The sequence below is a fragment of the Zeugodacus cucurbitae genome, chromosome 4, assembly GCF_028554725.1.
Source record: "Zeugodacus cucurbitae isolate PBARC_wt_2022May chromosome 4, idZeuCucr1.2, whole genome shotgun sequence".
In the NCBI taxonomy this organism is placed as follows: domain Eukaryota; kingdom Metazoa; phylum Arthropoda; class Insecta; order Diptera; family Tephritidae; genus Zeugodacus; species Zeugodacus cucurbitae.
The window spans coordinates 24,228,156-24,300,244 of NC_071669.1; the positions used below are offsets into that span (position 1 = coordinate 24,228,156).

General features: G+C 36.9%; 3 protein-coding genes across 7 annotated transcripts; 1 reads left to right on the plus strand and 2 right to left on the minus strand.

Moving 5' to 3' along the window:
- The first annotated feature begins 9,864 nt into the window (after positions 1-9,864).
- Positions 9,865-25,339, plus strand: Adf1_20 (uncharacterized). 5 transcript variants are annotated; one of them, XM_011188425.3, is made up of 3 exons: positions 9,865-10,098; positions 12,510-12,810; positions 22,724-25,339. In XM_011188425.3, the coding sequence occupies exons 1-3, from the start codon at positions 10,029-10,031 to the stop codon at positions 23,661-23,663; spliced, it is 1,311 nt and encodes a 436-aa protein (XP_011186727.1). In that variant the 5' UTR covers positions 9,865-10,028; the 3' UTR covers positions 23,664-25,339. The 5 variants fall into 5 exon arrangements, with proteins under 5 accessions (XP_011186727.1, XP_054084897.1, XP_011186724.2 ...); XM_054228922.1 differs by lacking the exon at positions 9,865-10,098 and adding an exon at positions 10,125-10,649; XM_011188424.3 differs by lacking the exon at positions 9,865-10,098 and adding an exon at positions 10,749-11,978.
- Positions 25,340-35,284: 9,945 nt separating this feature from the next.
- Rundc1_1 (uncharacterized) lies at positions 35,285-36,658 on the minus strand. Its single transcript, XM_011188429.3, has one exon. It carries the CDS (start codon positions 36,433-36,435, stop codon positions 35,548-35,550), a length of 888 nt encoding a protein of 295 aa, XP_011186731.2. The 5' UTR covers positions 36,436-36,658; the 3' UTR covers positions 35,285-35,547.
- A 978-nt stretch (positions 36,659-37,636) lies between these two features.
- Rundc1_2 (uncharacterized) lies at positions 37,637-38,888 on the minus strand. Its single transcript, XM_011188430.3, has one exon. It carries the CDS (start codon positions 38,656-38,658, stop codon positions 37,927-37,929), a length of 732 nt encoding a protein of 243 aa, XP_011186732.1. The 5' UTR covers positions 38,659-38,888; the 3' UTR covers positions 37,637-37,926.
- Positions 38,889-72,089: the final 33,201 nt, after the last annotated feature.

The following is a 72,089-nucleotide window of genomic DNA, read 5'->3' on the forward strand; positions in this document are numbered from 1 at the left end:
AAATGAAAGAAATCGGATAATAACCACGCCCATCTCCCATACAAAGGTTAGGTTGAAAATTACTAAAAGTGCGTTAACTCACTAAAGAAAAACGTCAGAAACACCAAATTTTACATAAGAAATGGCAGAAGGAAGCTACACTGAGATTTTTTTACAAAATGGAAAATGGGCGTGGCGTCGCCCACTTATTGGTCAAAAACCATATCGCAGGAACTACTAGACAGATTTCAATGAAATTCGGTTCATAATATTTTCTTGACGAAATAAAACTTTACACAAACCCTGTATATGATCTGTTGCTTCACTTGTGAAAAAATTGTCAAAATCGAACCATGACTTTTTAAGACCCCTGATATCGAACATGAAGAACTCAGTGCCTTGGGGTAATTTTTCCCCGAAATATACTTAGGTAAATCCCTCAGATATTTTAATGTAATTCATTCCCTCTGAATTTTTTTCTTATAACAGTTTCTCTCTGTACCTGAAATGGTAAAAATCGGGTCATAACTTCCCCCAGATCCCATATACCTAATTATAAGTAATATTAAATTAAGTGAGCGTATAGTCTTCGATACATTGTATCTTGGTGGTGAAAACGAGTGAAATAGGTTTAGGAATTACCTCAGTCCTCATATACCATTTATGATGATTTTCGTTATTCTATTGAACTTTATACCCAATATATGGGTCGAATTGTGTTATCTTTATAAAATTACATCAATAAATTGCGAGAGTATAAAATGTTCGGTTACACCCGAATTTAGCCCTTCCTTATTTGTTTAAAGATTATCTCCTTCAAATGTTGGACGCGGCTGCGTCTCAGATGGTCTATCCGTTGAGTCCAAACCTCGATTACTCGTTCGAGCATTTCGACTGGTAACTGGCCAATGACACACTTGATGTTTTCCTCCAAGGACTGAATCAAAGCGGGATTGTCCGCATAGACTTTAGACTTTACATATCCCCACAGGTAAATGTCTAACGTTATCATAAGATCTTCGTGGCCAATCGACCAGCTCATAACGTGAAATTATCTGTTCCCCGAAGTGTGTGATGTGTGGGAAGTGGTATATTCGGTCGAACATTATCGATAATAAATGCTTGGCCTCGAGGTGGTTGATGGTGTTGCGAATAGGGCGCTCAGTAGGCCGATTATATTGACCATAAGGACAAGGCATATAATTTTTGAGAAAGCTGTATAGATTTATACACAGTTTTATTTATTTAATTTGCATAAAGCTTTTCGCTTATGTACATAAGTTAAAACATGTATTCTGTAATATTTGGCTGAACATATGTTTTTTGCTTCATTGTTAGAAGAAGTTGGTTCTGAAAGATATGGTTCTACAATATCATCATCTGTTATAAATCGGGCGGAGCAAATCTCATTGTCCATCTCAAAATAATATGGAATAGTAACATTTGAAGGAATATTTGTATTATTACTTCTCATCCATAATTCAAAATTAGTTTCCAGAGTCAACTTGAAACTTGAAAGCAAAAGCTACCCCTAAGTCTACATGCTTACATTTGTAACGGGTGATTTTTTTGAGGTTAGGATTTTCATGCATTAGTATTTGACAGATCACGTGGGATTTCAGACATGGTGTCAAAGAGAAAGATGCTCAGTATGCTTTGACATTTCATCATGAATAGACTTACTAACGAGCAACGCTTGCAAATCATTGAATTTTATTACCAAAGTCAGTGTTCGGTTCGAAATGTGTTTATCGACAAATTTTGTTCAGCGATGAGGCTCATTTCTGGTTGAATGGCTACGTAAATAAGCAAAATTGCCGCATTTGGGGTGAAGAGCAACCAGAAGCCGTTCAAGAACTGCCCATGCATCCCGAAAAATGCACTGTTTGGTGTGGTTTGTACGCTGGTGGAATCATTGGACCGTATTTTTTCAAAGATGCTGTTGGACGCAACGTTACGGTGAATGGCGATCGCTATCGTTCGATGCTAACAAACTTTTTGTTGCCAAAAATGGAAGAACTGAACTTGGTTGACATGTGGTTTCAACAAGATGGCGCTACATGCCACACAGCTCGCGATTCTATGGCCATTTTGAGGGAAAACTTCGGAGAACAATTCATCTCAAGAAATGGACCCGTAAGTTGGCCACCAAGATCATGCGATTTAACACCTTTAGACTATTTTTTGTGGGGCTACGTCAAGTCTAAAGTCTACAGAAATAAGCCAGCAACTATTCCAGCTTTGGAAGACAACATTTCCGAAGAAATTCGGGCTATTCCGGCCGAAATGCTCGAAAAAGTTGCCCAAAATTGGACTTTCCGAATGGACCACCTAAGACGCAGCCGCGGTCAACATTTAAATGAAATTATCTTCAAAAAGTAAATGTCATGAACCAATCTAACGTTTCAAATAAAGAACCGATGAGATTTTGCAAATTTTATGCGTTTTTTTTTTTAAAAAAGTTATCAAGCTCTTAAAAAATCACCCTTTATTTAAGTTGAGCCAATTGATAACTCTCCACCGTTGATGCCAGTTAGATCGGAGCTCTTCGAACCAAAATTGCAACGCAATAGTTTCGTGATGCCGTGGCTGCCAGCTACTTAGCTGGCGTGACGTTCCATTTGTGTCAATTTTAATAAAAGAATGAGTACATAGATACCTACATTATAAGTGTAAAGGCGAACATTTGTTGTATTGAGTGTGTGCTATCAAACGGGCAGGCAAATGAGGCAATAATGGAGAATTCCATAAAACCATGTTAGTTGTTAATGATTTCGTTGCTGTTGTACTTTGTACTATTGTTGTTGTTGCTGCTGCTAATGTTATTCCACACAATTGTTGCTTTAGCTAACTAAGCAGCTGGTTGCTTGCGTGAGTGTTTCCCCACATTTGTGCCACTCCGAGTAATTCACCACACCAAAATTATGGCAAATGCCATCGATGTTGTTGCTGTTGGCATTGCTGCGAATTCTTGCTGTTTTTTAATGAACGAAATAATACACAAGATCCCCCTGTTCAACTCTCTTCGCAAACTTACATTACACGGATATCTACACCTACACATATGTACACACATAAACAGAAATTTATAATGATAATGCCAAATGTACTAAAATATAAGAATGCTGGCACTACTAAATAAGAATAACAACAACAACAGTAACAATCTCAAATAACAATTGCTGTACGCGCTGGCACTTAAGAAGCCACTTCCGTTAGCAATTTACAAACGACTACATCCATACAAACACACACACAGCCACAGACTCATATCGTGCGGACGCGTATGTAGAACAAAAGCGGCTGCGAGACTGCCGCTGTGGCAACGTCAACTACAAAAGCGTACAGCGAACGAATCATCTGTCCATCAGCCCGGTCGCATTAGATGCATGGATGTGGCTTATGGGCACGAAATTTTAGCGCTCGTTGCGAAGATGCACGTCGACGATGGTGGTGGTGGTGGCGGCGTTGGCGGTAGTGACGCGACCGTTTCTGCCACATTAAGAGCTCTTCAATTGGCTTGATTAAGCGTCGGAGGGCTGACGACGATTCATTCAAAAATAATTGTTAAAACCATTTGTGAACTCATTTCGTTGTTGGGGATTTCATTTAAATTGATGGATTCGCTGGCATTTTATTAGCCTCAAAATAATATTGCACTACTAAGAATAGTGACATATACATATGTATGTATGTACATATGAATACTGGATGGTGAAATTTAATTTTCTGCTTAGTTATAACAAGAAAAGTGGTTTCGACTTTCATCAGTTCATGGCCATATACATATGATAAAATAGTATATATTATGAGATTCGAGGTTAGATACCATATAATACAGTAAGCAATTTTATTTATTATATTTTGATAGAAATCAAGACATTTATTTTCTTCTTCAAAACAACATTAACATCTTCATTTGGCTCTACAGCTCTTTGTGAGCTTTGGCCTGTTGAACCACACGCCTCCAAGCAGGATTCTTCAGTTCTTCGCATAACTCGCCCCGCCCTTCCACCTTGATCTTGGTCTTCCTCTTGCTTTTGGGCTCTTGAATCACCATTTCGTTGCGTTTTAATAAATTGCATCTTGTTTTCAACTTGAATCAGTGGTCAAGTTCGCTATTCCATTCGTCCATTCATCAGGTCCAATTCATTCTACACCAAAAATTCGGGAAATTTTTATTTCGAAGGTCATTAATTTTGTTTAGTCCTTTCCGCTTATTGTCTACAGTTCTATACAGGGCTAGTTTGTATGTTCTATTGATTAGTTTGGATTTAAAGAGTTTTGTAAGAGATGCGAACGCCATCGATGCTGCCAAAACAAGAGCTAATTCGAATATCTATGACGTCAAGGTTATACTCTGTATTTCGAGAGATAAGAAGGGTGTTGAAATGTACACATATGGAGATGCTGCAATTAGGACACGGTTTCAAAAATTGGCTAGATTCATTCTTGGCAACCAAGCTAGCGCAGTTCTTTCGAAATGGGTAATAAATAATAAAATTGTACATGTTATTCTTCAATACACGTTCAAACCTTGAGAATACCGCTTTTATAGACCCAATATCTTCAGTAAAGTAAGGTATCTCTCTTATACGGATTTCAAACGGATATCTATATATAAACCCAAACGATTACCCACCTCCCGCCCAACCGACGGTGGTGGGGCGCAATCTGCAAATGAGCGGAATTTGCCGAGTCATGAAAAGCAAGAGTTTTTAAGCGTCGAGATCTCATACTGCTCAGCTACAGAAAGACAAATTTCAACAGCTAAGATTTAAAATTTACAAAAACAAAAGGTTAACAATTTTTAATGTTACTTATTAAGCGAAGACAAAATAGTTTTTTTAATGCTAAAGATCGAATCAGACAGGTCAAATGTGCTGGAATGAGAATTAAAATCATAACATGTTTGGTGGAATGGTTCGTTTAACTCAAAATTTGTTCTTGACGATTTTAAAAGTAATGGTCTAAACTGCCTAGATGAACGAAATGGGACATTAAACTTGATATCAGACAAAAGGAAAGAGCTACAAACAGAACCATTCAGAAGTTTTACTAGAAATATTATATCTAGCATTTCTCTACGACTAGTGAGTGTAGGTAGATTTATAAGTTTTAAACGACTAGTATACGGAGGAAGATTCAATCTTGAATTTCAATGTAAGTGACCTAAAGCAAAAAGTAAAATAGGATTCCATACCACAGAACCATACTCCAATATAGGCCTTACCAATGTTGTAAAAAGAGTTTTAGTAATATACGGATCACTAAATTCTTTAGACCAACGTTTAACAAAGCTAAGATCACCTTTAGCTTTTGAGACAATTGAATTTATATGATAATTAAAATTAAGTTTAGGGTCCATAGTAACTCCTAAATCAACAAAGCTAGATACTTGCTCTAAACTGAAGTTATTTATTACATAGGGAGAAGGATCAACAGATCTACGGGAAAAGCACATCGTTTTCCATTTTTTAAGATTCAGTGGCATATCATTTTTGTGACACCAAGTAACTAAATTATTTAAGTTAGTGTGGATCCTTCCTAAACTCTCTTATGTATATCATACATATTATATTTCTTTGTTGTTCTAACACGTTTCTGAAAAAGTGCAGAGTTTGAATATAGCGAATTGATAGCGGTTTCTGTTGGTTATTAAATCGTTACTATATTTCTGTATCGTCTTTGTATATCCAATATTTATTTGAAAGCTTAAAGAGATGGTTAAATTTTGTTTGAAGTTATAAAGATGTACAATATTTAATAAGGTCTTATTATAAGGCTTTGAAAACCGAAGAAGAAATTTCATGGCTTATGGAATTTATTTATTACAAAAACATTTTATATTTTCCATTTTCTTAGTTTCGTATTTCTTTGCTGCTGAAAATAACAATTTCGCACTACTGAATTATAATTGCTTCTGACTCTCTTTCGCATTATTTCGCTGCAGTCAAACAATCAGCATCAACCCCTTGCCTTAATTCTCTCTTCATTAATCGTCGTCAGCTAAACCCCTCGTTTCACAGTTTGAAATTTGGCCGGTCGGTTGAAAATGCTCTACCATAAATGAAATGGGAGCCGGAGTGCCGACAAACAGCAAAAACACATAACAGTATATGGCAATGGAAAATGATTTTAAATATTTAATGAATGTGGTACATTGGACCCGCTTGCGCAAAAGGCTCATAGCCAGTTCGTACACACTGCAACCAGCCAGCCATATGTAGACGATGAAAGGCAACAGTGCATATGTGTTTATGTAAATTGTATGTACTTTAGTTCGTACAATGTGCTCAATATGGTTAGCTGACAGAGACGCTGCGCAGCCTAGCCAGCTAGCGTGTTGGCTAAGCACACATGCGCAGCAAATGTTCCGAAACGCATGAGGGTTGAGAGGCCTGCAATTGCAGTAAGCCGTTGGTAATTTGGCACGTAGACAAATGTGAATATGCTGGCTTTAAAACATTTGGTTTTCGTCTTCTTTTATTTGATCTCTGGAGTACTTCAGGGAGCCGAGTAATTCGGCGTCAATGCCTATTAATACATATACAAATGCAAATACTAATACATATAAAAATATGTCTGTAGAAACCCTGCCAGCCAAAGGTGGTGAAAAAGCTGGTTAAACCGAAGTTTTTTAAACCCACAAAAGTGGTAAAAAAAAGTGGTGAGTTTGCCATAGGCCAGCATAGCTGCTTGTGAGTTTTTTAACCACTATTCCCCTCACACGTACGAATACAAAAACAAAACAACCCAAACGTGTGCGTTGGTGTTAGTAATTGAAGAAACATGAGGGTAAAGTGGTTAGGCCTGGTTGGCAGGGAAAAAGTTGTTTTTATCTCTACATCAATTGTTGGAATGTGGAATAATTGAGTTCAAAGCGAATTTCAACCGCAAGCTATAACAGTCAAATCACCAACAAGAGACATTAAGGAGTAAGTTTAATTTAAAATAAAATAGTAAGAATTTATAAAATAGGATTAAAAATCCATTAAGGAATATTTGGTTTACATCCCAATAATAGTCAAGGTTTTATAGGTTTACATCTGATATCTCGAGCTCAGAAAATAAAATCTGACTCGTCAATAATTATCAATAGAAGCCGTTATCAGCTAAGGAGTTTGAGAGTCCGGACAATTCTTCGAACTTTTATACTAATGGACAGTCGAAAACAGCCGAGTTTTCTGAGACTTGTGGTATTTATTTATTTCACATACAAATAATTCTCCTAAGTTATACATTTTAGTAGCGAAATCATTCTTTGGATCTTACAGTTTTAACTAAAATTTGTACTTGGAAACGTTTGTATGTATGTATATAATATTTGTATTTATTTTTATTATTAAATGCTTTCCAGAAGTATTGGAAGAAGAAACTTTAGTGTATTTCCATAAGTAATAAATCTTTATATTTGATTTCCAGACATACATATGTATTTACTGTTGAACTTCCATATCTCGTACTTCTATAACTTGAGGTTATCCATAACTCGAACTATTGAATTGGTGTAATTTCAAACAAATTTCCTTTCGTAACTCGGAAGTCTCTCTAACTTGACGCATTTTTATGGATTATGATGATTCGAGTTAGGGAAGTTCAACTTTAATTGTTTTTTCAATAAAGACCTACTACAAGCTTAGGGATTAGAATATGAAGCTCGAGAGTTGATCATCTCTTAAATTTACTACTGTTATTACTTGTTATTATATGGTGTTTTTTCTACTGGCTTATCTGCTTGACAAATATATTTTACTGATCTATATAACTTCAACAATGATTTATAGTCATCTAAATAACTATGTATATGCGATATGTACAGAAGTTATCAGTTAAATCATTTACATACATATGTATGGTATGTATAACCTTTACATAAGTTACCACATAGTCATGCAGCTACATAAAGTTCAAAATACAGTTAGCTGTCCTAAAACCTGGTACGTTTAGCAAGCGTTCAATTTATTTGTCATCAACACAGATATTTTCTTAATTTAGTGTGCCACTTTATTGAGCCAGCATGAAGTAATTCTAAATATTTTCAACCACATTGATATGATAGGCGTAAGCCTTCCCTCTTTTTCAAGAATTCATTTAAATCACTATCATGTGTTTACAAATGCTCTCAGATCGGTAATATGCTCAGCACAATTTCGCTTTTGCTCGCGCTTAATTGAATAGAGCAGAATATACAGAGTGTGTACTTCTAAATAATTGCACTCAGATGAATAACCCAATCAACAAATAATGAAGGTCATACGATTGTTGAATTAGATTAGGATTAAATTTATTATTTGAGAAGATGAGGTTAAGGAATTGGCAAAAATATTTTAGAAAGAGAAAATTCATACTTTAAACTATTTTTAACAGTTTGGAGTCGATTAAAATTAAAAATAGTACTAAAAATTAAAAAAATAATTATTAATTAATTAAAAATAATTTTGTTCCTTAAAATCCTTGCAAGACAGGATTTTGGAGTTAGGAAATTAAGTGATAAGAAAAAAATATATATAGTGGAACTTCCATAACTCGAACTTCTATAACTCGAAGATCTCCATAACTCGAACAATTGACAATAGCGTTTAGAAGCCAAATTTCATACAAATTTCCTTCCCTAACTCGAATTTCTATAACTCGAAGTTCTCTATAACTCGAACTCTTGAAGAGGCAATAGAAGGCAACTTTCATACAAATTTCCTTCCATAAATCGAACTTTTTGGTTAGGACATAATACAACATTTTAAATTTTACTATCGAGGCAGAATTTTAAAAGAGTCCCTCTATATTGTACGGAGGCAAACAAAAAATATGTTATTACACATATGGATTGCATAAATCATCTAACAAAGACATGGGATATAAACGTCAAGAGCCACTAATAGCAAATTGCAACAAACAAAATTACAGAATACGTATTTTAACGTATGTATGTACACAAAACTTTATGCGAAGTTAATAAATGGAAAAGTGTATAAATCTATATTTTACAGCTTTTTCAAAATTTATATGTTTTAATGTCTAGTCTCTCTAGCTCGAAGTTTTTTTGTGGATTATGGTGATTCGAGTTAGAGAAGTTCCACTGTATTATTTTTAAAGAAATCATATGCCTATAAATTGTAAAGAATAATTTGAATTAATTTTAGTAGTAAAGTCGATATTCACATATTTAAGAGCTTTCATTATTGCTAATATTGGATAGTAAGTAACTTTCTCTTTGAACAGAATATAATGATTATAGAGGAATGCACTGCGACCAGTGGTCTATTGTGTCCTCCAAATGTTTACATCGACTCCATTAGTCCTAGCATTCAAATAAATTCCTGAATGGTGCTAGGAGTAAGTGATTCTATGGGACCCAGATTGTTTATATTTGATAAAATGAGAATATAATAGTTTTTAAAATGTCGTTTTCTCTAGGATCTAAAATAATTACTACGACTGAGGTTTTGTTCCGAAGGATGTCGTCATTGTCTAGTAAATTAATTATGTTTATTCCATTTCTGAAACCGTACTACTATTTCTACGATTTTTTACCCAAATTCCTTTATAAATTTCGACAAATTAGTATTATTTATTGCTTTGAATTAATTTATATATACGTTCATGCCACATCGAAACTTATATAATAAACTTTGCCGAGGAATAAACGTATTTAGACAAAGTTCAGAAATTCCAGGACCAAAATATTTCAAACACAGATATACTATAGCCCTATAGCCTAGCTCCTACTGCGCTTCCCTTTAAATAAATCTTTGATTAAAGAGTCGTTTGTTAACCGTAAATACATATTTTCGCTCACTGGGTGTGTGGGCTCAACTGAGGGTTGCAGTAGGCGCACTCTCGCATACACAATCGCGTTTATTCGTTTTCGCAGCGATGCGACCAGTGACGAGTCAGCCAGCCAGCCATCCAAGCTAGCAAGGCAGCTAAGAAATCAGTCAGCCAGCGGAACTAGTGAGCCGAGTCGACGCCGTTATTGTGTGCAAAAAACCAGATCAGACAATAAAGTGCCCAAATCGTGTACGAACGGCAATTAAATAACGAGCAAGATGGAACATCGTAAGAGGCGAGCCGCTGTAAGACGACGACAGCAGCAACAACAGCGAACGCAAAGAAAATGTAAACAGGCAACACAAAAGCGATTTAGAGCCGTGTTCTTTTGACTGTGTTGGTAAACAATTTTCGCGCAGCTATCTTTGGACGCTCTTTGTTTGTGTATTTTGTTTTTTATTTGTGTGTAACGTTTTTGCTACGCTTGTGGTTGTGTGCGTGAGTGGCGACGTACGTGCGCTATCGGCTGTTGTCACGACGCTGCGCCGCTCAGCAAAGCTGTACCCTGCCGTAGATTTGTGTGCTGCTCAATTACTGCTGGCTTTGGAGACTTGACCATGATTCATGCTAGTCTCCACTATTTGCTCCTTGGCAAATAAAGTCAAACCGTTGTTTCTATTCGTGATTATTGTGCGCCGCATTACGCGCAGCCCGAAAGAAGCGAAATCGAAAATTAACAGCTAACAAAGTTGCCAAGAAGCCTGCTCAATTCTACAGTCGCAGCTATACAGCGTTCGTTACTTGTGTTGGGGGGTTTTCCGACGTCGCCAGCTCGCTGTGAACGAAATTCTTTTGCCTTATGCACTCAAGTATATATGCGTTTGTATATATGTATGAAGGTATGTACATTTGTTCGCAGCGTGTACTTCTCTACAAATATACAATTGTGTGTGAGCGATCGTTTATGGCTGACTAGCTGGCTGGCTGGCTGGCTGGTTGGTTGGTTGGTTGGCTGGCTGGCCGTCTGCTCATCCACATGCCCTCTCTTTCTGCTCCTTGTTTTTCGTTATTGTGCTCTTATGGGTTTTTCGCTGTGCGACTTGGGATCGACTGCTGCTTCGGCTTGAAGCGTGATTTGTTGTTATTACAATGACGATTGTCGCGCTCAGCTCTAGTCAGCCGTGTGCTATTGTTGTTGTATTTCTCATATATCGCCAACATTTGGTTAGCATTGTTCGCCGTATATTTGTTGTAGACGTCGCGCTGATTTTGGCTTTGGCGCTGCCGTTGACGTTGCTGTCTTGGGTTGTTTGTGCGCCGCTCAACTCGGCTTGGGCTCGGGTGGTTGGTTGATTAGTGTTTTGCCTGGATTTTATTAGTTGGTTTTTAAACTTGGTCGTGAGAGGGTAGTGAAAAGTGAAAATCGGACAATATAAACCCAAGTAGTCTGAGCGTGCAAAGAAAGCAGAAAGCCAGCAAATAAGAAAGCATTGAACTGCGCAGCTGGAAAAGTGAGTGATTGAGGAATAATTTGTAAGACGAACTTTGAAGTGGCGTGTGGGGTGACGAGTAAAAGTGCAAATACTTCGCAAAATAGTGCAGTAGACAGTGTGTTACATGTGATTTTGGACTTCTAGTGGTTAACCCAGAAAAGTTAACTAAGCTTATAAGAAATAGTTCGCACTCACGAAATCGGTGTGCTGCACTTGTGCACAAACTTGTATAAAAATTACAGTGTGGTTTTTCTAGAAAAGTTTTGTGAATGGATGCGCTGAGAGCTAGCATTGCTTTTGCCAGTCCAGTTGACGCATACTCAGCTAACAGCAGAACAACTACAAGAACACCGAAGAAGTCGAGTACTGCAGCATCCTCTTTGCGATCATCGCCAGCTTCCTCACCGAATTCTTCGCCGAAAGCAGTTAACACAGCCGCAGCAACAATTGCGCCGCCTTCGCCCACACACTCTTCCGGCGCTTCATCGTGCTCTTCTTCGCGGTCCAGATTGCGCGTAGCAACCCCCGACTCGGATACGCCTGACGCTGGTGCTGGTGGTGGTGAGGTTGAGGATATGAGTGTGAGTGGTGGAAGCCAATTGGGCGCAGCGTTGGACATGAAGACGAAGGGCTCAGCAGCCGCCTCCGTGGCTGCCGCTGCCGCCGCCGCTGCCGTTGAACTATTGCAAGGGGGTGCGCCAACTTCTCAGATGCAGTCGCAGAAAATCAAAAAATGTGCGTTTAATAAACAAAATCAATCTTTTACTGAAATTGTAGATGTAAATATAAAATTTTCGAAAATTACCCGACGCACAGCGAGAGCTATTGCATGTGACGCTGCCGAAAACAATAACAACAACCCTGATAAGCAGAATAGCAATTTGATGGCAATCGTTAATAGTGACTATGCGCAGCAAACGGCTTTGCCAACAACAAAACCAACAATGCCTGCCCCGAAGTTGCTCCGTAGTTGTCGCAGTAAAAGTAGTCCTCGACTACAACAATTATATCAGCAACAACAACAGCTGCAACGACAACAAAAGCCAGTGTCATTTCAGCGGTGCCATCAAAAGCAACGCCAACAACAACTACAAAAACATACCAAATGTTACGTACAAAAACCGAAAGCTCAAAAATATCTCAATAAGAAATTTAGACTTGAACAAGAACGCAAATTTGCTGAAGCTGAACAGCTGCAACAACAGCAACAACAACTATATTCGTCGACAAAAGAAAATTTTTTACTTACGCTCGATTTACTTGCAGTGGTCCGCCGTAATGCCTCCGACAAGTTGCGCCTCATCCAAATGGTACACGACAATCCGATACTTTGGGACTCACGTCTGCCCAATTTTAAGGGCGCCGAAGAGGAGAAGAATCGCGCTTGGGAAATGATTGGCAAGGAGTTCAATGCGCCGGGGCGGCGTGTGGCGCGCGCCTTCAAATCGCTGCGCGAGTCGTATCGACGCGAGCTGGCGCATGTCAAATTGATGGGCAATGGCTTCAAGCCGAAGTGGAGTTTGTATGAAGCAATGGATTTCTTGCGCGATGTCATCCGAGAAAGAAAGTGAGTAGAACCAAACTTCTAAATAATATTAAAAATATGTGTATAGTATTCATATAAATGTATATAAGTAAATTTGAGGAGTATATATGTACTCTATGTATTAGAAATCGTGATTCAAGTCAGTGTTGGCATTGAAGTTGCTACGTGTGTCTTTTATGTAAACAACTTCACACTATAATCTGTTGACTCATTTTTTATCGAACAAGGTTGTTAGCGGATATCCTAGAATGCACCTGAATCATTTGAACCCGTTTTCGTGATATCATGTCATATTTCAAATGTACTGAGCCCATATATTTTAACTGTAGACCTTCTTAGTATATAAAATAGGTGACTCACAACCAATTGGATAATTCCGTATAATATCTACATATATAGTGTTATTTTCTTTCTAACTTGATACAGTTCTCTCTAAAATCGGTTCTATGTAACCGACTCGAAACTAAACCAAAATTGTTTGCTTGATGGCACCAATATTAGAAAACCGAAGAAGACTTCTTAGTCTCGCTTAGGACTAAATAGGCTCACTTATGTTTTTTTATCCAAAACTCTAGATTATTTAAGAATATTTTAAGCAAATAATAATATAACACTTACCACATGTGCAAGGCAACCGTGGCTGGTTGTATACATATGTCATCTGCACTAACTAGGAATCTACTCCTCGGAGCAGTGCCGATTCTGTGATCTACACCTTGACTGGCCGGCGATCGCTAGGAAAAGGAGTCGGGTAATGTGGGCTCTGTATCCGCAAAGAGACAGTATAGCGCCCATCAGCTTTGGAACATTATTATGGATTCTTAACGCGACGGGGTACGGGACGATAATAGGAGAGGGCACAATAGATCTTAGGTCGCCGAGCGTTCCTCAAATCGTAATATAATAGTTATTATAGAAACTAGTTATCCGTTTCCGAATGTGAATTAACAGACATTTCACTTATCAAAATATGGGTTCCGGAGTTTCGGAATGAATGTAGATGCCACAGGTCGAATAAACCATATCTTAACTAGGTTGTATGGTTCTAGGTCGGTTTAATATGACTTCCAAGTAGAGATTTCTGGCACTGTAGCTTATCCCATGGGGGTTCCATGGATAAACTAAAGCCTCAAAGACACAGTAAACTACAGCTTCCATGTTTGTTCGGATACTTGCTTTATCCAACTTACATACAGATGCAATTTATATACATACAGCCGATTAACAAGGTCTGCAAATCAGAATATCAGAATATAGAATATGATATTAGAACATTACTTTAGATTATTATTCCCAAGAACTTAGAAGTTGACAATCGGACAACCCGCTAACTTGACGCTGCGGGAATGCGTAGATTACAAATTATTTATGTTTGCATGGAGGAATCTTAAGAAAATTGCTTTATTATATGCAAACCATTTACATATGTATGGTTGTATATATAAGCAAACAGTTTAATTTCAACATCATAAAATTCTTAGCCTGAAACTTTTAGTAATTGCGGGCCGTAAAAATATACTACTCGTGAATACACACACACACACAAATATAAAAGCACAAAATATTTCCTCCACAATCAGCATCATGAGGCCATTACGACAATGAAACTGCCACTGCAAAAGAACGATCTACCCCCGCATATAACTGTATATACATACATTCATACTCATATGTATGTGCATCTCTCAATTGAGGCATAAACAATATGAAATCAAAACTGAAAGGCACGCCACAAGTAGCAATCATAAAGTAGAGCAAACTTGGCTCACACATAGCACAGCAGAGACGAGCTTATGATGTATACTTACATACATACATACATACTTAATTTTATGTATTTGTAAGCACACATACTTGAGTTTATAAATTTATTTTGCTCGCACATATATACATATGTACATATGAGTGTGTACTTGTATGTGTGGGCTTACAAAATTCTTATGCTGGTTGAGTGATTACGTTAGCAGCGACGAGCCACAACATGCGACATCTTAAAAACAGCAACAACAACAATAATAATAAAATTAAAATATCAAGCAATTTTTTAATAAAAAGCAAATTTTATGTACATCTTTTGTGCTTTTGTTGTGCGAGACGGCCGAAGGAGGAAGTATCATTGTCAATGGAATGTGACACACAATTATGACGCTGAGCGTTCCAATGTTGCTTAAACCTAAATATGTTGTTACACATACATACATATCTACTTATAAGTTCTTCGTTACACATATTATAAGTTCTTCGTTACAACAAATATACGCTTTGATCGCGTTCGCTAGTTGTTTGATCGATTGACGATCCCCAAATAGCTATGCAACAATTCCGCGACTCGTTTAGTGCTAACGCGTTCGGGAATCACTCAAGTAGCCAAAGCGTGAAAAATGTTGGTTATATGGTCTATACGCGTACCAATACTTGCAACATCTTCACCCTTTGTATTTGAAGCTTTCTTGCTTTGGTTTCTTCGCGCTTGATCACCGATCGAACACATTCATCTCATATGTGTATATTTAACGGTTGTGTATCTTCTTGACTATTGTGCGACATAATTTTCAGCTCATTTGTTTATGAAATCATTTTTGGCTCATACCCCACACCCAAGAAAGATGTGCACATCGGTTAACACAACACACAGCAGTGTTCATAATAATAAGAACTAAATCGAAATCGAAAAAATCGAAATATTTGAATTCGAAGTTGGAAAAAAGGATTAAAAAAAGATTATTAATTACAGGATACAGAAATACAAAATACAGATATAATTTAAAATTTCTTCTTAATTCAAACTAAATGATATGATTTTGATGGCTAAGTTCGAAAATCGGAGAATGAACTTGCTTTTACTTATGACTCAATCTCCCGGAAAACAATAGTTTGGTTCAATACCCAATACCCATATGGATAAAGTGTTAATTTAAAGATGAATTGAATTTTCCGTCCTCTCTCCTGATATATAGTATTCCATAAAAAAATTCACCTCAATCGATTTTGATTTAAATTTGTCTCCATAATGAAGTTTCTGAAAAATAAATACCCTGATAGTCAATTGTAGAGGTTTTATATCGATTTTTCATCATGCAAAGGAACATTCTTGCTCATAATTCTACTGGGTCATTTTTTTATAAACTCAAGTCCATTCCATGCCATTTTAAAATGATCTCGGATACTTAAAGTTTAATATATAGAACCGATGTATTTGAAACCTATCATATATTAAAAAAAAAATCATATGGTCTTCTGAAATACAATTATTCATCTTTTAGTAGATCTTAGTCGTATTGACACATTTTGGAAACGTTCATTTTGTATGGTTAAGGTAATTTTTTCGATTAAAGTATATTAGGAATCGGGATTCGAATATCAGTTTCGTTAACATCTATGTATGAGTTTCGTGACGTATAGCCACACATAGAAGATTGTAGAAGAGGTAAATGAATACATGAGAGAGTAGAAATCTAAAATTTTGAGATGATTAATGTCACAGAGCGTTTTCATATGATAATTATTCACATAAAAGATCTAATATATCGGCGTACTAGTCTGTAAATAGATCTCAACATAGAGATTATATTCTTGAAATAATATATGGATGAACACGATCATCTGAACTATTTAAGTCCAAGTGATCCTTTTCAACAAAATCAGACAATTTTCATGTCATTCAAAACCTTTTAAACGTCTAAAGAAATGCATTTTCTCCACTGAACCGAATACTTATGAAGTATACTGTATTTACGTACTTTTGCATTAAAGTGTTTATGCATACACATACAACAACAATGCGTGTATGTATATAAGAATATTTATATGTATGTACATATGTACATATAAATGTAAATAAGTTGAGTTAATTTATACGTTTGATTCGCTGATTTGTCGTTCTGCCGTTGCCGCTGCTGCTGTTGTTGTTACCCTCTTGCGATCGCGTCAATGAGGTGTCTGTGTTGGCTCGATGCTTTGCACAACTCGTCAGCGCGATTGCTCGAGCCATTTTTAACCCTGGCTCTTTTACTTAACATTTCACAACGCGTATATATAATACATAAATATACACTCATAAATACATATGTATGAGTGTATATATATCCATACATAAGTGTATTTTGTATGTATTTCCATTTCACTTTGCATTTCAGTCCACATTTCTGTGTGAGTGCCTTTATTCTATATTATTATCGTGGAACGCTTGGCAATTGCTGTGTGAGCTTGTGTATGTATGTGTGTATTCGCTGCTGCCACCGCATTCATTTAAACTTGGTCCATTTTGATTGAATTTAAAAACGCGTTGTGCTGCCTCGCTGATGGCCCCAACAATGCTCTACTTCAAGTACATCCGTTAGCGGCCCCTCCAACCGCTGATCGTGACAGTCTTGAGTTCGCCTTGCGTGTTTTCGCCCGCATATTTGCTCTGTGCCCATGTGTGTGTGTGTGAGTGCGCTATGGGATTTTCAGAGTTGATTGGTGATTTTATTGGCATCAGCGTAGAGGCGGGGTGACAATAACAAACAACTGACAATATCGGCTGAAAAACATTTTACTTGAATGCCCAACACAATCAACCAGACTTCTGAGGGCACTCTACTCATCATATCAAGTACAACAACAACATGAACAAAAAGTACAATCTGGCATACAATTGCCTACGAGTTGTGTCAAGAGCCGTTACGCCATTTCAGAACCAGACTCAAACGTTCGATCCACAGTCTCATAGCCTGATCGCGACCAACCGCTCAGCACGGCCACCAGATGTGCGCCGGGCTCTTTGGAGGCATCGTTATCAGCTTAAATACATAAATGGCCGTAAATGCGTTGAATTACTACGACAAACGTAAACTCACACACAAACGCAGGCAAGTAAAGCGCTTGCTTTTGGGGCGGTGACGCTGTTGTTGGGGTACTTTCATGCCAAGCCAACTGTATTATACGAGTACACGGCATCAGTTTGTTCAAATGCCTTTGCATATATCACGGTGAGTATGTGTTTGTGTGTGTGTGTGTGAGTACCCGCTATTCGCAATAAGCACAATACCGTCGGTTGTGGTACAGTCAATTAAGTTAGCTGTATGACTGTATGGCTGGAATGTTTTGCTATTTATTGTTGTTTTTAATCTCGTCTTCCTGTAGTACTTTTCCCATTTAAACATTTAAAGCGTATTTAAATCGATTCAATTTGTGCTTCGTGTGCTATATGTACGTCAATTATTCGAGCTCAAATTCATTGCAGGCAGGTCTCGTGGAATTTTTCACCGTTAAGTAGCGGTTTAATTAGCGTGGTCTTGTGCTGGGTAGTATAAATTTTTGTACTCGAGTTGTACTAGACTGCATTTCAACGATAAATTTAGCCTCAGTCTAACAATTGCTGATTCGAGTTCTCTCTTACTTTAGATACAAAGGAGAGGTTTCGCTTGGTCTGACTATTTATCTTTAAAATATATTTAATAATATTTTCAAAAAGCTTAGTATGTATGAATATCTGGAAATTGGGAATCCCTATTTAATGGGTATTTTTTCGCTAGGTGAATTATTGGATTTGTTTTTAAATAATTAGTTAACATTTTTAATGATATAGTAGGATTTATTTAAATTGTTTTAACAAACAAAAAATCTATAATTCAAATTTTATAAAATGTTTAGTACCTTCACTCAACTAGATGTGTTTTCGAGATAATGGTTTGAGAGGGTTAGGTCTTCATATAGATATCTGTTCGAACAGTTAGAGTATTAACTTTAAAAGTCAGTTATGGTTATTTTACCTTGGTCATAATACAAAAGAATTGAAGGTTTAAATAGACTTTTAGAGTATCAGATTGAATCTACTCTTTGATTTCTCGAGGATACGACTCTAAATCTCTAAAGCGGCTCAACAACTGGAATCTGTTTATGAGCTATGATTGGAAATCGCATGTCGATCGCATGGTTGTACTCAAGGCGATGGAATATTTAAGTGGATGAGGTCTTTAACAATAAAGGAGAAATAAGAATTCTTGTCGGTAGTCGTTTTGAAAGAGAGTGTATAAAATATTATTATTTACATTCTCATAATGTATTAGATAAAACCCCAAAAATAAAAATACTCTAGGAGATTGACATTGTCTGGGGAAGTCGAAACCAATTAGGAAATAATTATTTAAATATTAAATTAAAGTCTATAGTATAGTATATTCACCTATACCCCACATTCTCCAACACTGTTATCACAACATTTGACCTTTCTTCCTGTGTGGCTTAAAATATGCATAAAATGCAGAGCGATTGGCCTTAGTACATAATATTTTTTCCTCGTTGGACAAAACTCATTTCCGGTTGCATTCATTAACTATTTTCGAAACCTACATAAATTAAGTAAACCGAATTGCGTCGTCGGACTTTGTGACATAACTACGGCAGTTATATGTACTCAAAACAAAACAATTGAAATCGATTTACAAACGTGCATTAGAATAGTTTCTGCAGATTTGCTACACCATTCGTAATGTGTTCTTTAACGAACAAAAATCAGAATAAATAAAAAATGCTGGCAGTTGGCAGCGAGCAAAAAGTGGCCACCGGAAATATGTTGAGTTGATAACATGGCAGAAACGGCAGTAAGAGTAGAGTGTCAAATAACAAAGGCAACAGCGAGATTCTTAAAAATACACATACACATACACAAATTTAAATACAGAGAAACATCGGAAAGCGACCGTTCAAAGCATGGCACTTACTCGTGCTTCAGAAATATGTTTGTATGTATATTTCAGTTTAGGGTCGATTTATGACTCTTAAATCATGCGATAAAGCATATCTGTGGTGCTTTGGTCTATGGAGCATAAGAATTTGTTTTACAACTCAATAAGAGTTTCGATTTGGGCCGCTGTTGTTCAACAGTTTATCTTGAGACAAATGTAGTACAAATCTAATCTGAAATCTGTTGTTAAAGTACAAGTTCGGAAAGTATAAATACCAACCGTCGTAAGCATACATTTGGCTCTGGTGTTTTTAGAAACCATTTTCAATTGAAATGGCGAATTCAATCTGTTGAACGTAAGGCAGTCGTACAGATCTCGAAATGTTTTGTGTAATTTAACCTAGTCGACAGCTTTGACCGGATATCAATGTGGGCCCATTCCTGTTACATTGTCTTGGCACATCAATCACTTCCTGGCCTCTCACTCTTACAAAAAGTTGGTTGTGATGAAAAGGGCATACCTAATGTTTATATCTGACTATTTTTTTTACATATATACAAGCCTAAAATAGCAAGGAGTTTCGCGTTTTTTATCACTAACGCACATGCGCAGCCTTACCGCTTGATCCAGACCACTTAAACCAAGGCAAGACCGATGTAAGACTTGTGACGGTCCGACAGCACTTATTTGCGTATTTGTTTGTTGTGATAACCATATGAATAACTACTTGTATGTATGCCACGATACTACAACTACAATATACACACATCACTTGAATGCTGTAAATACTATAAGACAAGAGGGCGTGCGCCCGTACGAGCAAAATGCCACTTGGCCGAGATTAAAAATTGACAATCCCAACAGCAGCAAACGAATGCACGCATACAGACACAAGTATAAGTACTTGCGTTTCACTATGTCAGAGCGCATAAAGGAAATGCTGTAAAAGAGCAGCGATACAAAGCATGTAAAGATCAGGGTGAATAGTAGTATGACATCTCGCACAATAGACGTGAGAATTCGAGGCTACAGCTGAAAAAAAATGACTAGCGTCAAATGTATGTGCTAGAATTGTAGTGAGTGGAGTTATGGAAATTTCCTGGGTACAAACTAAACTAAATGCGTTAAATTTCTGGTGAGAAGTTTTGACTTCGTGATTTAGAATTTTGTACTTTTAAATATGTCGGGATTTCAAAAGAGTTTGATTTCGTGTAGCCCAATAAATTCATTGATATCAGAATAATTTGAGAAAAATATTCAAAATATTTCGCGATCCCGAATCTCATATTTGAAAATATTTCGAGATTTCAAAAATACAATTTTGCGTTGCTCAGTAATTTCATCTTGGCATTAGAGTAATTTAAGAAAATTTTCAAAATATTTCGGGATCTCGAATTTAAATTTTATAATATTTCGGAATCCCGACACTCAATTTATACCAATTGTCTGTACGATTCGTTACTCGCTTAGATTCGCTGAATTGAATACAGCTATTATCAGCTAAATAAATTGTGTTTAACAGTACCTTACTTTTGTGCTGAAACACACAACGCGCACTCATTTATCAGTTATTACCAGGAAATATAAGCAGCTGTAGGTACGAGTATATAAAATTTTCTTGGTCTAAAAATAGTATTAAAATGCAGCTGTGTGGCATAAGAAGGAAATTCAGTCAATACTAAAGGCAAACAGAGACGTCAACAGATAACGAATGTTAACACATGTACAACAACTGATTTGTATATATTTACATATATACATGTGTACATACATATGTACACTACTATATGTATGTATTACCGCTTTTAAATTTGTACTTCAACACATGTTGTAGCAATATTGTTTGCTGTGAAAGATCCTTGTATTCTCCCATTATACTATCACGAATTTTCTTTGCCCACTCGTTTTTACTCCGAGACATTTGAAGTTCACGAAAAAGACATTTGTAATATGATATTTTTCCTTCGAATGTATGCATGTAACTTGTACTTCGAATATGTCATGCACGATTGCCAAGTGTTTCAACCAAAGTATCCCGTTGGCGTTTGTACAAACTCGGCTTGATTTTGCCCTTGTAATTGCCGAACCGAAAGAGGGAGGATTTGGTAATTTTACTATTTTTAGCGCAATGTGAAGAGCGACAAGCTGGTTTTTAAGGCAGCTGATAGGAAATTCGAAGTGATAAAAACATATTTATGGCTGCATATACTATGCATTTACCAAACAGAGGTATGTGTCTATATATATATATATATATTTATATATATTTGGCGTAGGAACCGCTTCTATATATATAATATTTAACAATATATAACCATACTATTATGAGCCAGACATGCATAAGTTCGTACATTAGCACTTGTATTATAATTATCATGCATCTTAGATCTATCGCTATATCGTGGGAATTTTTGAAGCTTCTTGATAAAGTTGCGAATCCGTTGTTCCTGTGGTTTTTCTAGACTACATCCTCCATTATTTGCATGCGAACACTGTCGAACCGCAATCAATGTTTACTTCAAAACATGATATATGTACAAATTATCACGTGTGGTATGCATACTGTAAACTAGGAATCCGTGGGAACATCGTGAATATGGTTAGAAATAATGATATATACATGTATCTATATACATAAATTATTTCAATACATATACTCGTAAATAATATATTTATTTGCAACGGAAATATGACGTGAGAAATTTAGAATAACTGTTATTCCATGTCTACATAGATCCGGTACAAATAATTCAAGGAATTCGACAAGTGTGAATTACATATTGTATTGTTATAGTTGGACCTTTATGTGAATGAAGTCCATTTTACAGGCATGTGCAGATTTCTTAAGAGGATATTAGTGCTTGTTAATAAATATCGCAGATGAACTTACAGCCGATAATTGTAATACAATTAAAAGGCAACCTATAATATTAAAATTCGATTTAATGATCTATAAGGAGTAAAGATGATCCGTTTTTATCTGAACAAAATGTGTAAAAAACATTATCGGTGATAGAGATATCTTAAGCTCAGTAAGTGGGTGCGGTGGGCTCTCTTTTCAATTCCCTTAGATTGATCGTAGTGCGTTCTTCAATCTGTATTCTAATCTAATCTAGAATTAGTTATAGATCTCTAGATATTTTAGCATGTCCTATAAAAATACATATAGTTTAAGCACACTCTACAAAAACAAAATTTCTAATCCAATCTTTAATTTTCTTCTTCTTCTTTATTCCATTTTTCTCCCACTCTTCACATCTTTGCAGAGGCGGTTCGCACGCAGCTGAACAGGCGGCCATTGGCCTTAATTTGAGCGCATTCTCGCAGCACTTAAACAACAATAACAACAACATCGGCAAGTCTGCATTGAAACTGAACGGGCTGCATTCATCTTTCAACGAAAGCGCACTGAATCTGTCGAAATGCGCACCCGGCCTGAATATGAGCCACGAAGACTACTACTACTATGTGAAATCGGAAATGGATTTGAACGCGGCGCATGCGGGTAGCAATGGCATTGGTGGTGGCAATGCAGCTGTGTCGCTGCATCCACTGCCAGCGCATCAAGCCCAACAACAACAACAGCAATTACACAGCGCTGCGCATGACAGCCGCGTCTCATCCACGCGCAACGACAGCACCACACAGCACAGCAACACATTCGACGATCTTGACGCATCGTCGGTACGCAGCGGCGACGAGGCCTCCATGCGTAATGCGGACATGAGCAATCAGGGCTCGGACGAGGTGGAGGAGCTGGAAGCCATAGATGCTGATTTTCCCTATCCCCTCATACTCGACGCCAATTCGCCGCGTTCCATGAGCGCAGCAGGCGGCAACGGCAACATTGGTGGCAATGCTGTTGGTGGCAGTGGTGCATTGAAACGCAAACGGCGCGACCTCAACGGTGACGGCATGGACGATGGTGCTGGCGATGATGACGATGACTACGAGGGCCAGATGATGCAGCAGCATCGTCATTTGCGTCAACAAAATGGCGGCATGGGCGGCGGTGGTAGTGGCAGCGGCATGAATGGCTGCATGTTGGATATGCCGCCGCCGCAGACGGTACGCGAGGTGTTGAACTCCAAATTTTGCGGCTTTATTTCGGCGAAACTCAATAGCATGGAAGACACGGAGGCGGATAATTTAATGAACAAAATACTCATGTTGTTGGTGCAGACACAAACGAATGAAGCCAAATAGGGCGCTGGACTGTGATACAAGTGATGGTTGGCAACGTGTAGCAAATGCGATGCCACCAACATGCAATAAATGTGCGTGTGTGCGTATATGCGTATGTGGATATGTGGCGGTGTGCGGAGTTAAGCGAAAGCCTTGTTGATGTAACTATCGTGGGTAACGGTGGTACTTCAGGTAGTGCTTGGTGGCAGACGTTTTTCAAGACATTTTTTTCTAACCAAATTTTGAAATTATTACAAAAGCCATATTTTGTTAGTTTTTATTTTTATCTATAAGTTATGTAGCTCTTGCATATATTTTGCTTTGGTGGATGTGGTTTATTGTGAACATATTGCATATTATTTAATAATACTGATATTTTTAAGTTTCTCTCGTTACTAGCACATTTAAATGGAATTAAATGCTCAAAGTGAAGATTCTTAGTAGACATAGGCATAAGTTCATGAGTGAGCTGAAATAGAATTTGCTAAAAATGCCATATTGAATTTTTTTCTTAAAAATTTTTGATACAAAAAAATAATAATAATAATAAAAATGTATTAATAAATATCAATAATATATTTAAGATTATTATACTTTGTTCTAAGCACTAAAATTAACTCAAACTTATATCGAAATATTAGTTGAAAGTCTGAATAAATAAAATTCTACATTTATAATTTCTTTGGTTATTATTTATTTAATTCCTTTTAGTTTATATTTTTGTTTGTTTTTTTTTTCTAAAAGTTTTGGTACGATTATTATTATGTTTCAATACTTGTTTTCTAAATTGCTGAATTGTCATGTGAAATGTCTATCAGACTTAACTTAACTTATTTTCTTGAAAGTGGACGTGAATTTTTTCTGTACATTTTATTTATCAAATAATTTAATTAAATATTGGACGTTATATTTTTTAAGAATTAATTTTTCATGGTTTAATTTATGATTTTGGTATATCAGTTTTCTATTTCTTTAAAATTCGCTAAAAATAATTTTAGTATGTTTTATTTCCAAATAAAAATTAAAATTATTAAAACTGAAATATTAAATTTTTGAGATCTAAAATAAAAAAAATAATATTAAAATACAATTTATCAAAAAAAAAAAAAGAAAAAATAATTTTATATTTTCTTCATTATTACAAAAAATTAATTGAATTAAGTAGTATAAACTATTTTTAAGATTAAATATTATCTGTTCTTACTATGGTTGTATTGTACTTGCCATATATTTTGTATTTATATAGTTTAATCACCCAAAAACAAAAATCGTACACAAATTAACTTTTAATGTACAGTGAAACAGCGCTTGCGCCAAAGACAGACTTCAGAAAATGTGAACTGCAATTTATTTGCACTGCTTTCGACAAAAATTGAAGTTATATATGCTCAAATGCCAAATACTTGACCAAATTAAAGAAAAAACAAAAAAAAAACACCCAAAAAATCAATGAACAAAAATTATAAAAAATTAAAAAAAAATAACAAATTAAAAATTATAAAAATTAAAAAAAATATTAATTATACAAATAATATTTTCGAATTAATTTATATTTAAATGTATCGTTTAAGTCATAAAATTAATTTTGATAAAAATAGTGTTATTTGTAAAACTGCAATAACAGTAGATCAACTTTGAATTCACTTTAATTTTACAAACATTTAAAGTATATTTTGGTCTTAATACTTGAAATTCAACACTAATTATTATTTTTTAAGACAATTGTGTCACATTTAATAATCTGGAAGAAATCAACTCGGTTCTTTTGCTGGAAACAGTAACTGTTCAAATTATTTTGTAGAAAGAACTGATTTATTGTTAAGTAGTTGTCTTTAATTATTTCGAGTGAAGAAATATTTGAATTAAAAAATGCATTTTACAAAACACAGCTTTCAAAAACTTTCGAGCATATAAACTACAAATATATTATATATTTTTGCGCTCTTTGCACTGATGTTTCATGAAGGAAACATGCAATGAGAACTGTTATTATGGCCATTTATTACTAGAGCACTAAAAATTGCCAAGTTAGTTGCCATCACTTTTACAGAACAAGCACATATCATTATATATATAAATGATTTTAAAAATAATGAAAATTAATATATAAATTATTAAAATAAGTTGATTGTTTACTTTATTAAGTTTTGTATGTTTAATAACTATACACATACAACGGTAATTAGTGTTTAATCCCAGTAATCAAACGTTGATAAGTACTATTAATACATATATCTTGCCATTGAATGATAATATATTTATGTACATATACATACATGTCATAAAACCGAAAAGTGTTGTTTCTATATATGGCGGGAAAGAATGCAAATTTTGGGTTTCAATCACATCATGTGGAATTTTACAATTGGATATTACATCAACAACTACAAAACAACTAAAGCTGTCAAACGAAATTAAGTTGAACGGTGAATTTCTTTGTAGTATATTCGTCTAAAACTCTAAGCTCGCTACTTTCACTAACGTTACTCAAAAATTCTAAAGGAAAAATTGCGACTGATGTGCTAAGTTTGAGGTGTTCTGATTACGAATTTGAGTTTAAAAAAATTCCATAATGTACATATTTTGTGTTATAGAGTATATTTATTTTTATTTTTTCTAAAATTTTCGTATAATTTATACCGTAAGTTCAAATAAACAAAAGTTAATTAAAAATAACGGGTTCTTTTTACTATAACGGATCCAACATACATTTATACTAAATCTTTTGTATACAATTTTTTCGTGATTACTGACTTTCGACTATACTGCTGATCGCTTTCCGTCATAAGGAACTAATATCTCATCATTGGCGGATCCCTTCTGCCTTGGTATCGTTCTTCCTTTATTAGAATGTCTTGGTCTTTCCTTTCTCCTGGGTTATTGTTCATTGAAGTTTTAATGTGAGCGGAGGAAGTAGATTTTAAGGGACATGCGACAACCCTTTTTGCAATAGTACTGTTTCTATTTTACTATTTTCTAAATACCTAGAAACGATTGTTTTAAACGAATTTCTCATACTTTATTTCTTTTCGAATTTGAGGTCCAGCAAATATGTTGATATTTTAATGCATCTCCGCCTTTATTCAATGCTTTAACATATTGTTCATCAATCCAAGCTTAATATGTAATGGAGATAACAAAACTTTTTGGGATCAATGATAGGTATGTTCTTTACTTATGCTGACCTGAAATACATTGAATACCCTGTGACCTTTCATTTAATGACTTGCTGTTGCTCTACTGTCTCAAAGACACAGAAAACAGCAATACTTAGTAAATCCACTCTGAAGCCCTAGTAACAATCCTATGACTGTGATCTAAAAGTACATATTTCCCACTTGTAAATATTATTGTTTATTGAATTTAGAATCTGTGACATACTTTTGTATGTTTCTTTCATGTCAAGTTTATGAACTTTATATTGCATGAAATATGGTTACACTCGTTCCTGATGCCAGTAACTTCCACTGTTGTATTCTTGAACCCATGGTTCTTGTGAAACTGAAGGTTTCATACTAGGTCATTTAATTCAGCTTTTTTCAGATTTACCCGTATTTTCGTTTAAAATTTACCCTTAGGCGCTTAGTTCAACATGTTCGATATCTGGGGCTTTGAAAAGTTATAGTCCGTTTTCGACAATGTTTTCACAAGTGAAGCTAGAGATGATATGCACTATTTGTGTAAAGTTTTATTCCGCTGTCTTCATTGCTTCCTTAAGTATACATTATAAAGTGAAGGCATCAGATGGAATTCAAAATTGAGTTACATGGGAAGTAGTGGTGATTGTTAACCGATTTCGCCCATTTTCCACACGTGTCATCAGGGTGTCAAGAAAATATTATATACCGAATTTCATTGAAATCTGTCGAGTAGTTCTTGAGATATGGTTTTTGACCAATAAGTTGGCGATGCCACGCCCATTTTTCATTTTGTAAAAAATTCTGAGTGCAGCTTCCTTCTGCTATTATTTCTGTGAAATTTAGTGTTTCTGGCGTTTTTCGCTAGTTAGTTAACCCACTTTCAGTAATTTTCAACCTAACCTTTGTATGGGGGGTGGGCGTGGTTATTATCCGATTTCAGCTATTTTCATAGTGTGTGGTGGGGTCCGTAGGACAACCGACTGCAGAAAGTTTGGTTTATATAGCTTTATTGGTTTGCGAGATATATACAAATAACCGATTTGGGGGCGGGGCCACGCCCACTTCCCTAAAAAAATTACATCCAAATATGATCCGCACTTTATTCCAAATTTTACTTTTATAACTTTATTTATGGCTTAGTTATGACACTTTAAAGGCCATTTTGTGGGCGTGGCAATGGTTCGATTTTGCCCATTTTCGAAAGCAACCTCCTCAGGGTGCCAAGGAATACGTGTTCCAAGTTTCGTTAAGATATCTAAATTTTTACTCAAGTTATCCGTTGCACAGACAGACGGTCTGACGGACGGACGGACAGACAGACAGACATCCGGATTTCAACTCGTCTCGTCATCCTGATCATTTTGATATATGTATATAACCCAATATCTAACTCGTTTAGTTTTATGACTTACAAACAACCGTTATGTGAACAAAACTATAATACTCCTTTAGCAACTTTTGTTGCGAGAGTACAAAAAATGATAAAACAGGATATTCCTATATTTTCTAAAAAACAAAATCTTTAGAGAATCTAATAGGAAAACAAAGACTTGACGTATTCTGTTCGGGTGTAATTGGCAAGCATGTCCTTATATGAAATCCTTTTGAAATAAAAATCAAAAAAAAAATTGCCCTAAACAACAATAAAATCCATAAGATATGCTGCTGTCTTTTCTGCAAGGCGAAAATATTGAAGGACAACTTTTTTAAATTTTTCATTTCATACAACGACTCATTTGGCCATATATTAAAAATACATTTTCTACCTATTAGTACTTATTTTATGATGCTCTTAATAAAATATAGTGCATTGACATGTTGTGCGTAAATATAACAAATGCAACAAATTTGCCAAAACCAATTCGATTTCGGACTATCAAAAATTTATGTACATATGTATGTTGGTATATTTACTTCAAATGTACACCCTGATGGGTCATTGAACTCTCTTGACGAATTGAAAAGGTGAAACGCCTTCAGGACTACTGTTTGAAGTATTTCAGTATCACACCTGTACATCAACAATCACTCTGGAAACCACAAATTATTGCTGGTCATTGATTTATTGCGTATCCCAACTGCCGCTGGCGTTTACCGTAATGAAGAGCGTGACAAAATCTAAACCAAGCAGCCGCCAGATGTGGCACGCAGCAAGCAGGTAGGCCACTCTTCAGATACCGACACACACACAGCCATCGGCGCTGGAGATGTCCTCCTAATGATCGTCGACGCTGCAGGCAGGCAGCAGACGGAGCTGGAGCTGTGACGCCTGCGCCAAAAATAGAAAAAGAAATAGGGCCTACATACAAAAACTGATTTCTTAAAAGAAAACAAACAATGAACGCATAATGAATTGTTGTGCGCAGATAAGCACCCGAAGGATGTAGGATGATGATGTTGAAAGCGAGCAATAAAGAATACAGATGTGTGGCAAATGTGCGCCACTTTTGTTTGGCCCTTGGCTGGTAAAAACAAACCACGACTAAACAAATGCTGGTAAAAATAAATTTACAGGCAGGAAAACAATACACAAAAAGTATCTACAGCATTTTGCCGACTGATTGCCTTGGCTGTGGCTGAGTCCCTCGTGTGCGAGTTGGTTGAGTGCAAGAACACGAGGTTAATGAATGAAGCGACAGGCAGCAGCAACAGAAATCCGTTGATTTAAAAATAGCCACGTCCTAAGCGCGCAGCTGCGAAGCCACCACCAGAAGCCGCCGCCAGCATCCGTGCCACAACGCAGTGCAGTCGGCTAAATCTACCCTTAGCTCATCCGGCCGCGCTTCGGCACATCTCACCGGAGTCTGCGCGCACACAGCGCTACACACCGAGGAAGACGGGCAGCGTTTTAGCTGTATTTAATATTTGATTTCTTTTTAATTCGTCGCTGCACACAATGCTGGCAACAGGAAATCGGGGTAGCGAAATTACCGGCTTGATCACTGAGTGTGCGAGGGGAGACGCTAAGCGCGCTAACCGCACATCGCAAACTAGTTTTTCTGCTAGCTTGCCTTGCCTAGCCTTGCAAGCGCATATAATAATTAATTAGGCGCATAAAAATTTGCTGTACATTTTCGTATCGCTTTGTGTCTACCCGCTTTGTGTGCACATAAACATGGGTAACTGATGTAACTATTGGCCATTTGGAAGAATGCGATTTTTGCTGCTTGCTACATACGCATTTTCTCAAACTCATTGTGCTCACACTCGCCATGGCTACATGTTTGCTTCGCGCTTCAACAGTTTCGCTTACCTTGGGGTCAACGAACTGGCTTGAGGAACAAATGTGCGATTTTGGCGTTGAGACTAGCTGCTGTGAGTAAATCATTTTATTTCTCCGTGTTGACATTTATTGAAAACAGTATGGGAAATTTTGGAAGATTCGCTATAGATGTCGGTGGTAAAGGAAAATTAAGTTACGTGGCGTGTTATACATAACTTACCTATTTGCGAAGATTTATGGTCAATGAAAATTTTTGTGTTGATGTATTATCAGAATCTTTTAAGGCCTAATGTATATAGACGTTGTTTTTTTAGATTTGGTGTTCGGTTGAAGGATTGCTGCGGATCTAGGTGTCAAAGTAACACATACGATGGGCATTTATGCTTAATACAGTACGACAAATTACCTAGCTAACACTTACTCCCTCATGCCAATATATGTTGTCTATGTACTAAATAGATCCACCAAGATACTAACAAATCATATAAACAACACATGATATCACCACTTTATTGAGACCTATTTTTAGTGGGCGTGCAGTTCAACATTTTTTAGTGGTTTGATTTTTAATATGATTTATCTGGCGAATATTAAGTTTTACATTGTCCTTTGTTGGTTTTTTCAAGCCATCATTTTTAATTTGCTTTTAAAGGAGCTCACGACTGCTTCTGAATTTTCGATTTTGAGCCCGATCTCCTGATTTGAATAACCTTCCTTATGGTAAAGATGGATTTGTGCGTTTCTGAGTCTGTGAGGTATTTTCCCTCTAGACTCGTGATATAATCTTAAACATGTATCTAATTATAAAACAAACAATCAAGTTGTGTTTTTTAGTCAAAAAATGTTTTCGACTTCCTCACAAAGGTGCGTCTATAGTATAGACTGTATACGAACATGTACCTCATTTTTATCATATTTTCAAATTTAATTGAAATAAAAATAACATCAACGAAAACATGTTTTTGTACTAAATAGTAATTCCCGTTACCTCGGTCATATTACTTCAGTTATAATTTGTTTTAGAAAAAATTCATTAAAGAAAGAGAAGGAACAAAAATAAAAGTAAGGCTGCAAACGAATATGTGACACTGTATGCCATCATTCATTCATCGAATTTTTAGTAGACCATGGGGTTTCGAATCCACATTTTTCCACCCTATAATTTAGTTGGCCTATCTTTAGTAGTAGGTAGAATATAAATATATATGTACAGTAAACCTATTAGAGGAAAGGCAGTATCCTCCAAAACATATGAACTCGTCTATTAGCTTCATGTGTTTCATGTGCGCTTAGCAATTGAGCTATATTCCGTCTTAAAGACGTAAAGACATTTGTAAAACCAACTTGTTTCGTCACCTTGATAATTTTCATATTTATAATAAAGGGTGATTTTTTAAGAGCTTGATAACTTTTTAAAAAAAAAAAAACGCATAAAATTTGCAAAATCTCATCGGTTCTTTATTTGAAACGTTAGATTGGTTCATGACATTTACTTTTTGAAGATAATTTCATTTAAATGTTGACCGCGGCTGCGTCTTAGGTGGTCCATTCGGAAAGTCCAATTTTGGGCAACTTTTTCGAGCATTTCGGCCGGAATAGCCCGAATTTCTTCGGAAATGTTGTCTTCCAAAGCTGGAATAGTTGCTGGCTTATTTCTGTAGACTTTAGACTTGACGTAGCCCCACAAAAAATAGTCTAAAGGCGTTAAATCGCATGATCTTGGTGGCCAACTTACGGGTCCATTTCTTGAGATGAATTGTTCTCCGAAGTTTTCCCTCAAAATGGCCATAGAATCGCGAGCTGTGTGGCATGTAGCGCCATCTTGTTGAAACCACATGTCAACCAAGTTCAGTTCTTCCATTTTTGGCAACAAAAAGTTTGTTAGCATCGAACGATAGCGATCGCCATTCACCGTAACGTTGCGTCCAACAGCATCTTTGAAAAAATACGGTCCAATGATTCCACCAGCGTACAAACCACACCAAACAGTGCATTTTTCGGGATGCATGGGCAGTTCTTGAAGGGCTTCTGGTTGCTCTTCACCCCAAATGCGGCAATTTTGCTTATTTACGTAGCCATTCAACCAGAAATGAGCCTCATCGCTGAACAAAATTTGTCGATAAAAAGCGGATTTTCTGCCACTGATTTTGGTAATAAAATTCAATGATTTGCAAGCGTTGCTCGTTAGTAAGTCTATTCATGATGAAATGTCAAAGCATACTGAGCATCTTTCTCTTTGACACCATGTCTGAAATCCCACGTGATCTGTCAAATACTAATGCATGAAAATCCTAACCTCAAAAAAATCACCCGTTAGTATATATCTCCATCTCTATATTTTAGATGTTAGAAACAATCATGTGGTAAATTATAATACCCTACACTACATACATGTAACAATACATATCACATATACCGCAGCAAATATAGTAATGTTTTGGAACTATATCAAATGAGAAGTCTTTTTTAAAAGAGGATAACTAAGTATGCAGTCAAGTTCTTAGTGCTAATATTTTGTGATTGGCGTTGAACCGTTTATCCGGTTATAGCTGAATCGATGAGAGCGCGCCACTCGTCTCTTTCTTTCAAAGTTCCGCGCCAGTTGGAGATCCCAAGTGTAACCAGGTCGCTCTCCACCTGGTCCCTCCAACGGAGTGGAGGCCTTCCCCTTCCTCGGCTTCCTCCGGCGGGTACTGCATCGAACACTTTCAGAGCTGGAGTTTTTTCGTCCATTCGGACAACATGACCTAGCCAGCGTAGCCGCTGTCTTTTTATTCGCTGAACTATGTCAATGTCGTCGTATACCTCGTAAAGCTCATCGTTCCATCGTCTGCGGTATTCGCCGTTGCCAATGTTCTGAGGACCATAAATCTTGCTCAAAATTTTCCTCTCGAAAACTCCTAGTGTCGTCTCATCTGATGTTGACATCGTCCAAGCTTCTGCACCATAAAGCAGGACGGGAATGATAAGCGACTTGTAGAGCGACTTACTTTTCAATTGCCTACTTAGTCCAAAGTAACAACTGTTGGCAAGAGTGATTCTGCGCTGGATTTCGAGGCTGACATTGTTGGTGTTGTTGATACTGGTTCCCAGGTATACGAAATTATCTACAACTTCGAAGTTATGACTGTCAACAGTGACGTGGGAGCCAAGACGCGAGTGCGCCGACTGTTTGCTCGATGACAGGAGATATTTCGTCTTGTCCTCATTCACTTCCAGACCCATTCGCTTCGCTTCTTTATCTAGTCTGGAAAACGCAGAACAAACGGCGCGGTTGTTGCTTCCGATGATATCAATATCATCGGCATACGCCAGGAGCTGTACACTCTTGTAGAAGATTGTACCCTCTCTATTTAGCTCTACAGCTCGTATTTTTTTTTTCCAACATCAAGGTAAAGAAGTCGCACGATAGTGAGTCACCTTGTCTGAAACCTCGTTTGGAATCGAACGGCTCGGAGAGGTCGTTCCCAATCATGACGGAGCTTTTGGTGTTGCTCAGCGTCAACTTGCACAGCCGTATTAGTTTTGCGGGGATAGCAAATTCAAACATCGCGGCGTAAAGGCAGCTCCACTATCTTGTAGTAGCTAAGATACGCACCCGCCTCTGTGTAGAAAAGCGCACACGTCAACAAACACAAGAAAGGTTCGACATCGAGAAGCTGCAATCACAACCGACAGCCGAACGATTTTCTACTCGACTTGCACTCCTGCTCTCTGCGAGCACTCATCAGCATCTCGGTCTAAGGGAGCTGTGGGACGGCATATCAAACTCCTTACTTACAGTTGGTATGATAAGGATTGTCGTCTCGCAGTGCAGAGAAAACAGACTGCCTACCTCGCAATGTTGCGATCGATCGCAACACGAGTGGAAATACGGCGGCGAAGAGCTGACAAGGTGCTTGCATCAGCTTCTTTGCAGAATATGGTCGGAAGAAAACATGCCTGACGATTGGACCAATCTCAGTGTACTCTGCCCAATACACAAAAAGGGAGACCCCACAATTTGCGCCAATTACCGTGGGATAAGCCTCCTCAACATCGCGTATAAGGTTCTGTCGAGCGTATTGTGTGAAAGACTAAAGCCCACCGTCAACAAACTGATTTGACCTTATCAGTGTGGCTTTAGATCTGGAAAATCAACAACATACCAGATATTCACCATGCACCAAATTTTGGAGAAGACCCGTGAAAATAGGATCGACACACACACCATTTATTTGTCGACTTTAAAGCTGCTTTCAACAGCAAGAAAAGGAGCTGCCTTTACGCCGCGATGTCTGAATTTGGTATCCCCGCAAAACTAATACTTCTGTGCAAGTTGACGCTGAGCAACACCAAAAGCTCCGTCATGATTGAGAAGGACCTCTCCGAGCCGTTTTTACCAGACGAGGTTTCAGACAAGGTGACTCACTCTCGTGTGATTTCTTTAACCTGATGCTGGAGAAAATAATACGAGCTGCAGAGCTAACTAGCGAAGGTACAATCGTCTATAAGAGTGTACAGCTACTGGCGTACGCCGATGATATCGATAAGGAAGCGAAGCGTAAGGGTCTGGTGGTGAACGAGGACAAGACGAAATATCTCCTTTCGTCAAACAATTAGTCAGCGCCTTCGCGTCTTGGCTCCCACGTCACTGTTGACCGTCATAACTTTGAAGTTGTAGATAATTTCGTCTACCTGGGAACCAGCATTGACAGCAATAACAATATCAGCCTGGAAATCCAACGCAGAATCACTCTTGCCAACAGGTGCTACTATGGACTAGTCTCTCATCATTCCCGTCCTACTTTACGGTACAGAAGCGTGGACGATGTCAACATCCGATGAGACGGCACTAGGAGTTTTCGAGAGAAAGGTTTTGCGGAAGATTTATGGCCCCTTAAACATTGGCAACGGCGAATACCGCAGACGATGGAACGATGAGCTGAAAAGCAGCGGCTACGCTGGCTAGGTCATGTTGTTCGAATGGATGAAAGTGCTCCAGCTCTGAAAGTTTTCGATGCAGTACCCGCTGGTGGAAGCCGAGGAAGAGGGAGACCTCCACTCCGATGGAAGGACCAGGTGGAGAGGGTCCGGGCTTCGCTTGGTATAACCAATTGGCGCCAAACTGCCAGAAGGAGGGATACGTGGCGCGCTGTTTTGGACTCGGCTATAACCGCGTAAGCGGTGTCTACGCCAGTCAAGAAGAAGAAGAAGAAGAATGTAGCATGGATTAAAATTCCAGTATACCTCTACAGCTTCTCTTCCTCTTAAATTAAAAGAAGGAAAGCACACAAAAATCTGTTAATTATACTTTTATTATGACCGTTGACTGTTTTAAAATCTATATATAAAAGTATCTTAAATAAAGGAGTACAAGAGATATCATTATGAATCAAAATAGTATCGCATAGGGGAAGAGAAAAGGCAAAAGCCATGGTTTAAAATATACAATATAAATGTAAGTTATTTCTATGAAATCCACGTAATGAAATCTTATATTTCCATAAATATTTAAGGATGTAGTCGCTATGGAATTTGTAAATTGTAGGCATTAAATAGTTTAGGAATCCTGTATATGGTTATTTTTTCTACAAGTGCATGGTCTGGTCTCCATGGCATTTCCTTCGTCAGCCGGGCAAATGCTTATACATGTAGTTGAGGCTCTTATGGAGAAGGAAGGATCGGTATTGCATGCAAATGCTAACGCCTCCTCCTTAGAGTACGATACTCTCTGCTTTGCACTTGAAGTTCTTGATGGCCCCGCCTCGCTGTCTACATCAGCTCTCATTCCCATAGCCATTTCAGCTTTGTTTCTGCTCGAAGTCGAGTATCTGGATTCCGCATTTGCCATGTATGCATTACCATTCATATGGGACGTTTGTGGCTGCTGTGGCTGTGGCTGCGGCGGCGGTGGTGGCTTTCGTTTCTTTCTCATACAGCAGCATACTGCTTCGTCTATAGATCCTGGTGCGGGTGGTTCTGCATGCAATTCCGGCTCGGGTTTCCAATTATCGGCCTCAGCCAGTGTGGTAAGCTGTTGACGCAACTGATCTAGTATGTAATGTTGTTTGTACCGTACTTCACCCAAATTTGTGGTATCCCGTTTGATGGGCGGCATTTCGTCTTTTTCTTCGTCAGGATTAAATGCAAGGTGTTCGAGTTCCAGCAGTAGAGCATGACGTTCACTAGGATCGGCTTGCACTATTTGTCGTATGCGGAATTGTAAACGTGCAAATTGTGTGGTAAGTGTGAGAAAGGCGTGTTGGAGACACGTAAACTCGCATTCCAGCCGACGGATATACTCAAGGTGGTTAACACTTTCTTGGTTCGGATACCAAAGGTAGAGCAGTTCAAACGGCTTTAGTCCAAAGTTGCAGCCTTCTACATCAGCGTGCTGAGAATCGCTTGGACTGTTACCACCCGAATTTTTGCCATCTTTATTTTTCATCACTCTAAATAAACAACGTTATTTGCCTTAAAAAATTCCACAACGAAGAAGCAGTTAAGCTCTTCTAAGTTGTCGGTCAATAACGCGACTCAGAGGTATTTTTTCGTTATTACGGAAATTAGTTGATTACAATATAACGGCCAAGTATAGTAAACAAACGTTTTATCCAAAAAATGAAATTTTTTAATTTTGAATTTTGACTGAGAACAAAAATTTCTCTTTTTGACATACATAATACGTGTTTATACACACAGTTGAAATATTTCGCAATGGACTTAGTTGTACGAGAATATGTGGAAGAGAATACCTTATTATTGGCATTCGATATTAAAGATAATTGCGTTATTATACGAGGGCTGCTATATATAGTTCAACCCGCACAGAGGAAATTCTGTTGCCCACATGCTGGCCTGGAGGCTCGCTGGCAGACCCAGCACCATGATTATAGAAACCACACAAAGAAACAATAATAACCAACCCCATGAATTGATGACGAAATTTGCAATGAAAACAAGGATAAGATTTGGAAACTGGAACATACGTACGCTCTTAGAACCGTCACGACTTCATCAAGTAATTAGGGAAACCCTAGCATACAACATCAGCGTCCTTGGCCTGTCTGAAACCAGATGGCCAGAGTTTAGCGAAGTAAAGACCGCGGGTATGCACCTTCAGTATTCAGGCAAACCAACCAATCAACCTCGAAGCAGTGGTGTTGGTATTTTGCTGTCGAATTTTGCTCGCAATACTCTTATAGAATGGAAACCGCACAACGACAGAATAATCTCGGCTAGATTTCGATCCCGCGCCTGTAATATAACCTTACCTTTCGAAATGGATATTATCACACGCCCTTTTGTGATCTGAAATTATATAGATTTGAGAATTCGATAGTTATGTAATTTGGATACGTCTTGTTGATATTCTTGAATATGTATTAAATGATTTACGGACACAATTTACAATCTGTTGCGTTTTCCAAGCTGCAGAAAGATATTCCATATCTTACCACCGACTGGAATATCTATATTTGACCCAGCTATCATTATGTAAGCTGTATTTGCTTTATACCGTTAGAAGTCACCGTAAAACTTTTTATATTGAGTACAAGTAAAAGATCGTGTTACATTAAAACCACTTTCGAATTCAGCTTATGATCGTGAACCAGGCACAGTTCTCAAAAGTTAGTCATTTTTCAAAATACAAATAATTCAATGTTATATTCTTTGTTTTTTATCCTTTTCGCAATACCACGAGGTATGTAGCTTAAAATATATACAGTTACATAATTATAAAAAGTCAAAACTTTACAACAATATATATTTTGAGCGCAACCTCGATTTCTGGAATAAGCATTCACTAAACTTGATTGCTATATTGCTGATAGATTCCGACTTCAACAACACACTACCTTCCTCGTTAAATTCAAAATATACAGCTGCAGTCTCTTTCGGAAAGCATCCTTCCATCAGCAGTAGTTAGCTTGTATATCTATTGCAGGCACAATTCTATTAGCCCCTTGCGACTGGTACTTGAACTTCTCGAGCGATTTCTGTCACTCTCGCCGTCAGTATCTCTCCACGGGTCACTTCTGTTTTTGTTCGAGGTCGAGTACTCCGAATCGGGACCACTCGTGTATCTATTTTGCTGGTATCTATTATAATCTGGTTCGGAGGATTGCGGTGCTGAATATCTTCTAGATCCCCGCCCTCTAGTCCCTCGTCCTTTGGGAGCAGCTTGTGATTCACCATAATCCGCTGCAAATTGGGAAATGTCTGCTTCGGTCATTGAGGCCATTCTTTGATGGAGTTGATTGAGTATGAAATGTTGCTTGCGACGCACATCGCCCATACTAATGGAATCACGTTCAATACGTGGCAACTCATCGCTTTCTCCGTAAGCAGTATTAGATGCTAAATGCTCGAGATCGCGCAGCAAAGCGTCCTGTTCAAAGGGTTCAGCTTGCACAGTTTGTCGTATGCCGAATTGTAACCGAGCGAATTGTGTGGTTAGTGACAGAACAGCGCGTTGTAGACTTGTGAACTCGCACTCCATCCGACGCACATATTCGAGTTCTTTAATACTCACTTGTTTCGGATACCAGACATAGGTCTGATCGTAAGCACTTTGTTCAGGGTTGCAAGTGCATATGTATTCGGGATTGTATTCATTACCTGAGTTTTGCTTGCTGCTTTCGGTATCCTTATCCTCACTAACCTTCATTATTTCCGTAAAGTTATTGCCAATAAGGAGGAAAGGGTTTATGTTAATTTGTTCTGCTTATGAAGTCGGGCGTTGTATCTTTTAGCATCGGTGAATGTTTTAAAAATCGGTCAAAACCAGTTATTAAGCCCAAATGTTTGATGTAAAGCGAAATTCCTTGTTTTTACAATTTTGAATTTTGAGTGACAACAAAATAATATTTTCCAATGTGTACATGTGTAAGTTTACGAGCGGTTCAGATACTTTCAAAAAGTATTATTCCAAATATTCGACAGTTTCAGACTTAACCATAAGTTCGCTTAAAATATCACTCTAATATTTCTGGATATAAATCTAATAGTGGTATGGGGTACGTTGAAATTTAGTTCTCAATTAGCTGACCCTTACGTATTTATTGGCAGAAGTTTTCTGTTCTTTAGTAAATTCAACTTAGGTATTTTTTATCGTTTCCAATGGGTGAGAGAAGAACTTATGCTTTCGACGCACTTATAATTACTTGGAAAAACCAGTATCGTTTTCTTAATCAGAATGGAACTAGAATAAAATATACCAAACGTGGTATAACTCGAAATTAAGTTCTCAAAACTTTTTCACATAGCCAAATTAATTGATCAATTAAAATGTTGATGTTGATACTCGGAAATCGATCAGCTGTTATCTGTTATGCTATTTTTAGCAGCGACATCTTACGTCGTGTAGCGTGAACAAAAACTCGCAGACAATGATTGTATACATAATTACAAATATAATTAAGGGGGTCATCCCATGTAAAGAGCTCAAATACGGTGGTAAAGTTTTAGAAATTCGGAGTCGTTTTTAAGTCAGTTGGCCGCTGGAAACTTTTTTTATATTTTTTGCGTAAAATGTATTTTTATAGTGTCGAAATATACATATGTTAATAAATGATAATAAAATTAATGTTATAAATTAAGGACCTTAGAAAAAAATCTAAAAAATATAGTAGAAGGGCGAATATTTTAATGAAAATCGTAGTGTAAATTTCTTAATGAAAAAAGTATAGATTGCTTTTTAATGATTCAGTCTTCTGAATATGGCATATAAGATATTATCAAGTGAACTATATGAACGACTAAATCCCAGCATCAACAAACTGATTGGACCTTTTCGGTATGGTTTCCGACCTAGTAAATCAACCATTTACCAGTTATTCCCCATACGCCAACTCATTTTCCAAAAAGAAAAACAGTTTGACACGCACCATCTTGTCGGCGATTTCAAAGCTGATTTTGACAGCACGAAAATGTTCGCCATGTCTGAATTTGGTAGAGTTTTCAGACCCTTTTCAAGCCGACCCTTTATCGAGCGATTTCTGCAGATCTTAACCAGATCCGGCACTATCATTTCCAATGCCGACGATATCGACATTGTCGGTTGCAACAACAGAGCTGTATGTTCAGCATTTTCAAACGTGGAAATAGAAGCGAAGCTAGTAATGAAATAAAGGGCAAAACCAAGTCCCTCCTGTCTTCATGCAAATGTTCTCAGCGATTACAAGACCGTGCCAGTCTTGGCAGTTCTAACTTCGAGGTAGTAAAAGACTTCGTCTATTTAGATTCCAGCATAAACACCAACAATTTCGTCAGCCACGAAATCAATCGCAGAATCACTCTTGTTAACAGATGCTATTACAAGGTCATTAGGATATTAAAAAGTATAACCGTCCCACGCAAAACGCTCTATAAGTCACTTTCGTTTTTGTTACATTTCGTAAAATTATATTTTCTTAATTTAGTTCCGTTACTTTTCGCTGAAAATTTTCGCATTCGTCTCTATTTTTTTGTGAAAGTTCGGACCTGGTGGATTTTAGAGAGGTATATTATTTGGTTTTCTTAACTAGATTATATATTCTCTATTATATTCCTTGGTATGTATTTAAGATGACTGATTTACGTCATGTCCTTTCTATATCTATTTATTTTATAGACCAACATAGTTAAACTTTAGTATCTTGGCAGAGAATTCATAGTTGTTCTAAGAGTTTAGAAAAATATGAACATTTCTGGTTTTGTTTGTCCAAGTAGAAATTGATCCCAAACTTAACAGTTCTTGCCTGAGTATTAATCCGACTCTTTTTCAGTAACCTATGACCGACTGTACTGGATAGTGCTACGCTAAAATCAGCTTTATGAGCCTTTAATTGAAAAATTAGGTCAGGAGTAAAGATAATTTTTCAAAACGTGCATCTGTCTGCTCAGAAGCCATAGAAGGACTCAGCGTTCCCGCGTTGGCTTAAAAATCCTGCGGCGCATTTCACATTGTACTTATAAACACAGTGGTCTCGCAGACAAAAGGCAAATATAAACCAAGAAGAAGGTGCCCACAAACAATCGCAAACAATTCGCACAGTCGTGTGCCCGCATGTTGCAAGGCAAATTTGTGTGGTATTCAAGGCGCCGGCCGGCATGTTAAGGTAGGTTCGTACACAACGCTATGCCACAATGCGCTCTTACCCCACTAAACAAATGCTTTGTTCAACTGCGGCATTCCTCCACTCGCACGCATCTTCGCCAAATTATGTGCCGTTATGCGTTGCAATTGACATTTAAAACGTCAGTGGTCGTGTTATTGTCGGGCCAAAAAGTGGAGCAGACCAAAACGTGATGCTCGTGTGCGACCTGCTATCAGTTGGAGCCCTGGAAGTAAATGGGAGAATTGGAAATTTATGGCAAACTTATGGCGGTAGGCGTGAGCACAAATTGTATGTAAAATACAGTGGGAGTGTAAAATGTGTGGAATAGAAACAGGAGAGTAATATACTGTTTCAAAGAGCATATGCCTGTTAAAGAAAATGTTTGTTTACAGAATCTGTTAACGTTTAATATGTTAATAGTTCTGGACTCTGAACTTCGATTTACAGTAAAATGCAATAAAGATATTTTTACTGCTTCGACAAATTCAGAAACTTGTCTCCGCTGTAAAAACTGGGCACTTGGAAGGTACTATCTACTGTATTAGCATATTTGTCAAATATTATAGTCACCATTCCTCAATAAATCAAATATCGTTATCAATAAGGCTAATGACATTATATCCTCAATTGAAGAATACAAATATTATTTTACATATTTTATTTGTGGATAAACACCAACAATTTCGTCAGCCAATTATCAGCTTGCGGATAATTTTCATTGGTCAATAACAATTGAGCGGTGGGTAATGATGTGTCCACGGTTAATTAATTACAACAAATCGGCGCAGAATCGCTTTCTTATAACTTTCGATGAACGCTAGGTCGTCTCTCCTTTGAGATACCAATTGACTGACTCGCTATATTTTTCCTTGGGACTGGTGAATGGCCCGAAAATGTATTATGTAGACTTAGCTTTTCAAATAACCATAAAAAAGGAAGATAGAGGAGAACAAATCTAGAGATCTAGGTGACCGTCGATTTTTGCTCCAGAAACTGAAGCGCGGAATTGCTGTTCGTTTTAATGGAACGTTTCGCGAATTTGCTGTTCGTTTTAATGGACTGTCCATAACGGTTTACGTCGACAGTTTCATTTTATTTATGGCCCAAGGTTGCATTTGACATAAACTCTAGTTCAACCAATTGCCATTTGAGAATGCCATTATGTATGGATCGGATTTTCTATACCCAGTCAACTTGAGTTAGTAAATGTCAAACTTTCTTACCCTAGCGCATAAAAACCTATTTGAGTTGAGATGGTCAAGGTATTAGATTGAGTCAACACGACCTTCAGTTGAAAAACTTGAAAGGGTGCTTATCATTGTAAAACATTTAAATATTCATAAAAATCAAAATGTAACGGTTTTGTGAATAACAATCCAAGAGTAAACCTCGTGTACTCTTAAATGCTCTACTGAGTAAAAGCTTGTTTTCCAAAGCTTTTAAAGCCAACGCTCTGAGAGGACAAACGAGAGTAACAGCAACTTTTCCCGCTCAGAGTACTAGCTCATCGGCTGAAAGTGTTTCGTTCCTTGGTGCGGATTATTTGCCATAATAAAGTGCCATAGAATGAAGAGCAATCGAAAATGAAAACCACAAATGTAGCAGAATTGCAAATACGCTTCGCTTTACTGTGAGAGCAGCTGATTTTGGCACATAGACGTATATACATATAAAGCAGGCAATAAATAACATTCCTATGCAATTATATGAACCTTTATCGTTCCTGACTTTAAGTGGAGTTCCCTCACTGAAGTCTCTGTGTTTGTGTATTTGGAGCGGCAGGCTTCTCAGGCATGTGAATAACACAATGTTTGTCTACTTTTAGGCGTATACCAATGTAGTGAAGTTCGCTGTTTGTGCGGCGTTAAAACTTGCATTTGTATTTCCGTTCTATTTCCACTGTCTCAGCGCCTGCATTCCCAGAGGTTTACTAATCGTTTCACTTCACTACACAGTCGGGTCACTTTGGGTTGGCGCTTCAATCTCAGCCTGTCCTATTTGTTTAAGCATCGTACGAGTCCCCGAGCGCGGACTGAATGAAATGCAACAAACCCGTTACAGGAGTCCAACTACAGCTATCGTAGTATGTCGACTCTGCACCTCTGCAACGAGTGTTTTGGTTGCCTATCGGTAACGAAACATCGCACTACAACAGCAACTCTGCAATGCGTAGCAGTCGGGCCGCACCGACAGTACGAGATGCGTTTTGCACTAGTGAATAAAAATCAAAAAAGACTTGTTTGCCAAAAGCTCAATATATCGGTCCATAAACGACTCATCGTCGACGGCACGAGCTAGCGGCTTTGTTGGTGGGCGGCTGGGCGGCAATGCAATTTTCACAACGACGACGAAGCGCAGCAGTTACAGCGGCACCAGCCACTACTTGTACTGACTGGCATTTGGCGGCGTCCCGACTAGTTTTGTGCAGTTTCAATTTCTGTTTCAGTTGCGATTAAACGACTCGAGCGTTCAGGTGTGTCGAGAAGCGCAGCGCGACCGTTCGCCTTTCGTTGCTTTCGGTTCAATCAAAACTAACCAACAGATTTTGTGCAATTTTCCACTTTTGTGGCTGCTAGTCCGGCTACGACGTCCGCTGATAAGCGGCTAACTAATGTGCGATCCTTAAATTACATTTGTTTAGCATACATACGGGCGTGCGTGATACCAGCGCACTTTCGTGCAAATTAAAGCGTAGCGAATGTAGTAAGCGGTCAAGTGAAGGCGGCGCTCGGAAAGTGCACGCACAGCTTGTCGTTTGATATAAAATTTCAACAAATATTGAGAAATAAAAAATAATATTATTGTACTGCATTGGCGCAGCGGCGAAAAGGTGCGTTTGCATTGTGTGCCGCAAGTCCAAGCTTCAGTTTTGTGGTAATGCCTATCTGCTGCGAAAATATTTATGAAAATGAGATTTTATTTATGCAAAGCTTAAAGCGTGCCTGAGTTTTTCAGTTTTTTGCAGCCGCTGAAGATTCTTCTGTTTCATATACTTTAAGGTTGATTGTTTACCTTTTTCTGAACGCAGGGTTTGCATGCATTTTCATTGAATTTCGAAGTTAGTTTATGCCTTTTGTATCGAAGCCAAAAGCAGTTGAGGTAGGGCAGTGTCAGATATAAAATTAAGAGCAGTGTTTTGACATTTCGTAAAATGCCAAAATCTTCTTCTATGCTTAAATTAACGTCTTACATTTTTATCTGCTGCTTAACCAATCCTGTGAAGCTATACTCTTATTAAACGGAATTATTTTATTAGAAAACATATATCTGGGGTTAGTCAAGTATTAGTAAGCACCCAGTGAATTTGATGAGCTGGGAAATTCCGTGAAGAAAAAGTATTCAACGAACAATAAAATATGATATTAGTTTAGTTATCAATTATTATTTTCATACCTCACAAAAACAAATTGTGACTTATAATGATATTTATTTTATTTAAAAAATATTATCTGTGGATATATTAAACAATTTGTATTGAAGGCCCCAAACTGCTTGTTTGTATTTCTTGAATTCGGAAAATGCAAAAAATAAATGTCGTGTCGCGTAAAAGTATGCAAAACAAGTGAGTTTTCGAATCAATTTTTAGAATTAAAAAAAAGAAACGCTATTACTAAGTTTTTGACAGTCACACTTACATTGTTATATATTTTAATGTTTTAATGAAGTTAAAAAAAGAAGAATTGTAGTGTTCATTCAGTAGAATTTATGTTTCAATGCGTCATGATTCCATTATTAAATTTATTTTGACTCTAAATAAAAAAAATGGTTTTAAAGACAATTCTAACCAATACATATAGTCGACATATTTTCTTTAAAATTTTAAACTGGACTGATCTGGCTAAAATTTGTTCCGTTCTTCAGTTTTATTGTATGATAAATAATTTTCTATTACTTTAATTTTTTTTAGCTTTAACCAAATTTAGCACTTAGAAAATAGGAATAAAAATGCTTATCTATATATGATATATGACAATTAATTTTTTTTATGTTTTTGTACTCTTTTGTAGAGTTTAAAATAAATTTCAAAAACTATTTTAGTGAATCACTTTTCACTATATGTGAAAATCCGAAACCGAAAATCTTTATTTTGAATATTCAGTATTTTATTCAAAACCTAATTTCTTGGGATTACGATTGTTGTATATGTAACTAAGAATGCAGAGCTAGCAGAACTAGCTAATTTTTTTTTTTATCTAAATACAGCCTATAAAGCCAATAAGGAAATACACGCCAGAATTTGTTGCATAGTTTTAGGCGTATTTTTTCCTTTGAAATTTGATGTTTTTTAATAAATTTTTGTTTTGAGAAAATTTCTTGTAAATACTTAAAAATTAAGACGTATATATTTATATCTACATAAGTACATATTGAGGAGAGACACTCATCTTAGTGATTTACTAAAAACTGTTGTACCTAAATAGATCTATAATTAAAGTAACTTTTAAATGCATACGAAGACAGTTACTCAGTTTAAAGTTTTCATCAAGGACCTGCTCACAGTGTTATCAATAGTAAAGTAAAATTAAATAATATTTACCCACGAATATAACTATTTATTTTAATTGATGTGCGTAGGATAATTATTAATATGAAACTTAATTACTTTATTACCGAGTGACAAAAAACAAAAATATATAATAATGTATAATAAAAAAATATGTGAAAATTATATGTGATTTTTTTTAATGTGCTGAAGTAAACGTTGGTGTTGTTGCGTGTTATCAATTGTGGCGCATTATAAAGGTAAGTCACATTAAATATTTAAATTCAACTCTAATAAAAATATTATTATGAAAATGCATTTACTATGAGTATTAAGTATAAGTATTTCTTATGAGTATTTTAAAGTAAAAACAGTTTGAAAACAATTAAATTTTTAAATTAGAATTGATGAAAGCTTTGCTAGAAATTTAATTTCATATTTGTAAAAGTTAACTTAAATTAACTTCAAATATGATAAACTTGTGAATTAGTGAATTTTGTGCTCTCACTTTGTAACGAAGTAAGGATAGAGCTCGATTTAATATTTGGCATTTTCTTTTTACAACTCTGTTGAGTACGAGTATTTTTCATGTTTTTAGACATCTTTCCCTATCAATTTTGATATAATTGCTATGTAATTGAAGTCAACTGATCAGAGTTCATACAAATCGGTGCAGTCGTTCTTGAGTTATAAATGTTGTAACTAACCCGAATTCCTTTTATTTCTATATAATACATTTACAATGTAATATATTTCCAATTAATTATTACTTTCATATGTTCATAATTTACCATATTGACCTGCTAATTCAATATTCCAACTATGATAATTAAGATATTATACAAAATAGGGGCCAATATTACTAAATGCAATCTTTACAGCATTCGACTATTATTTTATTGGTAGTCGGAGTGCCCTTCATAACTAATTGTTTAAAATTAACTGAAAATTCAGAAAAATAGCGAGTATATGACTTGTATGTATGTACATAAATGGGAACAAGTGTGGGTATGCATAAAAGGTATGGTCAAAATGAAAGTAAAATAAAATGAAAATGAAAGTAATTTACATCTAGTGTAAATAATTGCAATTATTGAAAGACTTGACAAATGCGAGCATTCCAATTACGTCATTTCAATCCTCATCTAAAATAAAAATAAATCGAAATACTTTTTAAAGACTAAATTTAAATATAGCAATATGTCAAAACCTTAACCCAAATTGCAAACATCTTTAAACACGAATTTAAAAATAAATTCAAAATAGAACTCACAATAAGTTAACCCACTTGGCAGCGCGGTAATATTAGACCCACTGCTGTTTATTCGATTTTCGTTACATTCTTCTCATTTCCATTATCTTTATTTACACAACTCCCGGTTGCCCATGTAAGCGAATTCAATGTCAGTCGGTGATAAAAGAAACTTTTCAGCATAGCAAAAGAATAACAAGATGTAATACAATGCGAAGGAAACGAATGCACACACACACCGCCATACAAGCGCACACGCAAAATCAACGACCCATTTAAGTTTTAATATCAACTTTCTAATGATTTTTTTCCATTTTCTGCACTTCGGCAACTAGATTTTCAACGCCCCCACCACCCCTTGGGGGAATGAGGCAAAAGTATTTGTGATTTATTTTTATTTTTTAAATTTTTTTTTTGCTGCGAAAAAGAATGTCGAAATCAAAGATCAATAGCAGAGTCGGTTGCGTGGGCATCCAGCAGCGCAAACGTGTCGAAAATCGCGCAAATGTAAACGCGGCGAACTTTCGCAGCGTGCAACATCGGCACTCTGGGGCATTTGTTGCTGTTTGCCCCCATTTCGACACCTTTGTTTTCGGTTCGGATAGGTCGGGGTTGAAACCTTTTAATTTTCTTTTCATTTCACTCGGTGCCGCGGGTAGGGATTCATAATGTTTTCACATTTTCTTTTTTTCTTGTTTTTTTTTTCACTATTATCTACGTGTGTATGTACACAAATACGTCGTGCATAAGGAGCAATGGAATGCTCCTTAATAAAACGTTGTAATAAACAAGAAGTTTGCTTGTCTAGGGCTGAAATGTTATACAGCATTAGTTTAAGTGGAATACCATTCAGCGAAATGAAGAACAAAGTTATAATATGATTATTTTTAATAACATTATTGAAGTTTTGGTCAAATACCGGACTAGATTGCCTAAAAAAAAAGCAACAAAAAATTTAAAGTAATCTTACACTTCTCAACTTGAACCTTTATAGTAGGCGTTTACGGTTCTACGAATCCGAAGCAAAAGCCTCAACCAAATATATTGAAAAAAAAAACTAAACAATTTCTTATTCTCTTTCTCACTGTATAAGCGCTCTCTTTCAAAGTGGTATTAAAAATTAGTCGAAGAATTAATTATATTAATATTTTAGTGAAGGTCAAGCTGACATATCGCAAAGTCATTCAAATCAACAAGACTTTGCTCTTAGTATATCTTTATTATGAGATGTGATGTCCCGTTTCTCAATAGCTCTTAGTTCATATACTGCAAAAATCATAAAAAATTCTATAGAGTGGTGAATCATATAACATCAACTCGACTGGGTATTTCTCTAAATAAAATTCGAAAACAAAATATATAAAGGTTTGACGCCTTATAGCATGTGACATATAAGCACCTGTTATATTAGCTCATTCTGGCCTAAAGTGGAGATTCATTGAGCTATTTACACTTAGCAAAGTTCAGTTCATCGTAATGATAGGAGTTCTTACTGGACACTGCCCGATGGGACTACATGCCGTGAGACCAAACAATCTGATGGATGAAAATTGTCAAACATCGAGACTATTGCTACTTCATTGTCCAGCTATCGCTAGATTGCGCCTGAAATGTCTTGGCAGGACAAACTTCAGAGAACCAGCTGAACTGCTCCGATTACAAATTAGTTACTGGTACAAATTCGTTAAAGATTCAAAGTGACGAACTTGAGTACCATTTTACGGCTTTCCTCATTTGAACATTTTACGATATCACAAAGGTCTGGTTTTCTATGTTCAAGTGGGATCTCCTATGGCACAGGAATCAGCGCCAACCTAACCTAACCTAAGCCTGACCGAATAAGATAATGTATATAAGAGGAAAAGGTACATTATCTTAATTTTAAGACGAGAGTGTTGAAACTTTTTCAAAGTTGTAAGTATTTTTCTGGAGCGCCTGGAGTCTGCACTTGTAAATCGGTGCCGGTGAAGGAGTCGAACCAAATTTTTTTTTATTTTTATATAAAATTTATAAAATTCCAAATTTTTTCGAAGTTTGAAACAAGCAAAACAAGTAGTTTAAATAATACTTTTGTCCAACTGCAACTACTTTTGTCTAGTTCAAATAGAAGATAGATTCAATACTGAAGCTAGATCACTTTGGTTTTTTTCGATCGGACATATATTCTTTTTGCTATCGCCGGCACCGTTTTCTAACACTTGTGAAAATGAAAACTCGAGAAAATGCGCTTTAAAGTTTTTAGTATCCATTCGCACCTGCTCGACGCTCGGCCACTAAAACTGCTCTAGCTTCGAAAATATGTCGAATTGGCCTCTGGAATTTTAAAGACATATTCTTGGATAGTTTTGGAAGAGATTTAAAAAAACAAAACAAAAAAATCGATTTTTTGAAGCCTGTAAAGCAGACTACTGCCTTAAAAGACTGCAGGATTGCAGTGATAGTCTTTTATTTGAAATATTTAAATTTCCTTTACCCATTTTGTTCTGACATTTTCATAAAATAAAGACGACAGTAATGTCGACAGTAAATAAGTCACACGAATTATTGATAGAAATATCATTCCAGTACTCTTTCAGACAGATACATTAATACATTCCGTTATGATCATAGGAAGGGACACCTTGATTTGTAATAGCATAAAGTATTCGAGCTATAAGTTTAATTAACTTAACCTGTTTTAGAGAAGGACCTATATCACTTACATTGATATTGGTATTCTGCAAATATATTTGGTGAGATAACTCCAGAAGTTATACTCGTTCGTCTTTATAATTTTAAAAGTTTATATACAAATATTCTGTTTTGGTTCTCTAATTTATATGAAATGTGTTTACATTTACTTTATTTTATTTTTAGCTCATAAGCTTCGTAAAATCAGATATATGTAGCACAAAAGTTGGTTTTAAATTTAATATTCCACCAGATCTTCAAGCAACAAGCAATTTGCACAATAAGCAGTTGTGTGTGAAAATAAAAAAATATGAGAGAAAAAATACGTGAGAAGTTTCTACACAAATTGGAAAAGTGCAAAAGTGGAAAAGAATGCACTACACTTAAATTGAATAGGGAAATAGCTTAAAGCTATTCCACTTCGTAACAGTGAACAACACAAATGCAAAAGCTGAGCCGATAAATTTGCGAGCGCATACCCATACTTTTCCTTAGATATGCATACAAACATATGTAGTTATTTGAACGTGCGGCACAACGCTCCACTTCCATGTACTTATTTACCATTCACAGTTCTATACACTCAGTTATTTATATTTGCGTGAACAGTTGGCGACATTTATTTAGTCACGGGTGGAGATTCTAAGCAATTTTTAAGTTATATCTATAAACAATAAATTATAATGTAATTCTTGACAGTACAGGTTCGAAATAGCCTCAAAGTAAATTGTTCTCTCCCTAACCAACTGAACACATAGCAAAGCCTTCCTGATCGTTAATGGCGGCTTGGCCGCTGTTTATGAGCGGACCCGGACCGTCTTTGATTGATGTTGTCGTTAGTGAACCTTTTTCATCACCAGTAAACATCCACTTCATAAATGGTTTGATTCGGTCTTCAGATTGTTTAAATGGTTCCGTAAGGTTTATGATACAATGTTGAACTCCTAAGCAACGGAAACAGCGTACTGTTCGAACTCGACGATTTCCATTATATTATCGATAGTTTCGACAATTGTTCTTCCAGAGCTTCGTGTAACTTTGTCCAAAATTGCTGAAGTATTTGGTGTACCGTATAGCAATATTCAAATGTTGAGCCGCCTGGCTTTCATTTTTACTATTATCGATCTTTAACGCAAACTCGAACAATACCGAGTAAAGGAAACACAAAACTATCTGAGAAATTCTTTAATCGAATGCATAATCCGATGGCATTTATACGAGGTGCATTCATAAAAATTTTCCGTAAATTTTCGTTTTAAAAAAATGTTTAATCGTGTACATTAATGCTGTCGCCTTCAAAATGGTCCTCATTTGACATTGCGCACTTATGCCAGTCGAAACACTTTTCAAATCGATTTTTTCGGATAGCATTTAGCTCTTTCGGCGCTGCCATATGCCATATATGTTCGTAAAACGACGGCCCTTTAAGGTTCTCTTTATTTTAGGAAATAGGAAAAAGTCCCACGGATTCTGTCTGGCAAATATGGAGACTGGGATATCGTTACAGTAATGTTTTTGGACAATAATTCAGGAACAAGCGACGAAGTCTGATAATGTGTATTATTGTGGTGCAAAAACCATGAATTCTTTTTCTACAAATCCGGACTTTTTTCGGATTGCTACACTCAAACGGCGTTGAATTTGTAAGTAGTACTCCACAGCGATCGTGCGAAGATTTGACGATTTAAATCGAAGAGAACACTGTAAGCATAACCTTCAAACATGAAGGATGATCACTTGACAAGCCTTTTCAGTTTTGGAGAGACAGTATGCTTCCATAGAGATAATTGAGCCTTTTTTCAACGTAATATCCGTAAAATTCTGTTATACCTGTTATAACACATTTCAGTAAATCTGCATCGTGCGATATGAGCCATATATTGGAATAATAATTTAGTTTTGTTACCAAACCGATTATTTTAAATACATTTTTAATTAATTTACCAATTCTGATTAAAGATTTATTTATTTTTGTGAAATTCAATATATAAAACATTTGTTGAAATATAACTCTGATTGGTAATTTTTTTATTTCAAAATTTGAATATTTTTTCTTTTGATGAAAATTAAAATACATTCTCTCTTATCAACATTAATTACCATATTCTTTTCATAGTTTTTTTCAGCTTAGTTGCATATTATAGTTTAGTTATGAATTTTTCAGACTACGATATCAATTAAATCATTATCTACACTAAGGTAATAGGTTTTAAATTTATGTAGAATTTGGTAAGAGTTGAAATATTAGAAGCATTTAACATATTTTTATTAGATTTATATATTATTATATTAACATATTTATTGGATTCATTAGTTTGAGATGTGTGAAACTATATCTGTTGCTATAATTAAATGAAGTCAATAGTTAATATTGTATTAACTTCAACATATCAAATATTATAAAAACATTAATTAGGAAATATGAGAAGATTTGGTTTAGAACTAAGCATCGCGGTGTATTTATATGCTACAATTGTAGATAAAAGGCATTGTTTTTGTGCAAAGCAATCTCCTATTTATTTTAATGATGCCTTTTTTAGTTAATTAGTAAAGGTATTAATTTAGCATTTTTTTTATTTTCACATATTACATTTTATTTTAATATTTTTTCAATACTCTAGGTGTGTCTATGCAAATTCCCCGCACTGTAAGTAACAATAAATTCAAGTCAGAAATTTGCATTCCACAAAAGTGTAATAAGAAAAGATGTGAACTACAATAAAGCAGACGAAAACCAACAAAGCAAACAGGTAGCAGCTAGGAGGTAATAATAGAAAAAGGGCTTAAAAAGCAAAGCAAAGCAAAAAAGCGCAAAGAAAAATCTCTTGAGTTGGAATTTTCCACTCTCCACCATGCAGTACTTACCCATTTACTTGAAAAGTTATTGGCAAAAGATGGTGAGTGAAGCAGCTGTTCAAGCGTTTGAAGAACATAACTGGGTATATATTACGCCACTTCACCCAGTCTTAACTACACATTCAAGAGTGCTGCTGCTGTTGTTGTTGTTGTTGCCGCTGTTGCTTTGTATGCGCCGCACACCTGGTGCCGCAGGTGCCACTGATTGTCATTTATGGCATATGCGAGACGTGGGCGGTGGAAGATGCGACAACAGAAGCGCCGGTGAAGATGGATGTCAGTGCGCTGATATTGAACAGGCGCCTGTTAGCCTGGAAGCGCATTCTTCAACGCTGGTGCTTGTGAAGTGTGAATTGAAGCGCCACTTAAGCGATGCTACTAGGAGAGCGGCAGCTGTTACGACAATAAATTTTGTTGCTTGTCTGTATGTGTGTGTGTGTCATATTGGTGGCGGCAGCATTATTATGCGTCGTTGTTGTCGTTGCAATCGATGAGACGCTGCTCAGTTGCCTGCCACAGTTTGCGCTGTTTTGTCTTCTGCATTGCAAATTGTGGCACTCACATCTACACACAAACACAGATAAGTGTGTGCTGCGTGCAATTTTGCAAAACATTATTGTTGCTTATACGCAGTGGGGCTCTAAATCACTTTCGATTGTTGTGCTGCATGCTGCATGCTGTGCGCTTTAAGTGCGAATTATTGCCACGTATTTATATATAATTTATAACAATCAGTGTAGTTTATATTTCGTTTTTAATTAGTAGTTTTTCCGTAGCACATTTAGTGTACTCGCTGAATATTCGCCTATTTTCGTAAACTCTATTAATTATTCGAGTGGTTTATGAGTGCTGGCAGCTCGTTGGTTACAAGCCACGTGAATGTTGTAAAAACATGGAAAAGGCGTACACTTTGCAAAACTGTTGATGCATTTACCTGAAGTTATTAAAATTGTTAGTACAGTGAAACCTCGTTATAACGTACAACGCTTATTTTTTTTGCAAACATGAAAATTTATATAACGTTTGCTTGTACACCGATACAGGTCCGGGAAATATCTTGATAGAGTTTCAGTGTTATGAACCTTGCTATATTGAATACGTTGGTATTGCAGAAGAAGTCCACATAAGGGAAATATTCAATAGTATAAAAACAAAGAGTCATACAACTTAAATGCGTACTATAGTTCTAAAGGGAAAACTTCAAAAAATCTATTTGAAAAGGATGATAGAAGATATGGAAGAGCATTCGCTGAGGTCTTTTATTCCTCTTTCCTCCTTACCTCAAAAATATACAGTTTTCAGTTTTCTCAACGAAAATTGGTTCGTTGGCTATAACGAAACATAGGATTGTTTCCTTTTTATACTATGTTTACATATAACGAGATTATCTCCATTTACGAGCTTAACTCGATAATCTGTAATTAAGAAACTTTCATTTTCCATACAAAATTCCTCTCTAGATAATCCGAGATTATAAAATTATCTCGTTTTATACAACTAGATTTTCGGTGTTATTCCTAGGTTTATCGATAATTTTGCGAAGAAGAGGAGAAATGTCAAATGAAAATTTAAATAAAAATGACCGACAGCGAAAGAAATATGTGTAATACAACAACAAATGCAACACATTTGGCAATTGATAATCTCATTTGGCTATATGTAAACGGTTAGATTATTGAACGAGCTTAGAACGAGATTATTTTCATATGTAAACATACTATTAGACATAAAGTTCATGTATAACAGATTTTTTCACATTGTGGTTACTATGTATGTCTTTTGGCAGTTGTAGTTCTAATTATTTTTAAATTCATTAACATTAGTGCTATTATTGTTTTTGGTCATAATATAGCGAAAAAAATATCACTTCATTAAAGTTTCGAGGCCTCGACACCTGATTATGGATTTATATTGTATTTGAGATCTTTCGTAAACTATCCCGTCTGAGAATAAATTTTTTTTTCGGATTTTACTTTTCCTTCCTGTCTTCTTTTTTCAATGCTCTGTAAATTATTTTTGCTTCTGATATGTTTATTCCTGATTGCGGTCATAGGTATGTATATGGGTAATGGGGTAATGTGGTCGGCTGCACAGACCACGCCTAGGTAATGTTTCCTTTCAGGTCTAAAACTTTGTAATCCAAATGGAAATTTATCCTTATTCTGCCTTCGCCTTTTGCTATGAAGTAATGATTTATGAAGTGTCCATACGCCAAAATAATTTTCAAAAGATTTCTTTCGCTTCTACTTTCACTTTCGTCTGCATTTTATTTCTCAAAAATCTGCACTGGCATAGCTTCTAATGGTCTTAATAAAGCAGCTATTTCGATTAACACTTCTTTGCTGTGAACATAGGCGCAGAGTCAGGAAAATTTATCAATCATATAGACGGTTGTGTTCCATCTTATGCTGACATCCAAAATAAGTTTGAGCATTTTACCCTCAGACAATCCAGCATTACCCTGCAACTTCCTAATTTCATCGTTGGCTTTGACATGGCGCTTATCGGTGACAACGCTATTATATTACCTTGGTAAATCGAGTGGCAGCAATGTTTATATAATAATTCAGTAATGGATCAATTAGTGATACGATTAATCAGAATAGGAATTTCGATTAAATTAAAACATTTCTGAAAAAAAGAATACACGATTAATGCTATTCATTTGAATAATCTTGTCATCCCTGCCCAAAAGTCATTCATGCTCAGACTACATTGTGATGGTTAATTGAAGACCGTTTCATTATATTGTTCATTTAGATTGGTTGTATAAGCACTGAATCTTATCTTAGGATTATTTTCATGATCTGTTGTCTTGCGATTTTTGTTTTTTTCAAGCCAAGGTTGAAGTATCCAAGCGTGGATCAAGATCTTTAGTGCACTCCAAGCGTCTATATAAGAAATCTTCGAGATTTTTTAATGTTTCTAAGTTTCTTATGACTTATCTATGTTCATAAGTGTATAAGAAACTCCAAAAGAATTTCATAATATTTTAAAATATATTTAATATTCTTTAAGCGTACCAAAAGATTAAGTAATTAATTTGTTTGGAATTTATTGAGGCTACGCATTTATTACACATTTGTATGGGTGAGGTCAGCTTAGATTTTTGCTGGCAGTGGTATATGCTATCAACTATGTATGTATTGAGATTGAATAACATTAAACATTAAGCTTTCAGTTAATTTGCATCCAAATGGCATTTTGATTATATCCGATATCGTTAAATATTAACAGAATGCGGTACTGCTCACTACTATAAATGATCTTCCAAGCAATTGCATTTACACTACACCGTATACTGGTTATCCATGAAGCCAATATTGTGCGTGATTTAATTTATTTATAAAGTTTTTGTTGTTTTTTTTGCACATACAACCAAGGAAAAGGAAAGGGGGATGGGGTCATATGTAGAAGTTCACGCAAGTGAGGAAAGTTTCTGATTGCCATTCACTTGGGAGTGGCCAGGAACGATTCTTTTGCATATGACTCAAGCAGCTCACGACTTCCGGTTTTAGACCAAGTATCCCCTGGGTAGCTAACAGACATCCGTTTGGAGGCGAGCTAAAGTGAGAAGGCGAAGCCCGCTTGTGCGGTTGTGCGTAGGGCTTGGGACCCACCACATAAAAAAATCTCCCCAATGAAAACAAACACCGAGCCTCGGATGAGAAACCCCCCTTTTGATGACGACCCCTGCAAACGTACTAAGGATCATGATTTGAGGGCATGCACCTGGAATGTCCGGACTCTTAATTGGGAAGGTGCCTCTGCCCAGCTGGTTGATGTCCTCATACAACTAAAGGCTGACATCACCGCCGTCCAAGAAGTGCGATGGACGGGACAAGGACGGAAGAAGGTGGGTCCTTGTGACATCTACTACAGCGGCCATATAAAGGAGCGCAAATTTGGTGTTGGATTTGTGGTGGGAGAGAGACTCCGTCGCCGAGTCCTGGCATTCACCCCGGTGGATGAACGTCTAGCCACAATCCGCATAAAAGCGAGGTTCTTCAACATATCGCTGATTTGCGCCCACGCCCCAACGGAAGAGAAGGACGATGTGACCAAAGACGCTTTCTATGAGCGCCTAGAACGCACCTATGAGCGCTGCCCCCGCCACGATGTCAAAATCGTGCTTGGCGATTTTAACGCCAGGGTGGGTAAAGAAGGTGTCTTTGGCACAACAGTCGGAAAATTCAGCCTCCATGACGAAACATCGCCAAACGGCCTGAGGCTGATCGACTTCGCTGGGGCCCGAAATATGGTTGTCTGTAGTACCAGATTCCAGCATAAAAAAATTCATCAAGCAACGTGGCTGTCCCCTGATCGAAACACGCGCAACCAAATCGATCACGTTGTGATAGACGGAAGACATGTCTCCAGTGTTTTAGACGTGCGTACGCTCCGAGGACCAAACATTGACTCGGACCATTATCTAGTAGCAGCAAAGATACGCACTCGCCTCTGTGCAGCAAAGAACGCCCGTCAACAAACACAAGGAAGGTTCGCCGTCGAAAAGCTGCAATCACAACCGACAGCCGAACGATTTTCTACTCGACTTGCACTCCTGCTCTCTGAGAGCACTCATCAGCATCTCGATATAAGGGAGCTGTGGAACGGCATCTCAAACTCATTGCATACCGCTGCAGCCGAAACAATTGGTCTACGGCAACGCCAAAAAACCAGTTGGTACGATGAGAATTGTCGTTCCGCAGTGGAGAGAAAACAGACTGCCTACCTCGCAACGTTGCGATCGACCACAACACGTTCGGGGTGGGATAGATATCGAGAACTGAAGAGGGAAGCGAGACGCATTTGCAGACGTAAAAAGAAAGAGGCCGAAATGCGTGAGTATGAAAAGCTTGAAAAGCTGGCCGACATGGGTAATGCTCGAAAATTTTATGAAAAGATGAGGCGATTAACAGAAGGTTTCAAGACCGGAGCATTATCATGTAGGGACCGAGAAGGTAATCTGGTAGCGGATGTCCAGAGCACACTGGGATTATGGAGGGAACACTTCTCCGACCTGCTCAATGGCAGTGAAAGTACAACACCAGGAGATGGCGAACCCGATTCCCCAATCGATGACGATGGAATAGATGTTCCATTACCCGACCATGAAGAAATTCGAATAGCAATTACCCGCTTGAAGAACAACAAAGCGGCGGGGGCCGATGGATTACCGGCCGAGCTATTCAAATACGGCGGCGAAGAACTGATAAGGTGCATGCATCAGCTTCTTTGTAGAATATGGTCGGAAGAAAGCATGCCTGACGATTGGAATCTTAGTGTGCTCTGCCCAATCCATAAGAAGGGAGACCCCACAATCTGCGCCAACTACCGTGGTATAAGTCTCCTCAATATCGCATATAAGGTTTTGTCGAGCGTATTGTGTGAAAGACTAAAGCCCACCGTCAACGAACTGATTGGACCTTATCAGTGTGGCTTTAGACCTGGAAAATCCACAATGGACCAGATATTCACCATGCGCCAAATCTTGGAAAAGACCCGAGAGAGAAGAATCGATACTCACCATCTTTTTATCGATTTTAAAGCTGCCTTCGATAGCACGAAAAGGAGCTGCCTTTATGCCGCGATGTCTGAATTTGGTATCCCTGCAAAACTAATACGGCTATGTAAGCTGACGTTGAGCAACACCAAAAGCTCCGTCAGGATCGGGAAGGACCTCTCCGAGCCGTTCGATACCAAACGAGGCTTCAGACAGGGTGACTCACTATCGTGCGACTTCTTCAATCTATTGCTGGAAAAAATAATACGAGCTGCAGAACTAAATAGAGAGGGTACAATCTTCTACAAGAGTGTACAGCTCCTGGCGTATGCCGATGATATTGATATCATCGGAAGCAACAACCGCGCCGTTTGTTCTGCGTTTTCCAGACTAGATAAAGAAGCGAAGCGTATGGGTCTGGTGGTGAATGAGGACAAGACGAAATATCTCCTGTCATCAAACAAACAGTCGGCGCACTCGCGTCTTGGTTCCCACGTCACTGTTGACAGTCATAACTTTGAAGTTGTAGATAATTTCGTTTATCTGGGAACCAGCATTAACAACACCAACAATGTCAGCCTTGAAATCCAACGCAGAATCACTCTTGCCAACAGGTGCTACTTTGGACTGAGTAGGCAATTGAAAAGTAAAGTCCTCTCTCGACGAACCAAAATCAAACTCTATAAGTCGCTCATTATTCCCGTCCTGATGTATGGCGCTGAAGCGTGGACGATGACAACATCCGATGAGACGACTCTTGGGGTTTTCGAGAGAAAGGTTTTGCGCAAGATTTTTGGTCCTCTAAACATTGGCAACGGCGAATACCGCAGGCGATGGAACGATGAGCTGTACGATTTATACGACGACATTGACATAGTTCAGCGAATAAAAAGACAGCGGCTACGCTGGCTAGGTCATGTTGTACGGATGGAAGAAAACACTCCAGCTCTGAAAGTATTCGATGCAGTACCCGCTGGAGGAAGCCGCGGAAGAGGACGACCTCCACTCCGGTGGAAAGACCAAGTGCAAAGTGACCTGGCTTCACTTGGTGTTTCCAATTGGCGCCAAAAAGCAAAAAGGAGGAATGAGTGGCGCGCTCTGGTGGATTCGGCTATAATCGCTTAAAGCGGTTCCTACGCCAAATATATATATATAACCAAGGAAAGCATGGTCGCATAGCCGCATATTAAATACACGTAAGTACGAAATGAAAGTGTAATTGTTTAATCATGAAAATTCGTTTATAATATTGCTGAATTAAGCAGCAATGCTTTGTCGCACGCTGAAATGCACCACTTCCTCTCGTCCTTTAAAGCTGTTGCCGCACCATTTCATTCCGCGACTTTAGCTGCTGGCATGCCGATGGTGTTCATACACTCGTATATATGTATATATAATATGGATGCATGTCCGTTTCACAGCGTAATTACGCCGCACGTACGCACACACACCTGACTGACACGCCCACACAGCGACACAGCCACACTCACACATACTCATCTGCTTGATTGTATTCTGCAACGCTTGCGCTTGTGTGTGTGTGTGGGTGCAACGTTAACCGCAGAGTATTTATTGCTCGCAGTCTCCACCGCACTACACTGCAATTGTCCCTCAATTGCCGCACACTCACTTTCGTTCGCTAGCAGCGGATAGGCAAATTCATTAAAATCGCCTATGGAGCCGTTGCCGCCAGCGGTGACGGCGCACCGACAATACAACCAGGTGATAGTGTTGCGCTGGATGAGGCGACAGGGGGGCGAGGTGAGGTGAGGTGCAGCGCTGATGTAGCCATCGTCGTCAGTTAAATTACTGCCTTCATTGTGGCTGGTGTTGCTGTTGCTTTTAATCTTGCCATTATTGTTGTTGTTGTTGTTGCTCAACTGTATAGAAGCACAAAAGCGCATAAGCGCATTATTACAATAACAACGAACATCGAGCGATGCGGTTCGCCTTTCATTGTGTACACATATTCGCATATGGGTGTTGGTATGTGTGCTTTAGCACGTGGGTGGGGCAGTAAGCCTTGTACGCTTCATATGAGTCCCGCCATTATGTACTGAGGTGTAGTCTACCGGTTGCACACACTTGCATGAGTATGTGTGTGTACTCCTCTATTTACTGCTGTGGCACGCATTTTACTCATTTCGTTGAAAACCTCAAAAATATGTACTCGCTGCTCTCGCGCGCATTTCGCTGACGATTATACTAGCATACTTTTCGGCGCACAATTAATTTTAAAGCATTTTAACGTATTATTTGTCGGTGTGCATATTTGAGTGTAAGTGCCTGTGTGTGTGTGTGTTTGCGGATGCCAATTTTCACGTAATTTCTCACACAATCGGTTGAATTTTGAAAATTGTTAGCGGCTTATTAAGGATTTTCATATTTACAGAAGAAGCCACACAATGCCACTTAGTTGAGAAACAAAAACAATGCAAAATCTCGTTTAAACACATTAAATGTATAAGTATATGTTTAGTTATAACGGAATGAGCATTTTATATAGTCTTTGTACATATACATATGTATGTACATATATCAAATGATATTAAATTAAATTATATGTCTGGTATTTAACAGTGTCCGCCCCACCTGTAAATGTCTACTCTCTATTCAAACATATACATAAACTGCTATATCTGTCTAATATTTTTCGTTATGAAGTATATTTGACTAGTATTACTTTAGGTATGGAACGGTTCACTATATTACTACACGGTTCTACAATATTATTATCTCTAATAAATCTGACTGAGCAAATCTCATTTTCCACCGCAATATAATCTGTAAAAGATGGAAATTTGTATGAAATTTGACTTCTAAACGTTATTGTCAATTCAAGAGTTCGAGTTATGGAGAACTTCAACTTATAGCAGTTCAACTGTATATTGCTATATGTATATTTTACAGAGGCTGGAGATTTGTTTGGCGTCAAAAATTGTTTTCTATTGGAATTTTGTTCACATAATCTAGGGCTAATTATATTATATATATTGAGGTATATGTGGTTATAATAATGCTACGAATTTTGAGGCGAATGATTGTCATATGGCTGTCTGTCCATCTGTTGATAATTAAAGTTATTCAAAGATATAAAATGTTACAACTGGGTCATCAATCGTGCTAAAAAGGTTGTATTATATACCGGAGTCAAGGGCTATGGAGCTTATTTGACATATACATTTATTAGAAAAGGGAGTGAATTTATACACTATTTTATATATTTCACCAACTACTAAGGTAATATCAAAAAAATTCCGTTCAGTGTTGTGTGATACAGCAAAAATCAGGAAATAACTACGCCATCTTACATAGAACGATCGAGATTGAAATTACTAACAATGTGTTAACCACCAGCGAAATAACCGCAGAAGCTTCAATACGACTGCAGTCATTAATCCCTTATTATTTTTTTCGAAATCTAAACACACTTTTTAAAATACGCTTTCTGCCGAATATGGATATGTGCTTTTTGTTGTCGCATGCGAACAAGGTTATAATTAAATGAGCATTAAATAATAATACCTAAAATCGATCTCATCTGGCTACCAATTACATTACCACCCCTTTTCGTCGGACTTTATACCGCACTTATCGGGGAAGTAGTTACTTAGATATTTCGAATATTGTATTAGCTGTCTCCGAATTGCAATTTTTCTGTTCGCAATTGGTAAATAAACTGACGTGTGAAAGCATTTTAAAGGTTACCGAATTGTGTACTTTTACATTTTTTTTCATTTATTCTAAGTTTTGTGTTACATATTTTTTATTATTAACTATTGTGAATGAGTGATTTGTCATTGATCACTTTTAAAATGGAAATACAATAATGTATTTATTTATTTTAAAAACTTAAGATATGAAATGTAATATATTTATTTATAGATATTGTGGGATATGGACTGGGTTCGAACCAATGGTTAGTTAAAATTATATTTTCTATGTTACTTAAAATACCTAGTTTCTTCACAATATGCTTAGTAAAAATCCCAAAACTTTTCCTTTACTTTTGATTTTTGGATTTTTGCAAATTGAGAGGTTGAGTAATGTTAGGATGGATTCAAACTTAGTTCGACCTTACTTACTTACATTTGGGTATACCCGAAGTTTGGAAGAAGAAGAGAGATACTCGCTAGTTTCCATAGCAATATGGAACTCTTGGGATTGTCGCGCTCGTGATAACGCTAGAATGGCTAATATTTTCAATTACTTTAAAAAGTAATTGTTGAAGAAGTAAACTCAGAGTGTGTTTCATTTTGGGGAACAGCCCTCGAACTTATCCTCAGAGATTGTCTTTCCTGTATAACGAGATCAATCGCCATAAACTCGTCGATCAACAAGTGAATTATATATTTATATTTATAGTATATAACAGATAAAAATTAGAAACAAGCTTCTACATCTCTCCAAGATATTGATATATAAACCTTTTTTGTTTCTTACTTATTGTTGTCAACGTTGTAGATCGATTCTGCGACGTATTACCCGTTTTTTTACAATTTAGATGTGTATATATTAGACTATTTTTTTCAATACATCACTCTATATCGATGAGATTAAAACAAAGTCACTTTGATCGGGTTTTTCATTATATTCTTTGAATATATCAGTTGGTTTCACTAAGAATTGAAATATAGAGAATGTCACATTGTCATGCCATGCACAGACTGTCTTGAAACAAACTCCTTTCCAAATATTGATTTGATTTGATTGCACAGATTGGCTTGAAACAAACTCCTTTCCAAATATTGATTTGATTATATGCATAATGGCACTTTAATGATTTCTGCTTTCCAAATGAAGCAATTAAGCTGACTAAGCCGGTCAGTTTGTTGAAATACGGCTTACAATTATTTTATTTAACACTATCGAATCAAATGGTAAATGTCAAAGTCTATTGTGTTAATATTTCAGTTTTCTGACTTAAGTAAGTCAGCAATATTGATCTTCAAGCGGGTCTATCCTATATACATATTATGTTGCACACATTTATTCACTTAAAAATATGTGAAAGATAAATTCAAAGTAGGACCTATTACAGTTTATAAGTTTGAGTTTTGTCTTAAAAGCAAACTGCGCTAATTTCAAGGATAAATTCAATGCAACGATCATAAACTCAGTGGTATTGATTGGCGAAAGCTTTCACTTGTTCCTAATTTATTAATGTGAGCTTGAACGATTTGCGTTTCCGCTTGAAAATATGCAAATTTCATGCGCGTTCCGTAAAATCTAGTGGTAAATAAATTGCATTTAAAGTGCTGCGGAAGACGCGAAGCAAAAAAGAAATGTACTAACAACAAGCTAAAAACTTCGACAAGCAGTTTACGTTAAATAACTAACTAAATTCACGTTGCTTTTTTGTGTTGTTGTAAACTTTAAGTTTTGTATGTGTGCGCACCAATTCATTTAGGGTAATCGTTTAAGCGCGCAAAAGTATGCAATAACATTGTTGGCGGAGGCGAGTTTGTTAAGGTGCCAATAGAGGGGAGGAGAGTGGATACCGCGACGGAGGCGAACGAGTGCAGTTGTCGATTGGCGAGCGCGATAAGCACAAAGCCGACGCACATTTGAGGCTTTCACGCGTGATTAAGCGCACAAATTCGTAAATACTTGTATACAAACAACAAAAACCCCTTGTACAATAACAAATGACGGAAAGGAAAAAAATACTTAACAACAACAAAGAGAGATGGCATGTTATGGCGCTGCTGGCGGGGCAACGGCTAAAGGCATTTAATTATATTGAAGGCACTCGAACTGCGCCGCTGCGCCGTCTCGCCGCCAAAAATAACAAAAATAAGAAAAACAAAGGCTGGGACGGGTGTTGGTGTTGCTGTCGGTGGCAAAAAATTTATAAAACTTAAACACAGTGCACAACGTCAATATACACCTATGCATATATACATATACATGCATATGCCCGTAAGGGCTTACATATGTATGTAAGTGCCGTTATACGCCCACTATTACCGCGTTTGAACGCCCATGAGTTTAAATACAAACAAGCGCAAAAAGCAAGCCGATTTCGCCGCTTACAAAAACATTAAAAACAACAAAAACAACAATGGCCTCACACGCTTTGGCACAAGTAATGCAAATAACCGCAGCAGACAAACAAAAACAAAAACATTCGACACACACGCACACGAACTCATGCTTGTATGCAAAAGTGGTTTACAAATAAACAAACGCTCGTAAGCACTTCAAAGGACATACATATACAAATACACACAGCCACACACACACACACAGACACAGAGGCATAAGAACCACCGAGCCGAGTTTTGTGTACAAATTAGAGCGGCAGCAAAAGTTTTTCCACAAAGCTAAATTGCATTGCATGCCAATGCAAAATATTCAAAGCTAAAAGTTTTATTTACTCGAAAAATACACGGTACAGTAATAGCAACAACAACAACAGCCACACTAAATAGCGTGGTAATAAAAAAAAGATAAAAACAACAACAACACTACAAGAAAACACGACATGAAATAAACAGAAAACACCTAAAAAACAAAAACAACAGCCAGGAAGAGAATAAAAACAACAGTAAAAAAAGCAGAAAAGCGTTGAACAACATTGGAAAATAAAAACTCATCGAACTAACGAATGAACAGAACTGCAATTGAATTGCAAGCGAGTAGTGAGTTAAATTGCTTCAAATTGTCGGAACGAAGCTGCGACGCGGAGTGGAGTTAAGTACAATTGGAGCATGGAATGGACAGACGTAGCGGAACGAACATGCAAAGTTTTTAGTCGATTGTTGGCAACCGCAGTTAATTGAAGCAACCGACAGGCCGGCCGCCTGCCACCCCAACCCGACGAGTCTGGGCCGATTCTCATACTCAACGGTGGCCGACTATGCGGTCGTGGGAACGCCTACGAAATGAGAATAATCGAAAATTTTGGAATTAGGTAATAAGAATTTCGAGCAAAATAAGCTTAGAGGTCTTCAAAGGATTGTGAATCTAAACTGTGAAGGTTGTGAACTAGGATGGGTTTAAGCGGCTATATTGCGGATGAAAGAATGGGTTGAATGTGTTTTATTTATATTTAAGATAAAGAGGTACATATGTTTAACTGGAGTCCTGTAATTATACAGATCACATAGGAACTCCAACATTTAATATTGCTCTATATTGTATTTTTATATATTTAAACGCTGACCATTCTTAAATTTAAATTGAGACTATAAATGGAGTCATTACCATTAAGCTTATAATTAATATTCTATGAGCTATATGATCTATATGTAATAACTTCTGCGAAATTTAATTATGAAACGGATCTCGTAATTAATTACCTCGCTATGTAGGTAATCTTATGTCTTATCTAGTTACATAAATTATACACGATTCTAACGTAATACATAACGGTCCAGTTCTTACATAATGTCTATACGCGATACTCTCTCCCTATCTATAACTTAGGTTAGGTAAGGATAGGTCAAGGGGTAGGTCTCACTTCAACAGCTTCGACTGTCCTTTGTATACGGACGGATTGCCAAGACCCTTATGATTCGAAAAAGCACTTGGACTCTCTATTATAAAGTTCTTAAGTCGGCTAATGTCGATACCAGATACTTCGCTGGGTTCGACGAAAATGTGCCTACCGACGTATATTTAACTTTGTTTTGGCTAAATGTTTATTCTGTCATCAAGTTACATCTTTTATCAATACCTATAAGTTAACAGGAGCAACTATGAAGCAATCATCTTCCTGTCCACACAGAACATCAAGGGGTCTCAATAAATGAGGCGCATTAAAACCCCCAGTTTATAAGTAGTGAATAAGAAAATTTGTTCACATGCGAGTCACAGATGAAACGGAATTGCACTATTAAATAGTACTAAAATGCCTGCATTCAGCAATTTGGCACTAATATTCTGATAAAATATGGACGAAGTGCTATATAATTATCATTTCAATTTTATTTTTTTTAATTTTTAGTTTAACACTAAATTACACTATCTCAAACGATGCTCCATTAGCCTCGTGGAAAGTGACATCTAATAACATTATTATACTGATTTAATCTTTAAAAAATTATTAATTGGTGTAATTTTTACAACTTGACTTAGTTGAGTTGAAATTGAAACAACTCAACTTGAAAATAAAACGGATTTGAAGTTGAGTTTATATTGCCAACCAAAAAAGTAAATTAAACCACCAATGATTTTTTAAAGAAAATTTGAAAGCAGCATTTTGGTTAAGGATTGCGAAAGACCGAATAAATACTGATACAGAAAAAGACTTTGATTTATTTGATTACCAAGCACCAAGTATAAGTGATTATAGAGGTAAGAACAGAAATAAAAGTTACAAGGCTGAACACTTTTAATTGGATATTGACCATTGACTTTGGGTGAGACGAACGATACTTTTGAGATCTTTTCAGTTTCAGCTCGATGAATTAGCACGTTTTTATAAAATATTAAATAACTGTTTTATATTTCGGATGTCTGTCCGTCTGTGCAAGCTGTGACTTGAGTAAAAATTGAGATATCTTCAATGAAACTTGGTACACGTGTTTCTTAGCACCATAGGAAGGTTGCTTTCGAAGATGGGCGAAATCGGACCACTGCCACGTATAAAGTGCCATAACTAAGGCATAAATAAAGCTATGAAAGTGCAATTTTGGTACAAAGGATCGCACTATAGATGGAATTTTGTATGGGAAGTGGGCGTGGCCCCGCCCCCTACTAAGTTTTTTGTACATATCTCGTAAGCTACTAAAGCAATATTAGCCAAAGTTCTACAGTCAGGTACTACCTTATACATACAGTCAAAAAAAGGAGGACGCCTACCTCCCATACAAAGGTTATGTTGAAAACTACTAAAAATGCTTACTTGTTTTTCATTAATAATTATTGGCACAAAATATTGTAAGACAATTCAATTGTATATTTTACTTGTGGACTTTTGTGGAAAAATATGAACTTGTGGAATTTCAACTGATGTGTAGTTGAGTTGTAAAGCGTAAGAGATATTAATTATTAATTGTATGATTATGGGTTGTGAGTATATCACTGGATTTTTGTGCACATTATTCTATGCTTTTGAAGTTCTATTTCTAAGGTAAATCTAGTTATTTATTAAATCTAAGTTATCCTACATCTCACACAAATCCAAAATAATTTGATATAACCAGTTGTAATGCAAGTAGATCTGGTTATGTATATATACACTGTAAGACACTGTGCGTTATTTAGTCAACGCGATTCATTTTCGTAATGTGACACCCTGTAAGTAACTATTATAACACCACATAGAGAAAAATATATCTGCTGGCTTCCATAACCTCCTTCGAACTTAACCGCTTAAAACGCTTGCCAAGTAAACAACAACAAAAATGTCAAACAAATCGAAGTACAAGTGACAAGTAATTGGTGAAATCGATACCACAAAATTGCCGCCAGCATGCGAGGCAACATACCATTGATAGCTTTTAGGCGTACAAGCACCGCACATTTGCAATTACGTGTGTGCAAGTGTTGTCAACTATGCATTGAACTCCATACCGCATAATCCATTCAAATAATCATAATAATTGACTATCAACATAACTGTATACGAGTGCAGGCATTGGAGTCGATGACGCCTGCACAAGCGACCCGCTTTATTTGAATACGTATACTCGGCTGCTTGACAACAGAAAAACTGGCTACTGTGGCAAAACGAGTAACGATGTCGAGTGGAATGCCAGAACATTTATTTATCGAAAATTGTTACAATTATTATCGAATTGTCGTTCGTTTGCCTCATTCATGTTGCATACATTTAGGCGCACTGCTCAGTGCATACGTACATTTATATGAGCACTTGTTGTGTCACAATTTGTAGAGAGACATAATCGAAATAAAGGTCGTTTTGAGTGGCTAATAAAACCATCAATTGCATCAAGTGCCACAAAGTCGGTGAAAGGGTTACTTATGCCGGTACTCATTGGTTGTTGTTTTTTGCGTTGGTTGGTGGCTTCTAGAAGCTTTGCAATTGACAAAGTGCTCTATTGGCATGCATCACTGTTGTTGGATTAGGTACAAAATTCTCATTATGCAGTCCTCATGCAGACAACTGAACTGAGCAGTGGAAATCATAATATGTTGATAATGCTGATTTGGTTGGATGCTTGTTTCGTAGTGCTACTAGGCAGTGTAACCACTTGAATGGAGTTGATTTTGCATGACGAGTCAAAAATTCAATACAAGAGCGGCAAAGCCGAAATTTCGTACAAAAAGTGGACAGATTGTTTTGCGTTCAACATCTCCACCGTGTGTCCAGACATCTGTTCGTATTAATATGAAAGAGTATATTGTGGTTGGTGGCACACGACATCTTTTAATCAAAACATTTCTCTTCAACTTTCAATTAGGAAATCAATGATTCAAATTTAAAAAGGGTAAATTTCAGTCATAAATTAACTTGGTTAAAGAGTGCTTCGCAACACCTCCTTTCAGTATTTTAAAAATCCTACTCGTGTATGAAAATCAGGATTTATTGTATGCTACTGTCCTTGTTTTGTCAGTTGCTCAGCTACTTGGTAGAAATCGTCCTGAATCTCAACTTTAATATTTCTACAAAACATACTTTTTATTTATAATACATAACGTGTTTTGATCCAAATACTTCTGAAAACATTGATTTTTTTGTTGTACGTGAATTCCATGGTATTAGCTGGACCATGTAAGAACTACTATTTACAGAGTGTACACTTTTATGCCACTCACTTCCAAGAGAACGGTACTGAATTAGTAGGTAATAGTTTCAGGGACCCAAACCGCAAGCGGCCGCACAAATGCCATCATTAGGCCCATTGTGTTCTATTATATATACATATAGTATATATACATATAATAGAACGCTTTGATGTTTTTATTATATATATATGACGGGAGATATTTCGTCTTGTCCTCATTCACCACCAGACCCATACGCTTCATTTCCTTATCAAGGCTGGAAAAAGCAGAACAAACGACACGGTTGTTACTACCGATGATATCAATGTCATCGGCATACGCCAGGAGCTGTACACTCTTGCAGAAGATTGTACCCTCTCTATTTAGTTCTGCAGCTCGTATTATTTTTTCCAGCAATGGATTGAAGAAGTCGCACGATAGTGAGTCACCCTGTCTGAAGCCTCGTTTGGTATCGAACGGCTCGGAGAGGTCCTTCCCGATCCTGACGGAGCTTTTGGTGTTGCTCAACGTCAGCTTACATAGCCGTATTAGTTTTGCAGGGATACCAAATTCAGACATCGCGGCATAAAGGCAGCTCCTTTTCGTGCTATCGAAGGCAGCTTTAAAATCGATGAAAAGGTAGTGAGTGTCGATTCTTCTCTCTTGGGTCTTTTCCATGATTTGGCGCATGGTGAATATCTGGTCCATGGTGGATTTTCCAGGCCTAAAGCCACACTGGCAACTTTTTATGGGTTGGGCAGATTCTACAAAGACCTTATCAGTTCTTCGCCGCCGCATTTGAATAGCTCGGCAGGTAATACATCGGCCCCCGCCGCTTTGATGTTTTTATTAGGGTACCTTAATAAGCGTCATCTAAACAGCCCAGTCGTTTTGACGAAACTGCTCTATTTTTTCCATCCCAACTGCCCAGTTTCTCTTAGGTTGGTGCATTTGCAAAGATAATGTTCTAGCGTCTCATCATCTTCAGCGCATGCCATGCATTTTGCCGATTCTACTATACTAAGGCTCCCCAGTTGGCTTCATAGAGGTAAGTGCCCCGTGGTGGCCCTTGTAGTATCAGTTAGTTCTCCCTTACTCAAACGAAAACTCTTTGGTCTGTGCACTGTCAACATTACCCATTAGTAATTTTGTGGTATGACCCGTGTTGCAAATGACCCCAGATCTGAGGTGTTCCTCTATCATCAATTGCTTTCATTTCATTTTCATTTTCTTCTATACCTATTCTCTCAATACCCATATGTTACCATTTGTGTAGCCAAAATATCATTTGTGGCCGTTGTTCCCACTGGCAAGGAAATGGCTCTTTAATAAAAGTTCGAAGAGCTTTGGGAGTCCTACACTCAATGTTTTCTTTCCATCTCAGTTTTTTTATACAGGATAACATGGACCTGGGGAGTTTAAGTGTTGTGTCCCTGAGCATCCTGCCCCATGGCTTAAATTATGGGATTTTCGTCTTTCTAGCAAAAAGACAGATTTCTGATTTAGTAAGCGGATATCTTAAGAGCTTCCTCAAAGAGTCGGTATAGTTAATTGAGGTTTTTTTCCCAAGACAGAGGATCGCTGGTTTGCGTAGCAGACGACGTTAAAATTCTACCCGGCAACTTTTGATTAAAAATATAGATTTTCGAAATATAGCTGTGCTTATATTTTTCTATGGTACATTATTACATCAAGTATTACATCAATCCTTCCTTGAATAAAATTTATTCCACATATGACACGATTTTTGAACGTATATTTGGAATATGGTTGGATACAAAATGACAACAAAAAACCCACAAAATGTGTTAGTACGAGTTTTTATTTTTAGATAATGAAGTTGAACTAGTTTCACTACTATTAAACGTAGGTGTATACTCGTATAACTATAACATATAGCATAGATACTTAAATATGTACATAGTATGTCCATCACCGCATTTGCATAAAATCCCGCGGACCCAGTAACACTGATCACAATTGATTTGTGGTTAATGTTGCTTTGGACGCCGTTATTGTGGCAATGGTAAAAATTGCAATTTATTGGTAATAATAAACTAGCAGCAGTGATATTAATGTCATTCCTTTCGTGTAGCGGAGTACTGATATTTGCAATTGGATTTGAAAATTGGACATACTTTATTCAATGACAGCATTTGTGAGAGTATACAGCAAAGTATATACATATCTATATGAATAAAATATAAACAAATATTGTATTTCTAGTAAATATAATTACAGAATAATATGCATTTGTTAATTTCAGAAACGTATTTGCATACGTCCACACGCACTAAAATTTATTACAAATACATTTGTGAGTTAGTATCTATTAGTTAGTAATAAAAATGTCAATTAATTCGTGGAAAGTAATGCTATTTTACGTTGGTGACTTTTCAAATTAACGTTACAGCAAAGCGCCAAAATAAATATACGCACATACAGTAATATATACATATACACACATATATGTATATGTTTGCGAAAGTCAAGCCGCGCTTATTTCGTTTGCCTGTCGCATAATATTCGCAATTTGCTCATTATTTTATACATTTTGTATATTAACAAAATATCTGTATAAATCGATATACAATGTGTGTGTGTGTATGTGTGTGGTAATTTAAATTTTTGCACGCTCCAGTAATTAGCGAAAAATATGTAATTTTGTTTGTACTAATTACTGTTATTATTACCATTTTACACACGCTGAAGAGCGCTCTATAAAATGTGGCAATGTTTTCTCTGTTTTAATTGGATTTTAAGAGAAGCAATGCTTTGAATAACACTTGGGGCCTTGAGTGGGTATCTATTTTTCAGAAATCACTAAATATAAATAAATTAAAAATTTTTATTTGCAGTTAACACCCTAGGTTGATAATTTTCTCGACGCACAGATTTTCTATGAATTATTTCACGTTTCATTATCGAGCAAATATAATTATGTTTGAGCATAAATATACGGGCTCTGTTAAAAAATAAGCTGAATTTTCAAATTCCACGATTTCCTGCGAGAACGTGAAGCAAATTATTATGGAAAATCGTCTAATCACTGAGAGAAGTTGCTGGAGATGCGGGTTTTTGGGTGGTTCATGCCATGCAATTTTCTTGCGAATTTCCTGCCAAGATTATTGAATTTTATCCAAACCATCGCATGAACATCACTCAGAAGAGCAAGGGGAGAGCCAAGGCCAAAAAAGCACGATCATTTTTTCGACAGCAGGCAGCTATATAGCTGAAACTGTGAATGTACTCCGATAATCGAATGTACGTAGCCCGCGAAATTTGAAAATTCATCTTAGTTTTTGAATAGACTTCGTACAACAAATTAATACATATGAGTTATGAGTACAATTGTTCCATGGCATGTATGTTATTTCTAACGAATTCGAAACGAAACTGTTTATCTTAGAGTGTCATGATTTGCTCAAGCCTTATTCAAGCTTAAATATACATATAATGGAATAAATATTTAAAAGGTTCCTAGTATATACACGTCAAAGATAGTCACAGTAAGCAAAGCAAATTATGCGATTTCTGTCTGAAAACTTCAAAAAAC

What these genes read in the sequence shown, in the direction of transcription:
- Adf1_20 (XM_011188422.3), top strand. Translation starts at nt 11,513, where the DNA reads ATGGATGCGCTGAGAGCTAGCATTGCTTTTGCCAGTCCAGTTGACGCA. An exon ending in GATGTCATCCGAGAAAGAAA is followed by an intron (nt 12,811 to 22,723) that starts GTGAGTAGAACC and finishes ACATCTTTGCAG; the next exon opens with AGGCGGTTCGCACGCAGCTG.
- Rundc1_2 (XM_011188430.3), bottom strand. Translation starts at nt 38,658, where the DNA reads ATGAAGGTTAGTGAGGATAAGGATACCGAAAGCAGCAAGCAAAACTCA.
- Rundc1_1 (XM_011188429.3), bottom strand. Translation starts at nt 36,435, where the DNA reads ATGAAAAATAAAGATGGCAAAAATTCGGGTGGTAACAGTCCAAGCGAT.